The sequence below is a fragment of the Martes martes genome (genome assembly GCF_963455335.1).
Source record: "Martes martes genome assembly, chromosome: 1".
Classification (NCBI taxonomy): Eukaryota; Metazoa; Chordata; class Mammalia; order Carnivora; family Mustelidae; genus Martes; species Martes martes.
This window is the reverse complement of record NC_137888.1, coordinates 23,434,038-23,506,126: the sequence shown is the minus strand read 5'-3', so window position 1 is coordinate 23,506,126 and position 72,089 is coordinate 23,434,038. Positions and strand designations below refer to the sequence as shown.

Here is a 72,089-nt window from a genome sequence, read left to right as displayed (position 1 = left end):
TCTTAAATGGTTATCATAAAGTGCAATCTCTCCTGTCTAAAATACATCAATAAAACTCTACTGGCAATGTTTACAGAGGCAATACAAAGTCAGCTTTCATACATGGTTGCAAAGTGCTAGTCTTAGAGTACAATTCGCTGACCCAACATCATGACTGCATTAGCTCAGACTACGCCCAAATTCCTGAAACTTACTTGGGCCTGTCTGAACTAGTTTCCTGAATAGTCTGACCTTTTTCTCTTCTTTGTAAAGAACTAGAATATTTGCAGGTATTTGAACTTTAAGAAGAGCAAACAACTGTGTTTTCTGAAGAAAGACAGTGATTTGGGGTATCTCATTTTATATCAAAGCTAAAATTTGGTTGGTGCAGATATATGCTCTTACAAGAATCACCAAATTTTGCATCACAGAAATGAAGATTCCTATCATCTGAAAAGAAAAATATAGAGAGAATGTGTCACAGGAAAAATATTAAAAGATATTTATACTGCTACATGTTAAAAGCTCAAACTAACTCAGGTGTTTCCTTTTTTTTTTTCAGGTGTTTTCAATGTGACCTTATTTCCTATTAACTCCAAGTCCCAATTTTTATTTGCAACTCATTATAAAAACCTCTGTGTTCAATTAAAAGAAAGAGTATTATCCTTAGATTAGAGAATGACACATTTTGTATTGGTATAACTGGCCTGTCAGCTGAGCCTCTGAAGGAAGGAATCCAAAATAAAATCTACTGAGATTTTTTCATGCCTTATTTCAACCTCAAGTATATGGTTTTGTTAAATTGCTTAACATAGTTTCAGCCTTAAATACAACATCACACTTTTTTCATTTGAGACATAAAAATCAGTACCTCAAATTTTACTATCTTTTTTTTTTTTTAATTTTAAAAGCATTGGTCATGGTTTTAAAATAATTTACAACAGTATTCTAAAGAACGGCTGACTTAGGAATGGATTCCTGCTGCTGAAAGTTTGGAATTTGTTTTCTACTGACAATCTTACCTCTTTAACTTCAATTTCAGTATATTTATTATTATTTGGGTGATGACGTACAACAACTATTTCTTACTTTACCTTGTGTTGATTATAGAGATCTTTCACTATTTCATAAATACAACTTAAAATATGGAAGATAGGATCCTCAAAATAATTGGTCAACAGTAAAAAATAACAATATTGTATGTTGTGCTAAAATAAGTTATAAGCATTATGTTACTTACATCAGTTTGATAGCAAACTGTTACATAAGACTTAACCAACTAGAAAAAGCTAATTTGCTTATGTATGGTCATGCTGCTACTAAGTAACAAAGTTGTTATTCATAACTCACATCTCTTTTATTTTGCATTTCTTATGGTGCTGTGCCCTTTCATAGTTTCTTGGAATTGCACTGATGTACTTTAGAATTATCACTATAACATCTCATTGAAACTACTAGTGAGGGGGAAAAAAAAAAGAAAGAAAGAAACTACTAGTGGGAGATAGGTAAATATAAATCGTACATGCTTTAGAAATTTTAGAAAAATGTACATAGCAGATGTAACAAAACTGTGCATAGCTTTGAAAAATAACTGTGTTACCAAAACCTTGCTCTCAGTTTTACATCTGGTATTCCCATTTTATGAGATTGACACACTGCCTACTGCGCTAGGAAGGCACTACCCAGTCATTTTATAGCTCTCTTTTTTAAAAAGACTTTATTCATTTATTTGAGAGAGAGACAGAGATAGAGAGAAAGAGCACCAAGTGCAGGGAGGAGAGGGAGAAGCAGGCTCCCCACTGAGCAGGGAGCCCGATGTGGGACACGGATCCCAGAACCCTGGGATCGTGACCTGAGCTGAAGGCGAATGTTTAACCGAATGAGTCACCCAGGCAAGCCTCATTTTATAACTCTAATGTCTGTGCTTTCATAATTCTATAATGTCCTTTCCTTTCAAAGAATGGCATTATACAATTTAATTTAAAATAGGTGATTTAATTTCTTAGAGAAATTTTAGAATAGTTTAAACAGATACGTGACAGAAACTTCTACTGCTGTTAAATTCCCATATATTCCATTTTCCCCGTTCTCCAATCTTTATGGTTTTGGAGTCATCAGATTAAAATTCTGTCTAATCAGCATTGAAAATAAATGTGTTATTCTGAGACAAAAGCATTTAAGACCTAGTGTGTGATCCTCCACTTTTTTTTTCCCTCTGCTTTGAACAACTCTAAAACTCTATGTTGACACAAGAGACTTATGAGGACACCCTGAAAATGAGCAAGAGAAAGAACACAAGTTCAACTTGAAGTAATTTATCATTTAAAAATTGAGAGATATCTCAATTAAGATTTTTTTTTTTTTTTTAGAAACAAACAAACAACAACGAATTTAATAGAGATTTCAGGGTTCATTTTTTTTTTTTTTTACTACTGCTTAACTTGTTGACTAATAGGGAAAAAGTCCTTTTTTTGTTGTTTTTGTTTTTATAAATTATATTATTATATTTGTAGGAGAGGAAAAACTGTTTTCCTCTACCCGTCTTAGGTTCATTTGTAGGAAGCTTATAAATCAGATCTACAAAGACAGATTAATAAGAGAAAAACAGACGTTTATTAACGTGTTTCCTGAGTAGTCATGGGAGCACCTTGTGATGAGTAACTGAAAGGGGTGGTTAGAATTACAAAAGAATAATAAATCTTTAGAGAAGTGACAAGAGGAAAAATAAGGACTTTGAGTTTCTAAGAGAGCAAATTGTGTGAAGACAAATAGAAGGGAAGCCAATAGAAGGTAGGGGGTCATTAGTAAAGTATTATGTAGTTTCCTCTAAGGCTGTATATGGAGTTGTCTCTGGTGATTTCATAATTATTCTGCCCTTCCTCATAGAGAAAGCAGTGGGGAGAGCAGAAAGATTTCTGTGTCTGCTTTTTTTTTTTTTTTTTTAATAGTTGCCTTCAATTCAAAATAATCTTTATAACAAAGTGGCATTTTGGGGTGGCATGTTTTACTACCCTTCATACTCCTTTAATGTGTATCTTATTTTATGCTAGAAATGACTGGATATTATATTGCTTCCATCCATCAGGTTCTTACTGTTTTATTTTTATTTCCTCTGCCTGAATTACTTTAAATTTTACTCATTGAGTAACTACAATCAGATACCATATCATAAATTTGGAAGCATTATGATGCTTTGGAAGACATATTGGGAACACTAATGGTAAACTGCTTAACTATTCAAGTCAGTAAATGCTCCTCAGAGGGGATAGCATTTGAGCCTGGTCTTACATATGGATGGGAATTTTCCAATAGTACAACATATCTTAGTTCATGCCATGCAAGAAATAAGAAAACAAGAGAACTTCAAAATATAAAGAACCAAGAAAATATCAGAAGGCTCTAAACATTTTTTATTGTTAAAATTGAGGGAACAGGACAGATATTTTTCTTAGTAATTGGCATATACTGCTAATTAACTTTATCTTGGAATCAAAATGATTTTGGATCCTGAGGAGTCTGGCTCCTAGTTAAAAAGTTAGGTGTGATTTCCTTAGGCCTGACAATAGATGCACAGCCAGGGCATTGTGGTCTTTGAAAGGTGTCGCAATCAAGGACTCGGGCCCCCCTGGCTGGCCATGTTCTTACACATATGCACATTCCTACCCAGGATCTTTCATTTCAAGGTCTCTGTATTTGAGGTCAGGGATGGAGATTTTCTTCAGGTCCCTCCCCTGAGAACTGCTTAAAGGGAAAAGAGGAGGAAACCTTGAAAACACTTTTTTTCCTACCGATTGAGTACCCAGTACTATTCAGTGCCTAGTAGTCCTCCCTCCCTCCCATCTCAGGCTCCATAAATCTTCCAAAGACGTTCATCCACGACTACTTCAACAGTGAGACTCCCCCACATCCGTTCTGACCCATCTGACCCTTCAACCAGAGTGCTGTTCCATTAAAGAAAATGGAAAAGAGGGAGTCAGCACTCTCTCTGGTTTTAGACTCTTGCTGCTACATGACAGTAACTTGTTAGAAGCTTAACTCTTTATTTTTGACTTGTTGCTTTAATTGGTTACTCTAATATCTGACAGTATAGTTCTCTCTCTTCTGGCTAACTGAGCCCCTGACAGAGCCCCTTTTGCTGTAGATTAAAATAAAGTCCCAGGTAGCAGATAATATACTAGATGTGATACATTCTACATTCAGAATTTACAGTATGCCATTAATGTTGTACCTCTTTCTTAAAAATGATTTGCCTTGGGGCTCTTGGGTGGCTCAGTGGGTTAAGCCGCTGCCTTCGGTTCAGGTCATGATCTTAGGGTCCTGGGATTGAGCCCCACATTGGGCTCTCTGCTCAGCGGGGAGCCTGCATCCTCTTCTCTCTGCCTGCCTCTCTGCCTGCTTGTGATCTCTCTCTGTCAAATAAATAAATAAAATCTTTAAAAAAAAAAAATTTGCCTTTCAATTTGGAAGCCATATCTTGTCATTCTGTAAAGAGGGAAAACTAAAAACAAACAAACAAACAAACAACAACAACAAAAAGACCTCATTATATGTTAACACATGCAATTTATCTTTCATTTTATGGCAAGTATATCTCTTTCCTAGAAATCTAAGGTGTGTCTACTTTTTGTTCACCCATTCCTACCAGAATTATCTCCTCAATGTAGATGAGAAGGGTGTCATCCTTTGGACCCTGAGATTATCTATGTCCATGTTGACAAAATTATATCAGAGATCAGAGAGTGGTATAGCTACTAAGTAAAACATGGAAGGATATTGTTAAACTTGCCAGTTGAAAGTACATTGCTTTTGGTGTACTTTAACAATTACTATAGACCAAAGATAATTTTCCAAACTGACAGTTGCATATAAATTGAGTCTCTGTTGATTTTCTCCAGTAAATGGACTGCACTATACGAGCAGCGGTACAATTGCTTCATCATGTGGTTAAATTTATGATAATCTGCCAATATTCCCCAGGATCCATAGATATTCTGCATTGACTAAACACACAAACTGAATGGGGTTATATTAGCAATCCCCAATCTTACCTCTCCCTGCAATTGTTACTATCATTAGTTGACTACTTGTATAGGAAATGCAAATTTCAAGGTTTTTTTCAGGGCCATTTAAGTCATTATAATTCTCATTCTAGGGAGCAATGTAGGAACTGAAAACAAATGACAAATGGAAAACATATAAAAACAAAACAGAGGGTGTATTACCACAGGATGGGGTCAATGGGGTCCCTATCAGGGACCTTGTGAGATGGTCTTCTTTCAAAATTCCCTTTTCCATTGACTCCAAGGTTCCATTCTGACTAGTGGATTAAACTTGAATTCTCTGGCCAGGAATTAGCATTGGCTAATAACAATATCATAAATCCATTTATCTGATAGAGACCTAAGAATTTCTGGTCAGTTCAAGAATCTGTATGCTCCTCATTTTCTCTCAAGTTTAAAGACCTTATTCTTAAACAAGAAGAAATTACATTGACACAAGAAAGAACAAATCCTCCCCCTACATTAGGCAGTAATTTTTTTTAAATTTATTAATCACATTCAGTTAAATTGGTCAGTTTTTAATGCATGAGAAAACTGGAATGTGGCCTAAGTATAAAGGATTTTTACTCACCTCCTTTTTGTCCAACTAATTGTTTCATCTAATCAGATTTTTTAAACAATTGACTGAAAGTATATTTAATTGCATTATATGAGATAATACAGGTGCATTTTAACTTAGCTCTTCAGAAGTAAATAGAGAGCTTCATTTGTTTTTTTGGAAGACTTGACAAAGTTGACAAAGTGTCAGTTATTTGTAAACTGCAGAGATTTCTTATGAAAATGAATTAAAATATTATATATAATCAATTAAATGAATCCCTTATAAAGGCCACTTTCTTGTGATATGAAGATAATAGGAAGGAAAAGTTTAAGTCTATAAAAAGAGATACACAAAGCGAGATTAGGCTAATGCTGAACTGTGCTTACGACTCTTTTAAAACTAAAACCCAGGTTAAAACTTTCATGTAGCTCTACTTAAAAAATTATTTTACAGAATATAAAATTCATATATGAAGTACTAATCAATGATTAATTTATAATTTTTATGGCATTAAATACTCCCCTTTTCTTAGAATGACAGAGAAGACATATTATATTGTTTCAAAGAGAGGCAGTCATATCCCAGGAAAATTGAAAATGTATTTCTTAGAAAAAAATGTGATCTGCCTTAGCTTACTCTATATAGTTATATTTTACCTTATTAAGGTAAATTATTAAGTAATATTTATATTCTAGTTCATATGCAACAAACTGTTATTCTTAAATAATTTGTTATTGTTTTTGTAGAACATTAATAACCAGATCTACGTCTTAAATATTATGTTACTTTTTTGGCTATGTAATTTTGTAAGATTTGTACAGTCATTTTTTGAATACAGTAACAAAGACTTTACCTTTAATGCCATTTAGCATTGTTTAAATATTTTATCATGAGTTCACAGTCAATTGCTTCTCTGCATATTGCTACAAACAATCTTTCCTTGAATGATAATATTATATAGTACCTAATACATATTGCTATTAATGTGAGTCTTTGCTCTGTCACACTAAATAGTATTTCTGGTTTTCTTAAATGATCAATTTCAGACTAGGCTGTTCTCCAAAACCATCATGACTTGGCCCCATAATTCTTTTGAGTAACCAGAGTCTTCCAGGAATGAACTCCCTGGATAAAAGTTCAATGCACCTTTGATGACATGCACTTATTCTTTTGGAAAAAGTATTAATACTGTCAAGTCACTTGGGAGCATTTACTCTATATAGCCACACAGTGGTGGCACATCTTAATTCAAGAATTGTCATATAATATTTGGTTGGGATGAGGTCATAAATAAGTAAAGGGTGAGTCTTTTATAAATTTATTAGTTCCAGACATAAATGTCTTCTCTTTTCTGCCCTCTTAGGTCACAAGTTCTCTTGAAACTTAAACATTACCTCGTATTGACCTTATTCCCTGAAATTTAGACAGAACTTCTTAATTTCTCTAGACCAATAGGTCAATGCTGCACACTTGAAGCTTCAATTAATTTGCTTAAGAGTGCCTTCCATACTTGCACAATGCATGCAAACTTTGTATTTTATTGCTGAAATAGGTTTGCTTTTCCAGTAAATTTATCTGCCCTATTTTGAATATTATAAGAATCAGTGAAGGGCATGTGTTGTAATGAGTGTTGGATATTAAATAAGACTGATGAATCACATACCTGTATCCCTGAAACAAATAATATATTATATGTTAATTAGTTGAATTTAAATTAAAAAAATCAGTGAAGTCACAAACAGGATTTAACTGAAGCTGTGAGAAATTGAGATTTCTATACATAAATAATTAATTTTTAAATATTGAGGAACATCTTCATACTGTGTTTATTTTACATAGAGTTGAAATTTATAAACCAATCAACAAAGTATGGAATGGGTTAATAAGGGGACATTTTAAGATGTAGATATTAAACCACAACAGAAAAACTATGAAATACAAAGACAATATGGCCTGAATCGGGACAGGAATGTTTCCCTTAGGTTCTCTAGCCTCCTACATACAAGCAAATTCCTAATGACCAGCAGTGTTTTAAACACTTTACACCAGTATTTTAATGATAGTATTTTTCATGGATATTTAACCTTTAAAATAGCTTGAAAACAAATCTTCATGCATCCTACAATTATAAAGATCTATATTTTGTTTGTTTGACTTCATGTTACTATTGATGAAGACACTCAGTAACTACATTTCCATATTTTCCAAATCATCAGAGTTCCACCCAGTATTGTGCTGGTAAATGATTAACAACCCGACTTCTAGTGTAAATTTTATTGAATTTTACCATTTTTCCATTTTATGAAAATGCGTTCTCTCCCATGACTAATTTCATGCTTCCAGTGCGATGTTTCTGCAAAGATACCACAAATTGTCTCTCAGGAGATGAGAAGCCCTGGCTCCAGCCCAATGTTGGACTTAGTCCTGGATGAAAATACATTACAATGTTATTGTTTGATGGCTGAAGTGATAATAAAGGAACCGTTTTTCTTTTTTTTTTTTTTTTTCCCCCTAGTTGTCTACATTTCTATCTCCTTCCCCATGTCAAAAATTATTTGGGGGCATCTCTGTGCACATGTCCATTGCTGGTAACATAGCTTTATTGCATTTATATGTAGCAAATCTGTCCTATTTATATATAACAAAACTTCTCCCTGTTGGGAAATGATGCTATTATGCAACTGCCAAAAATCTGTATCGTGAAAAATGCCTTTCCAGTAGCATTAACAGATTTAAATGAATCAGCCCACAATTTTGAACCTATTCATTCTTGTTACCAGTGTATTTATGTTTCTAAACACTGATACGTTCTTTTTTTTTTTTAAGATTTTATTTATTCATTTGACAGATAGAGATCGCAAGTAGGCAGAGAGGCAGGGAGAGAGGCAGGCAGAGAGAGAGGAGGAAGCAGGCTCCCTGCTGAGCAGAGAGCCCAATGTGGGGCTCTATCCCAGAACCCTGGGATCATGACCTGGGCCGAAGGCAGAGGCTTTAACCCACTGAGCCACCCGGGTGCCCCATGATACGTTCTTTTTTATAAGTCATAGACTTGTTAAGTAGCTCCATAAATTTCCTTCCATTTCTATAAACATATGAGCAGTATTACTTACTGTCCTTTACTCTTTACTTACTATTATTCTCATTGTCATGGACTATGGAAGGGGGTCCTTGGGGTATCCATCTCTGAGTTGTTATGAGACTTAAATATGTTAATATAGTATTTAGAAAAAAGCCTAGATGTAATTAGTAATATATACATATATATATGTATGTGTATATATATATGTATATAAAATAGATTATAGAGTAGATATGTAATAATATTATTAAATGTTATATAACATTCTGTAATCTTATATAATCTATAATCTAATATATATATCTTTACTGTTATTATAATATTTAAATTCTAAAATTTTTGCTTAACAATGGAACTAAAAAGGTGATGATAATGATAATAATGTAGACATACTGAAAGTTCAATATTCTAACCACTTTGCAGATATTAACTTAATTTCTCCTCCTGAAACCCATTTGATATGGGCTTTATTATTTTCTTTTGTGTACAGGAGAGAAAACTGAGATGCAAAGAGATTACCAAGTAGGTTTCCTGAGATTATGGAAATGGTAAATGCCAAGTAAGAACTTGAAAACTTTAAGTGTAGCTACTGAAACCTTTGCCTAACCACTCTACTACATGTCTTCTTCATAGAATAGTCAATAAGAGGTCTAATGAGTCAGAGAGGTGGGATTAATGGGATAGATTTATTATATACAAATCCTATTGCTGACCAGGTGAAGCAGAGGGGCTAAGGCATATTCCTTTCATTTAATAGTAAGAAATGCATTAGAGAAAGTTGGGCCAATATCATTGAGAATCTTTCCTTGGGTGAATTTTTCTCTGAAAAATTTATTTTACTTTATGTTCTAAGTAGTCTAATGGCATTATGTTCCAGTCGTTCATAGTTATAACTTGATCTTACACTTTTTTCTGTAGGTTCATTCTTTTTCCTTTTTATTTTGCTACCCAGTTATTTTCTGCTGATACAACTTTCAGTACAATAAAATTCTTGTCCGATGTGATCATTCTTCTGTTAGATACATCTTAATTTATTATATTTTTCAATTCTAGAATTTCCATTGGATTCTTTCCTATCAATTTCTGATCACGGGTGATATGCTCCAATTTTCGTCATTTTGAGTAATTTAATCACCTTTTTTTTTTTTTTTTTAAAGTAGAATCTGTACCCAGTGTGGACCCCAGTTCAGGCTTGAACTCATGATCCTGAGATCAAGACCTGAGCTGAAATCAAGAGTCTGAAGTCTGAATCCATAACCAATTGAGCCACCCAGGCGCCCCTTTAACCAGGTTTTTTTTTTTTTTTTAAGATTTTATTTATTTATTTGACAGAGAGAGACACAGCAAGAGAGGGAACACATGAAGAGGGAGAGGGAGAAGCAGGCCTCCCGCCAAGCAGGGAGCCCAATGTGGGACTCAATCCGAGGACCCTGGGATCATGGCCCGAGCCGAAGACAGATGCCTAACGACTGAGCCACCCAGGCACCCCTAGCCACTTATTTTTAAGTCTGATCTTTATAACACCAGCATCTTGTGTAAGTTTGATTCTGGTAGTGTAGTCTTCCATACCTCGGTCTTCTCTATGGCATGCCTAGGAAATCATGAAATTCTTGAATGAATGCAAAATATCATGTATGAAAAAACATGTATGTATAAAACTTTGGTTAAGAATTCTCCCAATCCTATCCTTTACCAAGCAGTGGAGGAGTGGGTCACCTCATTCCAAAGACTCCTTTCTGCATTGCAGCAACTTTGTAAAGTCTGGCCTATCTCTGGTTCATTTGTACTTCTTAAATACTGCCTATAGGGTCCCAACTGAGTTTTTTGTTTTGTTTTTCTTTTCCTACTTATTTACTTGTTGGTTTATATGTAGGACCGCCCTCCTTGCAGAGTTCTGAACTTCAATTTTTGTTTCCTTAATACCATATGACTGCTGAAAATTCTGCTTTACCTTTTTTTCCTTCCACTTTCACTTTTTTACTTGGCTTTCTACTTCATGCCCTTCAAAGCTTTAAAGTCAGCAAGTGTCTGCATGGGAAAACCAATCACTTCTCTGCTTTCTCCTTCTATCCAAGATCTTGACTCTTTATGTCCTAGTACCCTAGAAAGCATGGAGTGTCATGTTTAATTTCCATTGACTGTGGTTACTCCTGTGGTCTCTTCTGCATATTAACAGCTTTCTCTTTCACAGCTTCTAAGGTAAGAGTTAACAAAATCTCCAGGAGAAAAAGCAGCATGCAGAATACTGGGCTCAGTTCAATGACTTATTCCACTCTATTGGGTCTTTTTAAAAATACTGTGTGAACACATTTCTAGGATCCACTAAAAGGTTCCATTAAAACGAAGGAGTCATGAAATTTTAGACTTTTTTATTTAACAATAAACCCAGCTGTAATTAAAATAAAGATTTTAATAAATATCCCAAACTCCCTAAATATTGCTAGGTTCCATAAGATGCCATGAGGAGAACGGTAGGGATCCAAATTCAGACTTTTCGAGGAGAGATCAATAAAGGTTTTCTATTAGAGGGCATATTTAATCTAGATAATAAAAATCATTAACATACAGAGCTAAAGAAGTTTGAAGAGTTCCTGTTTTAGCCTGAAGAGATATAAAGCAGTATGCTTAGTTGCTCAGTACAGCTGGAGAAGAGATTATGACTGGGAAATGGGTGGGAAGGATAAACAATAAAGATGAGCAGTCAGTCAGAAGGCAGATCATAGAGTATTATATATCATGAAAAATATATAGTCTGTTCTATGTTGTTCTTAATATAATACTAATAGTAATAGTAGTAATAATAATGGTATTAGTAGTCTAAAGGTAATTACAATGTTTAAGCACAGGTAAAACAAGTGAATTCATTTTTTTAAGGTGAGATTAAATGCCGAGGACATGGATATCGCTGTTGATTCTTCTCTGCTTAGCCATTTCAAATTAAGCTGTTTGATATCTGTGAGATTTTGTTCTTAATCTGTGATAGTGTCATTTTTCCTCCCCTCTATGCCTCATTATTGAATAATAATGATTTACTCTGGAATAAAATGAAATAAAATATTTCTAAGTAACTACATGAACTACATGAACTCAAGGCATTAGAGAAATATATTAGACTGACAACATGATATTTGATTCCTTTTTTTTTTTTTTTTATTAGGGGCTAGACTCTCACTAAAAGACAGTGAGTTTATGGTCAGTGTTACTGCATTAGATTAATTGCAGAGGAACCCAATTCAAAATCACATATACTGGAAAATAATGTGTGCACAGCAGTCAGAAATCATAGGATATTTATATATTTAGCAAAGACAAAGTCCAAATTCATTTAAAATGCCCTGTCAGTGCTCAGCTGCAATAATCCCTCACGCACATTGTAGGGAAGGTCACTGAAAAGAGTAGCTCCAATTGCCTTATTAAAATGGCAATGAAACCAGTCAATATTGCCAGACAAATGAGAATTTGAAGAAGTGTTTAAACTTTCACTGGAGCATGTCCAGATGTTATGTGACTACATCAAATAGCTTGTGTTCTGATTTCATTTCACTGACCCTCGGGAATATTTTCACTTTACCACAGCTCTTACGTTTCAAATGGCACAGTGTTAATTTATACTTGACTCCAGTTAGTTTTGTGTTCTCTCTCTCTCTCTCTCTCAAATCTCTCTCCCATCTATTATCCCTAATTCCTGCTTACATCATTATCATTTTGCCCTTAATTTTTAAATTAAGTTTATTATTTTTTGTCAAATATGTACTTTTTCAGGGAAGACAGCCATATGTGAAATATTTATTTCTTCATATATATATATATATGCATATATATGTAAGAGGCTTTTTTCTTTGTTACTTGCTTTTTGAAAATTAAGTCCTTATATTTTTTTTTCCTCTAATGAAGCTTAGTTGTTAATTTCTATATTTTAAGCAAGTAAGATCACTGAGGCCTGTGCCCAACCTGTCCATGGTTTGTGATTGCTATCTGGCTCATAAAGCAGAAGGTTTTTCTACTGGGAAGACAAAGTAGTTTTCTCCTCCGTAAAATCCTCCAACATGGTTGGGTTTGGCGTCTTCACGATTAGGAGAGCAGGAATTGACTCATCATGAGTTTGGGTTTTCTGTAGAGATAGAGAGAGAAGGCAGTGATTCTGAACAGAAAGTCCAGAGTGGAGGATGCAGTTACCTCAAGAACTCGTCACTGTTAACCAAATCTGGGCTTCCTCACAGTCATAAAAGTGGATTCCTTAACAACAAGATAATAATAACATAATTCCTTAACAATAAAATAATACAATAAAAATGGATTCCTTAACAATAATATAATAATAACACACAATAAACTAATACTAATATAATAATAAAAATAATAATAGCAATAACATTTTTCATTTAAAAAATGAAAAAATAAAACAAGATAATCTAGGCATATTGATTTGCTATGATATCTCAGTGGGTTAAGAATGGATAGATTAATTGAGCATATATCTGATTTCAGAATATTAAAGGTTAGACTAAACATTAAATAAATTGAAAAAATTGATAATTATATAATATCAGTACTTTTAAAATATTATATGTACTTTATGAAACAGTACTATAAATATAAACATTATTTATAAAATTAATCATTTTCACAATTGTACCTTATTATGAAACCTATAAAAACAAATAACTATCAATAAATATTAGGTCTAAAATAAACAAGGAGAGGCAACAAATTGTTAAGAAAATGGGAAAAACTTATTCCAAAACCAGTGTCAAAAAAATGAAAAAAAAAAAAAAAAGGCTAATGATCTGAGAAAAAGTTTAACCTAACAATGTGATATTACTTTTTATTCCCAGTCTCCCAGGTTCAGAGCCCCTTGAAAATAGTAACTCTCCACTTGGATTGTTTGCAGTAAAACAGTTGTTTTTATGAAGCTAATGGAATTTTAGATTTGCATAATCTACCTGGAATGATATTAGGCAAAGTTTATTTTCACCTCAAAGGCATGAAATAATTTATGGTACATCTGTTGGCTGCAATATAATTGAACCATAAATATTATCCTCTGATAAATACTTGATTGACACTGGAAATTATCATCATAAAAAGTTTATTAAAAATAGATAAAACATATTAACAATAGCATGATCATAAATGTATAAGAAGCCTGTGTTTGTCTCTATCTAGTCAACCAGCCCTCCACTCATCTGTTTATTCTCCAGCTGACTGTCACCAAGAAAATATTAACACCAGGCACTCTTATTTTCAAATGGTTGTGTTGCATTTGTTTTGCTGCGTTCCTTTTTTCTAGAGGGGCAAAGCATTTTTATAATGATTTTTAAAATTTAATTGTATTGTAGTAAGGACTGTTAATGTAAGATTTCCTCTTTTAACAAAATGTTCAGTGTAGCATACAGTATTGTTGACTGTAGATAACAATGTTTTACAGCAGAGTTCTAGAACTTATTCATCTTGTCTGTTTGATACTTATGTTAATGATTAACAATTTCCTATTTCCCCCAGCTCTCCAAGTCCCAAACCACCATTCTCTCTCTGATTCTCTGAGTTTGGTTATTTTAGATAATGCATGTAAGTGGGGTTATGCAGTATTTGTCATTTTTTGACTAGTTTTTCTTGGAGTAATAATCCAAGGTTTATCCATGGTTTCACATATTGCAGGATTTTTTCCGTATATAAAGTAGAATAATATTCCCGTGTGTGTGTGTGTGTGTGTGTGTGTGTGTGTGTACCAATGTCTTGATGAACATTTAGGTTGTTTGCTTGTTTGCACACACCTTGGCTATTGTGAATAATCCTTCAATGGTATTGGAGTGTTGATGTCTTTTCCAGGTCTTGATTTCAATTTTTTTTTGGATAAAAATCCAGAAGCTGTATTGCTGGATCATATGATAGTTCTATTTTTAATATTTTGCAGGTTTTTTTTTTAATTTAAAAAGAGATAACTATGCCCTAATATTTTAAAATGTTAGGCAGTAAAAATAAATACAAGAATCCTCCTCCAAAGCTAAAATTTCTAAAAGTGAAATTTCTGAAAAAAGAGGTATTGCAGTTTTAATTTAGAAATATATTGATGGTTTGCTCTCCACTGAAGCTTCACTAATCTAAGTTTGTACAGTGTGTTTGTATATACTTCCTCTCACCCATGCTAACATTATCAAACTTTTGAACTTTCCTACTTAAGTAATGTTTCTAAAATTAAATTTACATGGTTTTAATTATGCATGAAGTTAAGCACTTCATGTTGTAAGCCTTGTGAACATATTTTTCTTACATAATGCCTATCCCTGTCTACTACCACTAGCTGCTATTCTGCTAAAAATTGATTTTTAAGAATCAATTACTCAAGAATTTCTTTCCAGCATGTGTCCTATCTCTTCTTAATCATTAATTTCCCCTCTCTACTGAATTTATCCCTCAAGGAATTTATTCTATCCAACATACTTTGGTATTTTTCTTGAAAAAATATTTTCTCAGTTTCATATTGCTTCAGATTCCCTTTGGCCACCAAGTTTATGGTGACATTTATCATAATAGGCATTTATAATTTGTATCATTGCCTTCCCACTACCCATTCTGTCCATGTTTCTCTATATTGTCTTTCACCTTCTCCAGTAGACTGAAATGTTTCTTGTTAATCAAACCAAACTTTATCATGGCTTCTTGATATGTATCTTATTCCAGTTTCTGTCAGCCTTTGTCTTGGGGACCACTCCTTCTTCCTAAACAGTATCTTTCTTTGTGTTTAATAATATCATACTCTTTTGGTTGGCTTCCTATGTCTAAAGCTCTTTGTCAACTTTATTGGGTCTTCCCTTTATGACTAATGCCTATTTCTTCATTGAGACTCAGTCCTTGTCTGTTCTCTTCCTAGGTGATCTTTTCTACTGCCATGAATTTAATCTCAATCAGTATGCTGATAATATCAGGTCCCTACCTCCGTTGCTGAGTTAACATCTCTACTAAGATATCTTAAATGCACCTGAAATTTAGCATGTCTGAAATAAAATCAACCCTGCTTCTAAACATGCCCCAGTCTTCCCGTACTGGGTTAATACCGCCCATTTGCTTGGTTAACCCCCAAAGACAGGAGATTTCCTTGAATACTCTCTTCGTTTTATAAACCAAAATTATTTCAACTATCTCACTGTCCTACCTGTATTATTTTTTCCAAAATATGCTATGACTTCAAAACAACCAACTGCCATCTCAGACTGGTATCTCTGTATCTTAGTCTGCTCAGGCTGTTATAACAAAATACCATTGACTGGGTCGCTTAAATAACACATTTTTATTTCTCATAGTTCTGGAGGCTGGGAAGTCCAAGATTAAAGTGCCAGCAAACTAAGTCGTCTGGTGAGGGTCAGCTTCCTTGCTTGTAGACAGCTGCCTTCTCCCTATAACCTCATGTGACTGAGAAAGGGAGAGATAATCTCTCTCCTGTCTTTTTTTTTTTTTTTTTTTATAAGAGTGCCAATCTCATTATAAGGGCTCCATACTCTTGATCTGATTATCTCTCAAAGGTCCCACTTCCAAATGCCATCACACTGGGGATTAGGACTTCCACATATGAATGTGGGGAGGACAAATATTCTGCACATAGCACCCTGTTTCTATTTTTATATCCCTATAATAAACTTTTCTTCAATTATCCTTTTGGTGACCTTTGTAAAACTTAAAAGAAGACAGAATAGCAGAGTGGTTATTTGTACAAAATTTGGATTCAGACTCTGAAGTTCATTCACTGGCCCTTTACAAGAGATGCACTTTGGGGAGAAAATTCTTAATCTTTAAAAACTTCCTTTTTTTTTTTTCCCCCAGAATAATAATAGTACCTCTCAAGAGGGATTTTTGAGAAATATTTTAATATGGATCAAGTTCATGGAACAGTGTTTGGCAAATGATACAGTCTTAAAGTTAACTTTTGGATATATTTTGGAAACTTCCACTCTCCAGTTAAAATTTCTCCAAATTGCTTAACAATATTTATTACACTAACCAAATGCTGTACAACCTCAGTCCTATGTATTTTCTTTTTGTTCCACAGATACCCCAGGAGTCTTCCTACTAAGTTCATTGCACTTGCAGTCCTTTCTGTCTGGGACATTCTTCCATCAGATCCTTGCATGGCTCTCTCCTTTCATTCAGGCTCCAAGTGCCATTTCTTCAAGTTGTTAAGTCTTAACCTTCTTGTCTAATAGTCATATCCCGTGAGACACTGTTATTTTACCCACTTTCATTTTCACAATAAAATACATTACTATGCATGATCAAGGCTTACTACTTTGGTGATGTTTGCTGGCTATATTCCTCTAAGAGTTTAAACTCCAAAGAGAGCAAGACCTTGTCTGCATTCTTCATCATCTATTCCGTGGATCAGAGCAGTTCACGTCATATCATAGTGCCACCATGGATATTTGTAGAAAGAATAAATATATGAATGAATAGCTCAGTGAGCACATGGATGAATAAATTACACCCACTGAGACCTTGAAATGAACTCCTAATACCTTTATGACCACCTTGACCAGGTCTGTGAGATCATATCCTCCCATTCAGGGATTCTGTTATACCCCACATGTCCCCTTTTTCAATTTAGAACCATGCCCACTTCTAAAGATGATTTACAGGGTATATGAGAGATTTTATCACCTTGAGGAAATTCCATGTTAACAATAAATCTACAAAATTACAATATATGAACTTTGGATAAGCAGTATTGATAAAATAATTGATTTTTCACACCTATTTTCTTGCTCTGGAGTATTCAAATGATGGAAATAATTTTTACATTATTCTTCAATTACTAATCACTAATTTTGCTCATCAACTACTGAATTGTTGTTTACAGAAAAGAAAACCATCTATTTACTAAGAGAAGAAAATTAAAATTTCAAGACAAGTACATTACGCTGTTGTAAATTAATTTGTTCTGATTTATAGGTATGAAATATCACATTTTATGTTAAGAGACAATATACTTTTGTACAGAAAACGGCTCAGTCTTCTTATTTTTGAAATACATAAACATCAATTTTTTGTTTAACAGGAACAGGAGGCTAAATATTTCTTCTGGTTATGTTTATTAAACTGACAGGCTGTTAAATATCTGTGTATGTGTATATATAATTGTGTAATAATTTTCTGTACATTTTAGTCTGTCTTTGTTGTTTTTTTGTCTTCTGTTCTTTACATAGAATATTTTAGCATATCTAAGAGTTTCAACAAGTGTAAAAAAGAAAGAGATTTGTTTTATTTAAGGAAATTAAAATCCCCATTATCAAGTAACTTTACATGAGGACATAAGATATATTCCTTACTAAGAAATTGCTTTGATAGGATTCCAAAGGTCATGTATCACATTGCATAATAACTTAAGTTCAGAAGCACTAGGGAAAAGTTAACATCTTAGCAAACTTCTCTGTTTACCTTTCTGTAATGGTTTTACATTTCTAACCGCAACTATTTCTGGGCCTCTGTCAGACATTTAAGTTTTCAGTAGAAATATTCTTCCACAAGTATGTCTTTTTCTGTTGTTCTTTGTGTAGTATCACTTACTTGCTTTACTAAGAAAAATAGGAATTTAATTATTGCAGAAAATAACACATTCCTTAGAATTTGGGTGTGTAAATTAAAATATGATCAGATAATCTGGCAATATTCTTTGAAATAAATTTATGCAATGTTTCCAGTATAAAAAAAATAAAGAATTGCTGACTTTCAAGAAGAATATATTGAAGTATTGAATATATTGAAAGCATTTTTTAGGAATTTGAATTACTGGAACAATGGGATGAGTTTTAAAATGACATACTACGCTTTTGTGTTCATTAACTGGAGATACTTGTTTTCCTTTCGTTAGCTTTAAGGCAGCAATGAGTACCTGAGGAACGTCACATATATCCCATGCAGGGAAGGAATTATGGGATGTCAGCTTCTGCTTTGTCTTCAGCTTGCCTTCTGTTCCCTCATCAATTATTATCATTTATTTCTTTGCCTAAAGAACATTTTGTTCTTTGCCTAAAATCATGACTATTTTATGAATTCATAATTTATATCACTTTAAGACCAGAATGAATATGTTTTGCACAGGTTATGTTGTAAGAAAATTGATATACAATGTATTTATTTAAATAAAATTTAGTACTCTTAAAAACAGTAATTATTGTATATTGTATATTAATGGATTTAACTACTTAATACGTCAAATATAATAGAGTATATTTATTAGGACTTAAAAATGAAATTAATGGCAAAAACATGTGTTCTCTACAAAATTATTCATATTAACCATTGTAATTTCACAACAACCTTGTGAGTTAGATACCATTATTATACTCATGTATAGGTGAAGAAGCTGAGATACAGTATGATGACCTAAATTGTGCAAGATGACTTGGACTGTAATGGAATTTGGATCTGAGCATATTCCTCAATGTACATCTGGTATAAGCATAACATATATACTATACATTTTTATCTATTATCTTTTTAATCTATTTATTATCTTTCTCTAAAATTTTATACACATATGTTCTCTGGGAGATACAAATACACATACATAGGTAATTTGGAAATCATGTATACATATTTAAAAATAATGGCAAAAGTAATTGTCATATTTTACAAAGATTAGTTGTTACTGTAGAAAAAAGGTAGAATGCAATAGTTACAAGTTTCAGATTTAATTTTCAAAAAAACTGCCATTTAAATCACTTATTCAACAATCCGATGATTAGTTTGCCAATAATATTTTAAAATGTTAACTGGCCATGATAATGTTGTGTATCTTAGAGTAATGGCTCCTCCATCCCGTAACTATCAGGAACTAGCTGGCATAAATCATTTGGTATGGCACTCCAACTGCTGTGTTTTTCTTTCTTCTTTTATTTTAATTAAAAATATTGTTCAGCAAGGCTATTTATAGTGAAAATGCTGGATGTGAAAATAAAGTTCTCTTCAAATGTGTATTATTATTACATAATTCCATAATGACCATTAGTGATGGCAAGTAGAATATAACAGATTTTTTTATTATTTAATATTTCACAGCCATATATTTTCCTCTTAGGTTTTCTTTTTCCGTGTTTAGATTTGATAATGTTTCCCTTTCAATCTTCCCCTTCTTTCTTTCCTTCCTTCCTTTTTTGCTTTTCTTTTCTTTCTATTTTTATTTTTATTGTTTCCAAATACTTTGAACCTTTGATAATAGTTCTCCATGTTATAATTTTCTTAATTAAAAAGGAAGCAATATTCTCTGAATAATATTTTAGATTTTGAAAGCACTGAAGCTTAGAGGTAAGTTTCATAAGAGGAGAGGTACTTGGAAATTATTTACCACATGCATAGAGAAAAATTTTTAAACTCTGTGGAATCATAGATACCATTTTAAAGATATAACACCTGTAAAGTAACTGAAAGTGTGCACAGAGAGCTTGCTAAAATGAAAAGACAAGCATGAGAAGAAAATGAAATGATTGTTAAAGTTAAAATTAAATGAAACACTAAAGAAATACTAACTAAATACTAATTTTGCAGTAAAGAGCAGAATGCAAATGAGCAAACAATCAGTGATATGTAAGTCTATACCCTATAAGGGAAAAATATCCCATTATGCAGGACATAGTTTACAGACTTAAAAACAGAGTATGAATCTAACAAACATGGTTTATCGAAGACACAACTCATGGGTCATAAATTATATGAGAAATGGAATTGGATAAGCATTTTAAAGGCAATTTTCAATCTCTTAAAGATTATTTCTTAGCTGAAAAAATGTAAATGCAAATGTTAACAGTTTTTTTTCACTCTGTGAGAAAAGGCAATATGAAAGTTTTATCTGGAAAATCTGTAGTAACATTTTAAATGACCAGAACAAAGAGAACATGATATGTGTAATAGAAGCAGTTTCTTAAAAAGGAATAAGCAGTTAACACAGACCCTGAGATTTCTGTTGAGATCTATTAAAAGGTCAAATAAAAAGGCCATCTCCTGGGGCATATTTATGCAAATTTCACTCAATATGTGACTAACTAATAACTATGAATAAAACTGAAAAAAAGTATCAAAGAATCCACGTGAAGGTACAAGACCTACCTTCTCATGTTTCACTCTCTAACTTGGAGCTACAGCTACCTCTTACATAAGTTGATACAGAGCACAGAAAAACAATGAAATGTCCCATTTTGTTTTATGAAAATCAAAATTGTCAAAGATTATCAAGTTATAACAATTTGCCATAAAATATATAGACTCTTTCTTTAAATATTAGGATACAAAAATAATTAAATACCACACACACACACATAGAGTTCATACAAGGAGTATAAACAAGATATGGATATTAATGTATTAGCCTGTTATAATGTTATTGATAAATTCCTTGAATATATTTTATTAGAAATGAAAACCTATTCTCAGAAGATAGGACTAGAACATACTCTTCACATGTAAAAAATAATTATATTAAGTAAACAGCTTACATCACAATAACAGAATGGCTCCTCCCAGTGAGGTTCTGTGGAATATTACTTGTGCAAAAAATTAATGAATCATCCCAAATGATGTACCATCTACATACTGATGTTAGAGGATGAAATTCTGCATGGGTGAAATGAGAGTGATACTTTGATGCTTCAAGTTTATTTATTTCTCTAAAACAATAACTTTTCCTGACCTCCCCCCAAAAGTAAAATTGCTCTATGTACCAAGACTGTTAACAAACTTGTGTCTTCTAAAAACCTAGAGTTTTCACCAGTAGAAATTAATTTTAGGAAATGTTTCATCACCTCATGTTTGAGCTCAATAAACAGTAACTTGGTAACATAAAAATATTTAAAAATGTATCACTGTAAAATGTTACTTTGAAGATTATCAATTTAAGAAATCCTTAAAGATAATGTTAAATAAACATATGGATACAAAATGCAGATTTTCAGTTTTACACAATTCTCTTTCTACTTTCAAACTGCCCCTACTCCATTTTCCCACTACCAACCATGACCCATTCATTCTTCTAATCCATAGAGAAAAAATCCTGAAATAAACAGAACCCAGGATACTACAAAGAGTGAGGGAATGATAAGTTTAATTTACATTATTTTTATTTGCCATATGCAATCACTGTTGGCTATTACAATCAGAAAGAAATAAAATAAAAACCAAATATCTTTTAAGAAATGGGGTATAATTGGTTTATTTCAAACCGAGTTCTTATTCTAATTATATATTTAATGCTTCTCCCATTTTAAAGGTAGTTTGTATGATTTAAGCATAATCAACACTGATTCATTGTTACCTAGTGTCACAGCTACAAAGTGAAAGTCAGAAACGATCCAACACTATATATGTATATATTACATAGATGTCAAAAAAGATACAAATGAGATAAAAATAGGTGCTATCATTTATTTAAGGATTTGGATTTTGGTATACAGACTAAAAATCATGGGTATGTGAGAGTATTTTAAATAAATATATGTTATGCATATTTTTAAATATGTTTGTTTACAGAAATGCTTGTTTTTTCAGATCTGAGCTCAGACTTGTAAAGGCTACCATTATAAATCAGATATATTCTCTGAACTCAAACAAATTATATTCTAGTAAGAAATCGCACAATATATCTATATAAAATACATTAAATACATACACACACACACACACACACTTACACACATACAGATGTATTTGTTATTAACCGCTTTGGTTAATGGTCCTTGTATGTTGAAATCATGGTTGTATCTTATGATTACACAATAAAATTTTGTTCCATTATCAGGGCTGCTGTGAGCTTGTATGTTACCTGTGCACAAATGTTTCACCCCTGCTCTTGGGGTAGCCAGAGACTCTTGGCCTAGAGAGGCAGAGGTACCGATATTTAAAGAAAAAAGCACAGCTTTATGCCAGGCCAAGGCACAGGCTGCCTTTCAGGTTTTAACAGCCCACCCCACTAGATGTGGTTGAGGAGTACACAAACACAGTAGCACATGCTTGCCACCCGGCTTCCTAACTGTGCTCATGACGGGTTATTACTCAATCCTGATGGGACCTACCGTACTTCTGATTCTAATACTTAGTGAGATTATTAACTTAAGCTCAAAAAAAATTACTTTTTAATATTTGTTTGCTATTACAGAAATAGGTACAGATCCAATATATAATTTAGATAAAATAACTACAGTATTTGACTTAGAAGCAACCAAAACCCTTATTTTGTTGATATGGATTTTAAAATGGAAGCAATGATTTAAAAGAAAAAAAAAGGAAACTCTCTCTTTCACAATTCTGTTTCCAGGGTTGTTTTAAATCAGAATTTTGGGGGCCTTGGCTCAGTAGGTTAAGCATCTGCCTTTGGCTCAGGTCATGATTCCAACGTCCTGGGATTGAGCCCCACATTAGGCTCCCTGCTCAGCGGGATGTCTGCTTCTCCCTCTTCCTCTGTTTCACCCCCTACCTGTGCTGTCTCTCACACGGGCTCTCTCTCTCTCTGGCAAATAACTAGATAAAATCTTTTTTAAAAAATCAGAATTGGGGCGCCTGGGTGAACCCAGGGCCCCGGGATTGAGTCCCGCATCGGGCTCTCTGCTCAGCGGGGAGCCTGCTTCCCCCTCTCTCTCTCTGCCTGCCTCTGCCTACTTGTGATCTCTGTCTGTCAAATAAATAAAATCTTTAAAAAAAAAAATCAGAATTGCGAAGGGCTTTGGTCACAATGAATGCTTATGTTCATTAAGATTTGCACTAATATTTGTTTTAATTATACCTGAAATTTTCTGTCATATTTTGAGCTTTCTTGGAGGAGAAAATTAGGAAGTCATCTTGTGGAACAGAAATGTGCTCAGAATTTTTGTAGTTTCGTAAGCAGTCATTAGGGAAAATCCTGACAATATTTGGAGGGAATGGTAAACACCACTACCCAGTAGTACTAGTGTCAGTATTGCTAATTAATATACTCAAAGTTCTAGTGGTCTTATAAAAATATCCCTTATTAAAATGTTTTAAAAAATTGGGATAAAGAAAGGAAAACATCATTTTCATCAAAAACTCATTAATTTATTTTCTCATGTTGGATATTGTGCTATATTCTGTAAAGTTTTTGTGGGTTTAATGATATATAGATATAGTACATGAGTTTAGTTTTAATGCATTATATATTATTTAAATATTATAAGAAACTTTAATTTAAAAATTATTCATGGATCACAGAAGCCAAAGAACTTAATCATCTTTTAAGACTCCCATACGTTTAGTTGCTGATTCACCTTTATATTATTTTTTACAAATAAGTACTTTTTGGAATTATACATTACAGATTTCCCTTGAAAATCATTTGCTAATTATCAGATTTTGATTTATTGCAAAGAAAATGCTTATAAGTTAGCATTCCCCGCTTGATGAGACATAGGTGTGATCTTAAGTACTGCTGAAGGTAGTGATAAAATTTTCAGACTCCCCTAAGATAAGTAGATGTGTTTAGGGAAAAGAATAATTTATCTCTCCACTTGATTGAGGATGGGATTTCTAGCATTGGTCTAGTATGTTGGCTTTTGTAGAATATTTAAGTGCTGAAATAGTTTCACTGCTATGTCACCTTTTCTTCTTGGAAAGGAAAATCATTGTATTTTAAAGCTCAAGTGACTTTCAGACTATGAAAAGGGTTACTTGACTTTAAAAGTAAGGGTTTAATCAAGAGGTAAATTCTGTTCTTGAGCAAGGAAACCAAATTCAATATTAGACAGCAGGCATCTGTGAAACAAAATTTACTTTTTTTGTAATTTTACAAATGTACTGTGCAGACAAAAATAAAATTAGCTTGCCAGAACTTGCATTCTACCTTCTGCCACTAACTTGGCCCTGCTCTCTCGACCCTTTTGTACAGTTCTTCTTCTATCAAGAATCCTCCGCACATGCCCCCCCCACCCCTGCTGCTTTCCCTTCACTACCACCCACTCTTCAGAAGTCAAGTGTGTGATGTGCCAGCCTGTTACCTAAGCAAGCAGGAAGCCCTAGTTCTCTTGGCAGGAGGTACTTGAGAGAGGAGGTGTGTGTGTCCTTTTCTGTGGTAGTTAGCTGTTGTTCAACCAGGAGTTTGGGTGGGTGTGTTTTTCATTTCAAACGAAAATCATCATTTTGCAAGTATATCCAATATCCTCTGATATTAAAACATGTGAGGAAAGAAACGGATCAAAAAGAAATAGTAAACAGAATCAAGAATGGGACATGGGAATTTAATCATGAAGTAGTTGCCACCTTTTAATTTCTTGGCTATGCTGCTAACCGGGTGTTTACAGTCCCAGCAGTCACCAAGATTGCATATGTCTTTGATATTAGGCTGAATAACTACCACTAGGAAATCAGCATAGGATCTTGAGACACCATTGCTCTTAGATTTTACGTTGTTAGCACTTTGACACAAGAGGTCCTTGATATTTCAGTCAATGATCACTTCACGGAGCACTATTCTTTTCACCCTCTCATTAGGTTGTAAACTGTTTTCTAGCTCAGGCAGGCAATAATTGATCTCAATAATGTGGCTATGTACTTAACCACTGAGCGGCAACCAGATGTGAGGGTATATTTCCAGTAAAGCACTTGAATACTGCCCATGGAGAAGTGAGTCTAAATGTCAGTTCCACCCTTGATGTAACAAGTGCTCTTTGGTGAGCTGTACTCTTTTAATGAGATTATTTGTAAGCATAATGGGGAGTATGGAAATGTGCCAATTGAAGAGTCGATGGGAGAGGAATAATAGGGATAATGAGTGATGGGGAGCGGAGAAATAGGGAGACCAAGGAAAACAGGCACATTGAGGACTCTGTAAAATCAAGTGAGTGAATTATAGCCGTAAGAGGATGTCTACTGGTAATTTTTGATGTGTTTTATACTCAAGAGTGTGAAAGTCACTTTATGCATTCTATTTTTGATAATTAAGAGTAATTTATAGGTTTTCCACCTTTCCTCTTTCAAGTGCCAAGCCTCCAGACCCTTTCTCTACCATCATGCTGTAGAGAAGAGGCAAGCGAAAAAGCTCTCAATAAGCCTGCTATAATTCTGGAGTTATAGCCATCAAATAAATATTTTCTAAAATGACTCCACTGTATTTTTTTCTTAATGAGCATATTTCTTTTTAGCAGAGATACTGAAGTTCACACCTGACTATAGTTTATGTTTATGTATTTCCTTTATGAAAATATAAGGCAGTGTCTCAATTGAAGAAAACCAGAGAGTAGATATCTCGAATAATGATTTTACATTATCTATATTTATCTTTCTATTTCTTGGATGTTAATACATATAAATTATTGAGAAACATTTATTGGTTCATCTCCTCAGCACTTTTCTTTCTTTCCAGATGGCTTTCCTTTAATTGTTGTTTGTCAATTACCTTTCTAGAAGTCCAAATGATGGTATGTGTTAAGCTGTTGCTAATTAATATAGTTTTAAATCTTGAACAGTGGATGGAGGAAGAGATTAAATTAATAACAGATACCAGGATTAAAACCTGGTGGTTGACATCTGTCAAGAAAAAATGGAAAACATGTCTAGGATAGAGAAGCCATGCCAATATGAAGGGACATTTTGTTGGTTTTGTCTGTTTTTATACTTCTCAGAATATTTGGTAGTTTTGATAACATTGGATGTTAAAAGTTAAAATCCTGCTTCTGATATTACTTTAGAACTCTAGATGGATGCCTTGAACTTCCTGAAATCAGTTTCCTTTTTTTAAAAATGAAAATTATACTTATTTCATGAATTTGTGACTCACACATAAAATGAAGTACTGTCTTCTTTGATTTGTCTCCCAAGTGTCTTTCCATACATTTGGTTCTGCCTTCTCTCTGATCCATCATCCAATGACCCACAGGAAATCCCCCACAATAACTAGTTGACAAATGCCATCATCGTTACCTGTGCCCTGTGCTCTCACTGAGTTTGAGGCTCAGTTTATAACAACACCTTGCCGTCAACATGTGAAATAGGACTTTATGGAAGGATCAGCCAACATAGACAGACATATATGCACACACAGAGACACACATGCACACACAGACACACACACACACACACACACACAATTTTCTATATGTCTTTATCAAGTAAAATGTGTTTTACTTGAGAGAAAGAATACCTAACATCTTTTTAAAGACTTAAGAGTACAATGACAAAAGTAGGGCAATAGAGAGTCAGTGGAGTGAATTTTACTCTAGGCTTCGCAAGAATAATCTTGAAGTAAGGTGAGTCCCCATGTGTAAATGACTTTTGTGTTTTACTTCGGAGGGCATTGTACTTTTGTTGTTGTTATTTAATCAAGTATAAAGGCAGAATTCCTCAAAGGTAGTTATAGTTTTCATAGGAAAGACAATTACATAAAATAAGACTTTAGTTTATGTTAATAGTTTCAAATTGAAACTATAGACATTTAGAGAAACTGCAATAATAATTAGAGAAATTTCATAAATATACCCCTTTAAAATATCCTTACAGGGGTGCCTGGTGGCTCAGTCAGTTAAGTGTCTGCCTTTGGCTCAGGCCATGATCCCAGGGTCCTGGGATTGAGCCCCACATCAGACTTCCTGCTCAGCGGGGAGTCTGCTTCTCCCTCTCCCTCTGCCCCACCCCCACCTGCCCCCATTTCCTGCTCCTGCTCTCTCTTACTTGCTATTTCTCTCTCTCAAGTAAATAAATAAAAATAAATAAGTTATCCTTATATTCATGTTTGAAATGCTTTTCTCTCATTAGTTCCTTTTGAATAATCCCATTAAATGTATTCTGTCGTTTCATTAGAGATCTTAATAATGATCTGTGTATATCACCTTAAGTAAAGTTAATTTGTCCTATTTGATGCTGAGTTGAGATCAAAGTTTAACTATTTTTTTCTCATCTTTGTTTTTCAATATGCAGCCCTCTAAAAGAATGTATGCCACCTATATGCATTCATTTTCTTCAAGATAAACTCAAATGGCCCATCAGTATTTTAGCACAACATTATGAGCTTTTTTTTAACTAATAAAATTTATCAGAACACATGATATCCTTATGCGTAAAATATTTCCCATATTTTATTTTTTTAAGATTTTATGTATTTATTTGAGAAAAAGAGATCAAACACAAACAGGGGAAGCAACAGAGGGAGAAGGACAAGCATGCTCCCCTCTGAGCAGGGAGCCCGATGCGGGACTCAATCCCAGGACACTGGAATCATGACCTGAGCCAAAGGCAGATGCTTCATGGACTGAACTACCCAGGCTCCCCAATATTTCCCATATTTTAAAGGTTAATTTGGCATGTTTTGTCACAGGGTCAGTTTCAAACCCTAAAAAAATAGTTTATAAATAAAAATAGAAACTTTTACCTTTTGAAATAGTGCAAAATACTATTGAGCATGGAATGCAATGGTAGTATCATTTTTCTATCTATCCACATAACATTTAATCTTTAAAAGTACTTGAATCTGTGCATAATAGCTTTAATTGAAAGGGATAAAGCATATTATTAAATGTGGCAGACTAATTCATCATACGCATTTATAACAAGTACTTCAGATCATTTCATTCTTTCACCTGTCCAAAATCAACATTTTCTGTAAGTTCATTAGGCTTCCTTCCATATTATTTTTTTGAACAGGCACTGTGAGCTTAAATCTCAAAGACAAAAGAATGTATTGTCACGAAAGGAAAAGAGAGTGCTCACTTAGGCAGCACTTAAGCTAAAATTATGAACAATACGGAGAAGATTAGCACAGCCCTTGCACAAGAATGTCACCAAATTCATGAAGTGTTTCATACTTTAAAAAAGAAAAAGTAGAGGGATATTTGAACTACATCAGCTAAGTTTTAAAAGGCCTTTTGATAAAATAACCCCTCAAATTTTGTAAATTTGTCATTCTCACTTAAATTTAGATAAAAATATCAGGTCTTAATACTGAAAATGCTTTTTCATATAAAAAATGCCCTTCAAAACTTTTTAAATGACATTTGGATCCTTAAGTATTTTCCAAAGAATATAAAGATAAAAGCACCTGTGTCTTTTCTTCCATTGGCATGTTGACTCAAATTCTTATAACCTTTCCTATTTAATTGAATCATTCTACAAAATTCCACATAAAACCCATTAGCTGAGTTGTGGAAAAAAATAAAATTTTATTGATGATCAAGAATTGGCATATTTTCAATGACTAAATATGATAACAAATGAGACCATTAGACTCATTTGTCATGAAATGTCATCATCCACCTTCATATTCCTATTTATTCCCCTTACTATTGTCTTTTGGTAAATGTGGGAAGACAGTCCCTACATATGGAAACTCCTGGTGTAGTTTGAAAATGACTACTTTATGTAGAATCATTTCATCAAATAAAATGACATAAATATTTTTTTAAATGTAGTCCAAATGTCATATCTAAAATACTTCTGTTTTTGTTCTTTTCATTCATTTATTCAGAAATGTTATTTTCCTGAGCACTCTGATAGATGCTTGGCATATAATCAGAAAAGCAAAACAGAATACCCATATTTTGGAACATCTGGCCACCCAGTGTCCCCATATATGCTCACTCTGTCATAATAGAAGTAGGGAAATTGGTGAAATAAGCATCTTTTCCTGACTTATTTATAACAATAACAATATAAATTTCACAAGAATAAAGCTACTTTATATATATAAATGAAATATTTAACTTCCCTTCTCAGTACGTGTTAAGGGTTAAAAACAAGTGCTTTATATCAGTATAATTAACTATTCTTCAAAGATTTGTTCATGGAAATAATACAATAATTTGAAAATTTATTTTTGGTAATCTGTTAATTTATTTCTGCTTTTGATTTTCACAAAACAAAGTTGTTAACCTAACCTAATCTAATACTCACCATTAACATTACTCTTACTGTAGGATTTTTTTTTAAAGATTCTTTTTCAACACAAAGAAAAGAGCTAGATGTTTCAGATCATCACAAAATAAATTAGATAATAAAAATTTGCATCTATTCCGAAGTGCTTAATGTTGAGGCATTTATCCTTTGAACCTGAACCAAAATTCAAGGCAAACTATGCCACATGTTTATTTTCTTAAACCACCTGCTAAATATTTTTTCAGTTGGTGTTTACAAACTATTCAAAACTGAACAAATATGTCATGAGTGTTATTAAAAAAAAAAACACACACTTCAGCCATCACAGCAAGATCTTCACACACACACACACACACACACACACACACATACACACAGACACAGGGATTGGGAACATGAATATTCTTCTATGTCTGAATAAGCTTTCAGACATGCAATATCAACACTAAGAAATAATAAAACCTGCTCTTCATTCCTTATACAGTATGTATCTAAAAAATTGACATGGAAAGCTGAGTATTTAGCCAAGTTATTCTTTCAACAGCCTAAGCCTGCCTCGATAACTCAGGCTCTAAAGACCTCTCTTCAATAACAGATGGCCAGTGATAGCTTGAGCAAAACAGTTAAATTCCCCAAGCAGTGCTCTTGGCTTAGCCACTGTATAAACTGTCTCAGTTTCTTTGGAATAAAAATTTACCCAATGCAATTTTGCAAGTTTATAGTAAAGTGGGTTTCCTGAGAGTACTGTATTTTTCTGATTGGATCCAGACCCAAAAATCGGATATAGCTTTAGGGATGTTGTATATATAATCCTAGTTCTCTGTCCTTCAATTACCACCCAGAAGTTTGGGGTGACTGACTTTATTCATTTGGTGAGTAATCAGTTAAAAAACTGGTCAAATTTTACAGCTTTATGATAACTTCTTTCTGGATTCCTGTGTGAAAGAAAAGAGAATTATTATAATCCATTTTCTAAGGTTATGATTTTTCCTAAGCAATATTAATTAAAAAAGTAAGTATAACCCAGGGCTCCTGGGTAGCTCAGTCAATTAAGTGTCTGACTCTTGGTTTTGTCTCAGGTCATGATCTCAGGGTCCTGAGATGCAGTCCCATGTCAGGCTCTGTGCTGAACATGGAGCTTACTCGGGTTTCTCTCTCTCCCTTTCCTTCAGCTCCTCTCTGCCATCATTAAAAAAAAAAAAAAAAAAAAAAGGGAAAAAGGAAATGTAATTCACCCTCAAGCCCTCAGGAATCAATTACAAGTATGAGGGAGTTCAAATGAGAGCCAAGAATAAATGCACAAGCTAAAGTATTTGGGTCATATAGAAAGGCCAAGAGTTAAGTTATGGGATATTTAAGGTTTAAGAACAACTGCTGGAATACTCAGAAACCATCTTTTCTCTTTAAACATCACATGCAGTTTAGACATAATTCATGAAAAATTTTAGCATTGTCCTTAATATTGGAAATACTCATATTTTTTCCTGTTAAATGACTTTTAAATTTTAAATTATGAGTACTACAAAGTATGGTAGTATAACTCATTCCATTCTATGTAACAATTTCAAATTGTTAAATAGAAAAGGTCAAGAAAGTCAATTTGTGAAACGAAATACCTGGGAGATTGCAAAGATATATATGTGCCATATAGGTTTTAGCCTTTTATGATATATTTAGTAAAGCTAGTTATCAATATTTTTTATTTTGTTGTATTCCAGTCAAATGCTATAGATAAAAATATAAGTTTCTATCAAAATTCTACTAAAATTTTTAAGTACCTGATAATTTAAAATACATCTTATGTTGGAAATGGAATTAACACAACTTTCCAGAGAAATATTTCTGGCTTAATTCCTCTGAATGGATATGTATAAGAGCACTGAATGATGTGAGTGTATTAGAATCACAGAAGGCATCTCAAGATGCAATTTATAGATATCTCTCTGCCCGTAGCAGACTGTTGTTCTTCCCTAGGCAATCAGAGCTTATCAAACGTATATGGATCCAGGAGCTAAAAAGGTCCTTTGCTTAGGACAGATTTTAGCTTCTCTTATTTTCCATGTATCACATAATACCAAAGAATATTGTCCTTGAGAACATGTAAAGATTTCTCATGATTTCACTACACAACTTACAGTGCCAAAATTTTTCCCCAGTGTTATTTCAGCCTTATTTTATTTCTTGGAAATGCAGTTACCTTCTGTTTGAATCAGTACTTCAACAATAAGCAAATGCTATGCTTCTAAATTTAGCCATGAGTCGAAGAAAATAAAAGGAAAATGAGGATAGTTTAAAGACTTGACAGAAACTACAGATACTAAATAAATAATAATTTAATATAAGTAATGTATGCATAATAAACACAAATATATGAATGTGTGTGTACATATATATGTACATATTCAGAAAAATAAGGCAAAATGCCATTTATATGGAATATCTGGTTGCCTACTGTGCACATGTATACTCTGTTATGTTAGAAAATGGAAAATCAGTAAAATGGCTGTTTTTCTTGATTCCTTATCAAAAGAATATTATAATTTGAATATATGTATATACACCATCCATATTCTATATCTAGATTCTAGATTTTTTTTTTAGATTCTAGATTTTAAAGAAGAAAAAAAGCCCATTTTTGCTTAGATTACTAACACTATAGTCATTTTATCTGTGTTGAAATAGATATTTGTACTTGTCCACATGATTTATGCAATAATATGAATTTTCCAATAATCTTGGGGAGAGATTCAGGTGATTTGGGATTGACTCCTAGTTCAGATATTTTCTATACAGGAGTAGACAAATCAGTTGTTTTCCTTGAGTATCAGATTTAATTCTTATCATTGGGCAAACCATAAAGAAAAATGTGATGTGGAATAAAAGAGCAGAGACCAAGACTAGCAGAAATTGAATGAGGAAAGGGGAAACAATGTGCCTATATTTATACCTGGTAATATCTGAAGATAGTTGTGGACAAGACAAGGTAAACTGGTGGTAGGAGAAGACATTTCCATTCTGGTCTTTAACTGAATTAACCAATTATAATGATTGATTCTATGTGAATGGGCCAAAGGATGCCCGGATAGCAGGTAAAACATTTCTGGATGTATTTGTGACGGTGCTTCTGGAAGATGTCAGCATTTCAATCAATAGACTAAGTAATGAAAATCACTCCTCCAATGTAGTAGGCATCATCCAATCACTTGGGTGTCTGAATTGAATACAAATGTGAAGGAATGGTGAATTCTCTCTTTCTCTCCTTGAGCTGGGACATCTGTCTTCTCCTACCCTTGGACGTTGAAATTTTTGGTTCTTGTACCTTCAAAATTGAACTGAATTATACCAAAAGTTTTTCCTGGTTCTACAGCTTGTAGATGGTATGTTGTGACATATCTTGGCCTCCATAATTTCACAAGCAAATTGCTGTAATACATTTCCTTTTGTATCTCTTTATGCAACCTAATGGTCTGTTTCTCTGGAAAACCCTAAAAAACAAAACAAAACAAAACAAAACAAACAAACAAACAAACAAAACACAAATTGGTCCTAAGAAGCAGAGTGCTGCTATAACATATACTTAAAAATGTGGAGGTGGTTTTAGAACTGGATAAAAGGTGGAGGCTAGAAGAGTTTGGAGGTACATGCTGTGTACCAAGATTGTTGGGAATGGACTGTTAAACGCAATTCTGGTAAGAGCACAGAAGAAGAAGAAAGCTATAGAGAAAACCTCCATCTTATTGGAGTATACCTAAGTGGTTGCAAACATATGGATTGTAAAGGCTATTTTGATGAGGCTACAGACAGAAATGAGGAACATGTTTTTTGGAAATTAGAGGAAAGGTGAGTCTTTGTTATGAAATGGCAAAGCATTTGGCTGAATTGGATTCATTTCCTAGTGTCTTGTAGAAGGTAGAATTTGAGAGTAATAAAATTGGATGTTTGGCTGAGGCAATATTTAAGCGAAGTGTTGAAGTGCAGCCGGTTTCTCTTGGATGCTTATTATAAAATGTGACAAGAAAAATGATTTTAGGATGGAATTGTTAATAAACAAAGAAGCAGAACTTAAAATTTTGGGAAATTCTTAGCCTATCTATATTGAAAGGAATTTAAAAAAAAAAGAGAGAGACTTGTTTGGGAGAGAACATGAAGGATATGGCCAAATTTGATAAAGCTATGAATTGGCCGTCTCAAAAGATCCAGGAGTTACTCATCAAGAGAGTGGTGATTGAAAGAGGTACAGGTGGAAACTAAGGCATTAGAATGTGTGGTTTTGCCATCTTAGGACTGTGTGGGGCAATGACAATTAGGTCACTCAACAGCCACCTTCTCTAATACCTGGACATCAAGTGATATCTCATGGCATACTGTGAGTAACTTCTATAAAATTGTTCAGAAGATGTAATCTCAGGCAAAACCTAGTTGTAAGGGAGTTAGACTGTGTGATTTAATTAAGTGTGCAGCCTTAACAAATCTAATTTGTCGATGTTAGGACTTTGATAGAATAAGAGTAGAACTCTGAAATCATGATGGGGAATATAGGTGGACAAGTCCGATAAATCTGAATTCCCAAATTCCACTGAATTCATTATTTCAGCAGAAGCTGTCCCCTTTCTCTTGTTAGAGGAAAGCAGTCTCTTCCTTGAATGATGACCTTGAAATGACCCACTTGATTTAGATGTTTATAAAGATGGAACTTGTTTCCATAAAAGATCTTTTCTTGCTTCCCCTCTTTGCTTCTAAAACAATAGCAAGCATCAGGATTAATGACAGACCAAACAGGAAAGTAGAATCTCGTCTAGAAATAAATAGCTTACACATTAAAGGGAGTATAGGACCCGGCTAATTTTTGCTGGACAGGAACTGTGGACAGTATTTAGCATAGATCCTGAATATATTCATCTAATGATTGGGAAATATGTTTTAATAGGAGACATCTTAATTGCTTTGGGGAATTTATAACCATTATAAGGACCCCTAAAATATCCTAATAACCTATTACATTGGCTATTTGAATCCTGCACTCAAATAGAGTAATTTAGGAATAAATATTGTACTTCCTTGACAGAGTGGTGAGGATGAAATCAGAAGATTATGAGAATAGGGGAAGAGAAAATGGATTTAATACTTATGAGCTAAGAACCCACCATAAGTCTATCTTTCAGAATTGAGAGGGGGTACTATGGTCCTAGTAAGAACTATTATTTGCCAGGAAACACCAATTGGCTATATTATTAGAGCTGTCCATTTTGGGGTATGTTTTATCATATCACTTTGGCATAATGTCATGCAAAAGAGGAAAGATCTATTGTAAAATTGGAACATCACAGTAGAGCATTGTCCCAAGCAGATCAAATACATATTTAAATTACATGAACAGGTAATTAAATCTGATTCCTATGTTACCTATCTCTTGATACAAATGACTTTTCTTCAGTTCACACTTAGGAGTTCATGGGAATTCCTTATGACCAACTGATAAAGTAGGAGAAATCTTAACCCATTCACGGATGGGTTATTGCAATATGTTTGTGTTAGGTGAAGGGAACTGCTGCCTTCTTACATCTCTACAAAGGGGTGGTACTGAAGTTAAGTTATGAAGAGCATCATTTCAGTAAGCAAAGCTGTGTGCAGTCACTTAGTTGTCACATTCTATGGATGAGAAGTGGCCAGAAGAATGAGTACACATAAATTCTAGGATAGATTTTGAAGGTTTGCTTGATTATCTAGTTCGGAAAGGGGGAAAAAAAATAAACTGGGGGGAAAAAAATAAAAATTCAGAGTTCCGGGGAAGAGATAAGAAATATGGGTAGATCCGTGGAGGTGACTGAGCAAAAGCATGTAGGTCTTTATTTTTCATGTAATGCATACAAAAATGACTAATTCTGTGACTTTCAGTAAGCCTTCCTTCTTATCCCACCCAAGTTTGGACAATGGTCTACAAACACCCCAAATTTTGTGAATAATGGAGCAAAAGCATGGGTGCCATCATAAATGTACTAACACTTGTGGATTGAACTAGCTAACTGCTAAGCTACTGCCATACAACTAACCTATTGGTAGCAGAGACCAATGACAGATCTCAGGATAACATCATCCTTCAAAAAGACTAGTTAGATGCTTAGTGTTATGTTACCTATTTCAAACCCCTTCTGTCTGAAAAGGGCGGGATGTAATACCCATTGGAATCTGTACTTAATCTGCATATGTATTCATCTTCCTTTCACATAGCCTCTCTGTCAGCACCATCACACAGTCTGATTTTACTCTCTTATTGGGTTTTCTTCCCCCCTACCTTGTGCTCCTTTACTCTCAACCCAGCACCCCACGATTACACTACCTGATAAAGTAGTAGTGCATAGCTTTTACCTCAGGCTCTGTGTTCTGGGGAACATAGAATAAGGCAATGAGTACATGACAGTTTTCATCATTCTTTATGTAACATACATATCAAATCAATTTATTTCAAGCCACCATTTTTCTCTTTCAAGTTATTTTGGCAAACTTCTTTGCGGTCTTTATTTGCCATTCAAATGTATCTTTCTGTAACTCAAATGTCATAGCTCTCCTACTCAGAAACTTAAAATCATTATGTGGCTGTTCATTTTCATTGGTTAAAACTCAAAGTTCACAGCAGGGTATGTCTAGTCTCCAGAATAAGCCCAAGTAAGCCTCACCAACTCTTTTTCTGCCATCAGTGACTCTGAACCTTACTCACAGTTTTAAACTTTGTCAACCGTTCTCCTTTCTTTGTCTAAAAAAGCCCATTATAAATAAATAAATAGTTTTTTTTAAAATGCTCACTCCTTCCCCTCCCTCTCCCTCTGTCAAATAAATAAATAAATGATTTTATTAAAAAACTAAAAAAGAATTAAAAATTCTTTTTAACTGCTGGTTACTTACTTTGCAATCTTCACAACTTATCTTAGATCTAAGAAAACAAAATGAAGTGCTAGGAAGCCTAAACAACAGAATGTGGCATAGACAAAGAGGGAGTGAGGGAAATGAGGGAATGAGGGAAAACACAGAAGATTTAGAAGTATAATAGTGTCTTACAGATATTTCAAAAAAAGCTCTAAAATTGGAAGTACTTTAAGTCTATTAAGGTTTATATCAGGGGATAAGTACTAATTGTCTGTATAGGCCCCAGAGTGTTTAGCTCTGATCCAGTTAAAAAAAAAAAAAACAACAAAACTTTTTGAATGTCAAGGTGTTAGTCCAATCAGTTTACAAAGTAAAATTCAATATATTATGTACACTATGTATTGGTTTTTGCACAAATTATATTTGTAATATATTATTTATAATATATATGTAGAAAGACAGAGACACACACAGACAGAGATACAGAGGGACAGAGAGAGAAAGATAAAATGGTGGGAGGTTTTGCAGAGGGGAAACTGTTAGAAGAGTTTTGTTGCCTCTCTCGATGGCTAGCCCCGAGAGACCAGATATCCTCTCCCATCTTCTTTCATGGTTGTATGTGGCAAGAAGCCTGAGATACTTTTTCTGACTTATCTTCTGAAGTAGTCTAACCAAGTCCCATAGATCCTGTGTTCCAACCATTGGTGACTCTCAAAGAGAAAAAAGGAACTTGACAATGCACCTTACTAGAAATGTTTACATCGTTTCCTTTAAAGCAAACCGAAGTAGCCTTTTCCAATACTGTGGGAAATTGTCACCATGCCTGGAGCCCTTGACATCTTGCAAATGGAGGAGGAGGATATCCTCAAATTCCTTGCAGCAAGAACCCACTTCAGTGGCATTGACCTTGAATTCCAAATGGAACAGTACACCACAAAAGGAAAAGTGATGGCAACTGTGTATCATCTGTAAAGAACCTGGGAGAAGCTTCATGGTGCTCACGCCATTGTTGCCACTGAAAACCTAGCTGATGTCAGTGTCATATGGGTCAGCGAGCTGTGCTGAAGTTTGCTGCTGCTACTGGAGCTGCTCCTATATCTTCCCTCCTGGAACTTTCACTAATGGGATCCAGGCAGCCTCCTGGGAGCCCAGACTGGCTACTGATCCCAGGGTTGACCACCAGCCTCTCACAGAAATGTCTTATTTTAACCTGCCTCCTGCCTACCCCCACTCAGTGTGACACAGACACTCCTCTATACTATGTGGACTCTACTGCCCCTTGCGACCAAAAGGGAGCTCACTCAGTGGGTCTGCTGTGGAGGATGCCAGCCCGGGAAGTCGCATGGGAAGTCATGCCTGATCTCTACTTCTACAGAGATCCTGAAGAGCTGGAAAAGCAAGAGCATGCTGCTGCTGAAAAGGCTGTGACCAAGGAGGAATTTCAGGGTAAAGGAACGGCTCCAGCACCCGAGTTCACCGCTACTCAGCCTAGAGTCACAGACTGACCTGCAGGTATGCAGGTGTCCTCTTTGCCTCTTCAGCAGTTTTCTACTGAAGACTGGAGCACTTAACCTGCCCCTGTGGTCTTAGGCTGCTCTTCACAAAGGCAAACAAAATGGAAATAATGTTGGTGGAAATTAAGGTTTCTAAATAAAATAAAATAAAATAAGGCCAAACACAAAACAATCACCCGTGTGGTAATCCCATTTATTCGCTCAGCAAATAAAAATAACAACATTAACAGTAGTAGTAGCCGCGGTCTTAGAGCAGAACTAACGAGAGTTGTAATAGTCTTTGTTAGAAAGGAATAGGAGCAGTACATGACTTGTAAGTGAAAGAAATTGTTCGTCTCTTACAAAATGGGAGATAATGATTCTTTCTGACCTACAGCAGTCACCCATTCAGTGAATGAGTGGGAAGAAAGGAATGATTATTTCTACTGGAGACATTTATTACAGAAGTTAATTGTCACAAATTATTTCACATAATATATTGATGAATAAGTCCAAGAATAAAAATTCTCGCAAATTGTTAAGTCAGACACTGTGAAAATCTTTTATCTCCACAGAAGGAAAAGTTAGCACAGCAGTTTAAAAAAAAAAAAAAAGAAAGAAAGAAAAGAAAAGAAAAAACTGTAGTCAGGCTATAAAGTAGAGAATTTGACTTTCTTCATTTTCTTCTGAACAATCTACACCACATTAAGTATCTTAGTTTCTGTCGCTAGTTACCCCTATTCCTGATTGCCCAGACATCCTATATATCCATCAGTCTAAAAGTTAGCAAGATCACAGGTGAAATTAACCTAGCAAATGTATTCAGTAGCTTCTTCCATATGATATTCAAATTAAATAATAAACTGAAGAAATGGTACACTGAGGTTCTCATTTTAATTCTAAGATTAAATGGAACTTTGCTAATTTTATGCATAATCCATTTATACACTATCATATTACATTGAAGGAGTACTTATCTATTGCTGCTTATATGTACTGTTTCGAGAGCTTGTCTTTTTTTAAGATTTTATTTATTTGTTTATTTGACAGAGAGTGAGAGAGCGCAAGCAGGCAGAACAGCAGAGGGAGAGGGAGAAGAAGGCTCAGCAGGGAGCCTGATGCAGGGATCTATCCCAGTACTCTGGGATTATGATCAAGCCAAAGGCAGATGCTTAATTGACTAAGCCACCCAGGCGCCCTAAGATTCAAGAGCTTTTCAACAGGCCTGTACTCTGACACAGTGATTGGGACCCTGTAGACATAAAATATTTCTTTATAAATGACCAAATCCATACAATGCCTAATATGTGCTTAGCACTATAACAGAAGAACACTTAGGACACTCTCAGTGAGCATATTCCAACACCCTGTGTTCTCTTCTGCTCAGAGACCAGATCTTATTTACTGGAAGTTCAATTATTTTTTTTTCTCAGTTCACAGTAATATTTCTATATAATCACTTTCATTTCTTTCAAGATTCTTTTATTTTTTAATTAATTAGTTTATTTATTTGACAGACAGAGATAGGAGGAAGCAGGCTCCCCACGGAGCAGAGAGCCCGATGCGGGACTCGATCCCAGGACCCCGAGATCATGACCTGAGCTGAAGGCAGAGGCTTTAACCCACTGAGCCATCCAGGTGCCCCAAGATTCTTTTTAATCCTATTCATGTTACTGTAAAGAAGCAAAATTCTTAGTTTCTCTATTCTTTAACCATAAGATTTTCCTTTGAATGGCTCTATCACTTCCAATATTCAGGCTATGAAGTTACAAAGTACCTGCACATGGAGTAACATCCAAGCTGTTTGAAATTTTGAATGACTCAGGAAAACTTTAGTAGTCTGATGCTAGTTCACTGACTCTGAATGCCTTGAGTGGGGGAAGAAGGTGTAAAGGTAAAGGGGTCAAATTAGAATTTTCAGATTCTCTCAGGGGCAAAAACATCAATCCCATTCTCCCATTCTGGCAACTGTCAAAAAGGAAAAGAAAAAAAAAAAAAAAATCTAGAAGCATTTCTGGAGGGGGAAGATGATGTGTGTCCTAATCTCAAAGCCCCAGAGAAGTCAAGATCTATTTGCAGTTCTTTCAAGTACTTACAAAAGCAAATCTATGAATAGTTTTGAGTTACCTCTGTGTTTATACAAAGTATGATTGTGTGTGGATCTTACATGGGGTTCACAGGATGGACTTAATATATGGCTAAGGACTGAAAACTCTTAAACAGCTCTCAAGGTGTTTCAAGTCTTTCATCCGGAAGCATTTAAAAATGAGATAAAGTTTATTTGCAATTTTAGGGAACAAAATAGTATATAAGGCTTCTTTCTTTGGGAAACCCATAGAAGATACAGAAACTAATTGCAAGCAACCAAAGAAATGGCAGTAGGTGGGTAGGGGTATTACTAGGATTAAGATCAAAACCACCATAGTATACATAGGTTTCAAATGGTTTTTGATGCCCTCTGTGTTAATACTTCTTGTCTCAATAAAACCATAATAATTGTAAGACTCATAAAAATATTTTATCATTTTTTGAAAACTAAAAATGAACTTTGTTTTACTATTTTTTTTAAAGTAAGGTATATACCCCACTTTGGGCTTGAATTCATAACACCAAGATCAAAGTTGCCTGCTCCACCTACCAACTGAAGCAGTCAGCTGCCCCTAAGTGAACTTTTTCAAACTAATGTTCATATTCCTTCTTTTCTGAGGGGTTTATTAGACAGCTGTGGTATAATTAGGCCAGTTTAGCATTTGAACAGGTTTCTCATCTTCATTTGCACTATAAAGTGAGCATGGTGAGGGAACCTAGTGATATCAATTTGGGAGAAGCATGAAGACGCACCCATTCCCTCTCTCGACTAAGACTCAAATTTCAAGTTTCTTCAAAGATAGTTTTTAAATAGCACTTCAAAGAGATGATATAGCAAACAGTGCTGTAATATGTTATGGTTGACTAAAAATTTGAATTTGAAATGGAAATCAAGTTCATTCATGAAATCCTCTGAAACTAATAATATATCATTTTAACGGCAAAGTGTCTAGACACCTAATGTCAGCCCAGATGATGATAATTTTAGTGTTTTATATCAGTCATATTCATCAATATAATTATACTTTTCTGGCCATAATTGAGTATGTTAAACAGGGAATCTGATGACTTAAAAAGAAATATTAGAAAGCATCTCAGGTAAAAAGATGTTTACATCTCTTATTTAAGGAAATTGTTAAAAAATCTGGAATAATGCATAAAAGTTTTAATTTTTTTAACACACACTGATTTACCTAATATAATCTAGCAGTAACAAGCATTAGTTCATTGGCTATACCTTCCTCAGATTTTATTTCTTAATAAATAAAATAAAAGTAACACAGTTGGGATTTGCCATTGTATCCATTGCTATTTCCGTTCTCTTCCCCTTTGCCTTGAAATAACCAGTATCTTGATGTTGATATTTATCTTTCCAGATCATTTATTTACAATGTCATTATGTATGTATGTGTATCAGTCAGAAAAAATAGAATCACTAACAGGTGATATGCAAATGGGTTTAATGTAGAAAACAGGGCAGTAGGGTGGGAAGAGCTATAGCCAGATAATCGGTGAAAAAATCTTTCTCCGTTTATTCCTCTCAGTTTTGCTGTTAACCTAAAACTGCTCTAAAGAAAGTAGTCTTTGGGTGGGGGGGGATGAATGATCAAAGTTAAACTGAATCACTGGAATAAGTGTGGAGTGGAGAGTCACCAAACATTGGAAAGATCTAGAAGAAGGGCAGCCAGAGATGCTTGCTGATCCTGTAGTAGACACCAGAAATTGATGTTTTGGCAGTCTAAAACTGCTGGCTGCCTCTTTACTTCCAGCTTTTGAGTCTGTGAGTGCCTTTCATTGGTGCACTTGAACTTGAGGGAAGGTCATTCTGGGAAATGTAGTTCCCCGGGGTTCAGTAGCGTGGTGGTGGTGTCAGGTTAACAACAGAAAGCACAGCACAAAGTGCATCCACAAAATGAATGTGGCATGGTTGGCTTGAACATTTTTCATGATTGGTCTCATAGTGCTCATATCCTACTTTAAATATTTTCTGTAGAGGCTCCAAGAGTTATCTGTGCACATTTTAACATTGGCCAAGAGTGATTTTGTTTCATTACTTTTTATTATTTTGCTTTTTATTACTTTTCTTTTCCATTGCCTAAGGACTATATTCTACTTTTGAATAATATACTGTAGAGTTGCCTTTGTTTTCTTGTATATCCTTACAAAGGAAATGCTCCTAACATTTTCCCACTATGATTTTTTTTTTTTTAAGATTTTATTTATTTGAGAGAGAGAGAGCATGAGAGGGACAAGGGGCAGAGGGAGAAGCCAAATCCCTGCTGAGCAGATGGCCTGATGTGGGACTTGATCCTGGGACTCCAGGATCATGACCTGAGCTGAAGGCAGTTGCTTAACCAACTGAGTCACCCAGGTGCCCCCACTATGATTTTTTTGTAGGATTTATTACATATTCATACAAAAATGTTAAATCTAATTAAAGTTACCTAAAATTATTTTATTATAGAGTAAAATAATATCAAATTCATTTTGTATATTTAGCTAAGATATTTGCATTTATATTTTATTTTATTTATTTTTTATTTTTTTTAAGAGTTTATTTATTTATTTGACAGACGGAGATCACAAGTAGGCAGAGAGGCAGGCAGAGAGAGATGGAGAAGCAGGCTCCCTGCTGAGCAGAGAGCCCGATGCAGGACTCCATCCCAGGACCCTGGGATCATGACCTGAGCCAAAGGCAGAGGCTTTAACCCACTGAGCCACTCAGGCGCCCTGCATTTACATTTTAATAAAATAGATTTTAATTATGTTTTCTGAGTCCTTATGTACGTTGTTGAAGTGAATACTACAACATTGCCTTCCTCCATTTGATAAGAAAGAATGTATTAGACTTTATATGCTTTTTGGGGCACCTGGGTGGCTCAGTAGGTTAAAGCCTCTGCCTTTGGCTTGGGTCATGATCCCAAGGTCCTAGGATCGAGACCTACTTTGGGCTTTCTGCTCAGGGGGGAGCCTGCTTTCCACTCTCTCTTTCTCTCTGCCTGCCTCTCTGCCTGCTTGTGATATCTGTTTGTCAAATGAATAAATAAAAATCTTTAAAAAAAAATTTAAAAAAATTAAAAAAAAAAAAAAAGACTTAAATGCTTCTTGAAGAGTTCCTAAAACCCAATGCTTAAATTATCTTGGAGTAGTATCATTATTGTGTCTTTACTGTGGGAAAATTATGATGTTATGTTTCCTATTCATTAATTTTTTCAGGCATATTTTAAAAAATGTCAATTTTCTAATTAGTAATTTCCACAGATTAAAATGTATTTTATACAGTATCAGGACAAAGTTAATACATTACTTTAACCTCTTTCTTATTCAGTTTGTCTCCCTTTTTTGTCACATTATTAAGTGTGTTTCAATTTTATGTGGAACACTCTTGGCTGAGGTTTGCTCTTGGTATTAGTTTTTAAAAGAAAAATCCTGCTTCAAACTTTTTCTTCATCGTTGCTGTTATTTCTTGTTCTTCTCTTTGTTGTCCCATTCATGCTGTGTTACTTTGTTTCCCTACTTTTCTAATTTTTTTAACTAGATTATCTTTTTTTGTAATTCAAAAAATGTCTGACTCCAACTTATATATTGAAGTTATAAGTTTCACCCAAGTACATTATCCAAGTGCATTAACTGTGTAGTTAGGGAATGTAGTATTGTATTTACTGTTCGGTTTTGAATATTTTATAATATGCAGTGTGATTACCTTTTTGACCATGTATTAGTTAAAACTATACTTTTTAATTCTTGAAAAATTACAGATTTCCTTAAAGCTTTTTGGTATTGCTTGTTATTGTTTTACTGTTTTTAGAGAAACATGATCATAGGCTATTGTTTTGTATATTTCTTTTGTATTTTAGAAATCTCTTTCTTTAGTATAGTTAGTGATCAGGTTGTTAAAAATTTATCTTCTGGAAGAAGTGTGTTTATATAAGACTACTAAATTAAGCTTATGTTGTTTAAATCATATCTCTTTCCTCTCTGTCCTTTTTCCATCTCTCTACCCCTCTCTCCTTTCCTCTCTGCTTCTCTCTCCTCTTTCTTTTTCTTCCTTTCTCCCTCTCTCTTTCTTTTTCTCTTTCTCATTTTCCACTTAGCATGTCAGTGTAGAGGCTAAGTGAAGTATATAAATGTTCATGTTGTTATTTTCTTCATGATTTTTTTTTCCTTTTATGCTTAAGTAATAACTATTTAGATCTCATAAAAACATTTTATCATAGTCTATTGTGCCCAATATTAATATTTTGATATTATCTTTTTGTCAGTTTGAAGTTTGGTTAGTGTTTGTTAGAATTCAGAGTTAGTATTTTGAGTGAGTTGGAATTCCCATGAACTGAGATGGGAAAGACTGTCCACAAGCAAATTATAGGAGAAGATACTTTGAATATACCAGATATTAGATATCTTTTGGAAATTGAAATGAAATGTTGACTAGTGATCTCCATTCACAAGTCTATAGTTTAGAGAAGACGTCTGCTCTAGAGATACAAATTTTAGAATTAATGGTATATTGATAGTATTTAAAGTCATATTATTGTATCTGACCCAAAGACTAATATTGTGGGGATTAAACAGAAACACAAAATAGATAGAAGGGATAGTTCATTAAAAAAAAAAAGGAAGAAAAAGAGAACAGCAAGAGGCTACAAGCAAATAAAGAAAAACTTTCAGAGATGAGCAGTGTCAAAATTACTGATAAGTCAAGTAATATGAAAATTAAGAATTGACCATACCGATGTGGAAGATACATTTATCTTGAGCAGAATGATTTCCCTAGGGTGTATGTGTGGTAGGAAGGTCTCAACAGAGTGAGCCCAAGAGAAAATGGTAGAAGAGAAATTGAGATCAACAATTATTCCAGGATTTTAATTTCATGGAGAAGTTTATAAATGGAAGATTAAATTGCAGAGAGGAGATAAGAGGATGATGATGATGATTATTATTATTATTAAAGACTGTGACTTCCAGAGCTACCATTGGATCAAAAATTTTTCTTTTTTTTAAGATTTTATTTATTTGACAGAGAGACACAGCGAGAGAGGAAACAGAAGCAAAGAGAGTGGGAGAGGGAGAAGCAGGCTTCCCGCTGAGCAAGGAGCTCGCATCGGGCTGGATGAGGAGCTCCATCCCAGATGCCTGGAATCATGAACTGAGCCAAAGGCAGCCGCTTACTTGCTGAGCCACCCAGGCACCTCTGGATCAAAATTGTTAAGTACTGATCCAGTCCAGAGGAAAAACAAAATTATATGGGAATATAAAGATCACTGGTGGCTTGGGTGACTCCACTTTTATTGTAACCAAAAGAAACCAGAATAGAGAGACGACTGTGTATAATCTTGATGGTCCTGGGCAAGTAGTGATAAGAAGAATCGCAGGATTAGAGATGGATTTCCCAGAAGCAGGTTGAGTTCCAGGACCTTCTTCATTCCCATAGTTGTGGTGTGAAGGAGAGAGTGTGCTTTGAGGAGACTGGCTCAGTGAAGGTCCCGGACTTCTGGACATGAAGATGAGGAAGTTGGAGGAGGGTCACCTCTCTTGAGCTCCTGATGTGAGCCCCTTGAGCCCCTCCTAATGTAGCATAATCCCTGGAATTGGGTAATGGCCACAGATGTGGTCTTAACTCAGACAATGGAAACATGGAGGTGGGGGAGGGGGGAGTTTCTCAGTTTTCCCTTTAGTTCTAGATTTTCCAAAATTTCTTGTAAAGTGAAAATACAATCTTGAAATTCAGAACCTGTTTGAGGACCTCAGAAACATAGTAGCAAGTTGTTGATACTTTGTCTTGCAAGATAGTGGTATATTCACTGCTTAATAATTTAGATAATTTAGAAAGCTCCTAGCAGGAGCTTTCCTGCTAGGCTTGAATCCCAGCTTCATCATTTCTCAGCTGGGTACTTGTACTTTGTGCAAGTTACTTAAGCAAGCTCCTCCTTTCCCACACAAGGAGGATGTTAATAGTGCTTACCTTATGAAGTTGCAATACTGAATAAATTATTTAATGCATTTAAAGTGTTTAGAACACCACACTGCCTAACAAATATTAAATGCTTAATAACTATTAGCTATCAGATTAATCATTCTGCTAAGTTTCAACTGGCTTCAACCTCTGGATAATTCATAATAATGATTCAGGCTATAGATTCAATCTACCCTTGCCTCATAGCTGCCTCTTTAAAACAGAGAAAAATAGTCCTTTTCACCATTTAAAAGAGAAGCTTTAAAGAATAGAAAAAAAAAATTTCTTCTAAATTCCAGTCTACCTCTAGTTTTACACTCCCCTACTACAATTCAAACTGCTCTTCGTATAGAAAATTATTGTTCCATCCATTTTAAATTGCAAATGATAGATAGAAAGGACTTCTTACCAACTCCATCTGCTTCTGAATAGTATAGCTGAAGTCTGATATGACAAACTTTTTATATAATGTTATTGAAACTGAAAGTAAAAAGTATTATACCTCCAAATCTTTTTTTTTTTCCTAACAAATACTTCAATATTCCAGATATTATTGTATTCATCCATTCCCTATACCTCTTTGGAGGTTATCAACCCACCACCATGAAATGGGTTCCCTGTGCTTTTGGTGAAGAGTTATCCTCCCCTGCCCCATTGATGATGTTTCAGTCTTATGATTTGCTTTAGCCCATGAGACTTGAGCCATTAAACTCTAAGCCATTTTTGTGTTTTGTGTTATACATCACATAAAAGCAGAAGATAGCTCTGGAATTCGGTGGTATATTCACCCTCTTTACCTCTTGCCCTCTGCCACAAGAAAAGGGCATGTTTCTCATAAGGGCTTCTCCTGCAGGTTGAGTTTTGGAACAGAGACAATCCGAGACAGATTAAGCCAAAGTGAGCCAATGCTTATCCTTGGTCATCAGTCTCAAATGTGAGTAAGAGATGTTACTTGAAGCCACTTAAATTTGCACTTGTTTGCTTTGCAGTAAAGGTGAATGATACATGATACAACTTCAGAAGAGCAAGTCAGAGCAATGTTTCACTTATTCCAGAACAAAATATAGGGGTCCTTACTTTTTTAATCACCCTACTATAACTCAGTTTATTCTGAATTGTAAGGCTGTTTATTTTCATGTTTTCCTAGTATTGAATTTTTTTAGATGCAAGTAACACAAAATCTAAGCCAAAAGTGATTTGGAAGAAAAAAAAATGAGTGGAATTTATTGGTATACTTAATTCAGAATTCATGAGCTTCCAGCAGAAATGAAATTTGAGATTCAAATAATTTCCTCAGGACAGCTTCTTCTCCATTTCTACTCCACTCATTGTCAAGATCCATGTGGTATCATGGTGACTGCCAACTACACTTGGCTTACCATCTCAGAGGTACAATTATAATTGTAATAGTCAATCTTTGAGTGTTTCCAATTTGCCAGGCACTCTTGTAAAAGAATTTACATGAATTAACTCATTTCATTGTCACAATTATTCCATGAAGTAGAAACTAACATTATTCTTATTTTATAAAGAAATAGAAGCACAGGAAATTAAGATGCCTCAGAGTAACCACTATTAATAAAGGCCTAATTGAACAAAAAATTATATACTTGCCAAAGTATTTGTACAGAGGTCTAAACCTCACTTTCCATAGTTCAAGTTGTGTCATGATCCTTTTATTAACTAAATTTCTATGTTCAATAAATTCCAGTGCTCTCAATGTCCACAGCTGAGGTGCATGTTCTCCTGAGCAATATATACAGGAAATGATAGGGAGACTGTTCCTCAGAGAAAAACAAGGGCATTGTTATTAGATAAAATGCTGATGTATGCAGTGGCAAGAAGTTTTAAGCATCTGAGGCCACGTGTCTATCTGCATGTCCTCTCTCTCCCCTTCCCAGTCCACTATTTCTCTGAAATTTTTATGCTACTTGCTGGCTAACACTTAACTTGCCAAAGAATCATGGATACCTAAAGAAGACATGAGAGTCTTGGTTCGGCTACAAAGGACTTTGTTAGGACATAGATGCAGCCTGAGCTTTGTGTTCTCAGCACTTTGTCTGGAGGAGGTGAGGCAAAGCCACCCAGGTGCAGGAGGGGAATTCAGGCTGAAATGGCATTGGCCGGTTCTCTGGCTCTTAAAATCCACTAAGTCATTCTGTACCCTTCAACTTGCCAGGAAATCAACACAAAAGAATATACACTTAACAAATTGCTAGTTTAAGTTCACATTGATAATTGACCACTAGGCGAGTATCTGGAAGGGTATTATTATCAATATCATCATCATCATCATCATACTGATGTCAAATTCTGCAGAAATAATTTCTACCAAATCTTATAGAAAATTTAGTGTCTGGTTTTAGTCATAATGAAAATAATTATTGTGGGCAGTTAAGTATACAAATAACTTAGTATATAACTAAACTAACTAACTAAACTAAAACACCACATACGGTCATTACCAATATTCAAAATCAAACCTAGAAAAATTAAAGAAACAGGATGTTGCACTTATTGACACTTAAAATGAGTTTCTTAAATTAAATTCATTTTCTAAAGTAGAAGAAAATGAACTTTTTTTGTTGTGCTTCAAATCTATAGATTTTCTTCACCCTTATTTTTCTGCTAAATCTAGAACACTTTACAGTACTATAGTGTCTTTTGCAAAGAAGCTGTTGATTATTTATAAACTTGTGAATCCCTTCTGTGAGTATAATGAGCTATAGTCAAAACGGCACAGTACTTAGGCTGATTCCACTTAAATAAATGTCACAAATAACATATTATGATTTCAGTTCACTTAGAAGAAGCTATAGAACCTATTAATATAATAGAACCTATTATATTAACTTATATAATAGGAAATATCTTACTCCAAAGGCCTAGAGAATAAGAAGCATGATTTTGTTTTTAAAAAGTGTATTATTATTTCAAGTCCTCATTTCCTTGGATTATTGAAACCTTGATTTGCCTAATATCACTATTCCCATTTCCTTAGGGCTCTTTTTAGGGCCAACAAAACCTTGGTCTCCATTGTATTGTTCTTTCTATCTGACAGCTTTTCACTTGTCCCTCCACTTTAGAGGGTGTGGGGATCTTTGTGATCTTTCAGGTCAGGATGGAGTTCAAGAAACTACCATGTGTCTCTCTGAGGCCACGTGTCTGCATGTCCTCTCTCTCCCCTTCCCAGTCCACTATTTCTCTGAATCAAGAGTGTGGAGGGACCAGGAAGAAGAAGGAGAGAGCACGCGGAGAAACCTTACTCTTACTGAACTTTTACCTTTCCATGTTTTGTAAAAGTTTTTTGTTCTTGTGTTTCTGAAAGAATCTAGACTTCCGAAGAGTAAAATCTAGCCTACGCCTGGTTGCCACCACCCCCCTTCTAATGTCTGATGTCACATCATTTTTCCGAAATAGGAGGCTCAGAGTAGCCTAATGAAAATCAGAAAATAAAATTAAAATACCAGAGGAAGAGAATTGTTAATATTTCAAAATATACTTTTCTGTTACGCTCACTTGTTACATCCTAAAATCAAAACAGTAAAGAACAAATGAAACCATGTTCAGATGGCCTGCCTTAGAAAAATATTGATATTCTATTTTTAGAGCACAAAACAACTAGGAAAAAAAATCCCTTCAATTCACTGAATACACCTACTTCTATGATGATATTGGATACGGTGTAGAAAATAAACTGCTTGAAATCACTACAAATCATTCCCTTAGAAGATTAGTTATGGGATGAATATCAGAAAACTGAAAGCTTTCTGTAAATTCTATGTATGTACCAACATGAGGAGGTTTCCATAATATATCAAAGGGAAACAAAACAAATTGTAGAAAAGTTTAAAAACTATATAAATTGATCTCATTTTTTGTTAGCAAAGTGAAGATTTTGACTGTATCCTTGTGAATTTCGTTTTTAAAGAAAAAGCATTAGAGTGTAAGTTTTAAAACCTTATATAAAAACCTCATATTTTTATATAAGGTTTTTGTGACTTACTTACTTTGTGAATGTTTACGATGACTAGCTAAATTTATTAAATGATACATGCACAAATGTACCCATACATTTTTCATTTACATTTTACAACGGTTCTTTCAGTTTAATAACATTATTATTCTCATTCTTTCCCATTGACAAACTTTTGCACAGGGAAGTTTTCAAAATGTCCAAGTCACAAGAGCACGGGCTTGCACTTTGGCGATAGAATCCTACAGCTTTTAGCAACTCTATCACTTGGCTTTAAATAAGATGATATGATTCAAGTAGTGTTTTCTTTATTGAAAAGTCACTTTAGAATATGTCCTCAGGTTCCCCAAGTACTCTCTTCTTAATAGCAATATAATGTGGATTCAAACATAATTTCCGATTTGATGTAAATTTTTAATTTTCCCAGTTAAGAAAGCAACAACAGCAATACACTGAGATTATGAGAAACATAAAGTTGTTGAACATGGTTGAATTAGTTTATTCTAGTGGGTGAAAACTTATTTAAATGAAATTAAAATAAAATTAAGCAGTGAAATGAAGTACTTCTATTTTAAATGTGTGTATTCTCCTATTAAATTGTATCAAATCAAGCAAGATACTGTAAACTTTGGGGATTATTTGTTTGTCTGTTTCCAGAGTATAATTTAATTAATATAACAACAGAATCATAGTGGACTCTAGAGAAGTAAAAGTCTAATTAGTTATATAAAAGGTTAGAATGATACTTTCTAAGTTCTTTGAACATTTTATGATCATTAGCGTTTCAGAGTACTCCTATGAGCCCAGCACATGATTAACAGGACCTCATTTCAAAGTCACCAATTTAAAAGAATTAGAATAAAAGACCAACCCTGATTCCCATTTAAATAATGGAACCTAGAATATATATGAGGCTATGTATCCACTATACCTTTGTAGAAAAGTTTTAATATTGGTAGGTGGGTTTCAGAGGTGTCTTGAAATAGGAACTTCAAAACAGATTATCTATATAAATATAGGAAAGCATATTTTCAAATAGGCTGTCTACAGTTTCATCAAATTCTCACATTGAAATATATGCCACAAAAAAATTAAGAATCACCACTTCATGAATTAAAATGTGGTGTATTTCCAATTACTCATATGGCAATCTGCATTACAAACTATTGGAAATTCAGTTGTTTGGACTGTTGCATGTATAGCAAGGCACTTCTTTCCTCTGGTGAATTTTATTTTAACTATGGATGGTAGTGAATCAATATCTCTCTCAGACTAATGGTAAAGCTTTCAAATTCAGAACATAATTCCAAAAGGGACTTGCAAAGTCCATTCAGGCAGAAAGAAATTCAACAACTATATGTTTACAATTTATTCTATGAAAACACATATATTTTCACCTTTGTATCTCACATTCCTCTGAAGTAGATTATCTATATTGTGCTTATGAGAATTTGAAACTCACAAAGGTAGACCAGTCTGCCGAAGTCTGATCACTTAGTGACATCAGAGTAAATATAATGTATCCTATACTCCTCTGACAGACTAAGGATTAAATATCATAGCTGGAATGCAAATTTGATAAGTTAAGAGAATAATATTTTTATTTGTCCTTGTGGTAACATTTGTTACTATACAAAAATAAGTTTGAAACTGATTGTGAGTTTCCCTTATTTTTCCAGGACAGTTCTCTGCCATATGTTTCTTCCTAGAGTAATTGATAGTCTCAGGAGAACTATCTGTCCAGTTTTCCAGGTCATGTTTTCTTAAAAATGTTCTAGGAAGAAAAGAATAGATATCTCAGGTAGGAAAACATACTCCTTTCTCATTGGAAATGCCCAGCTCTTTTTTTTTTTTTTTTAATCAGATAAGGAACAGTTCTTTGCTATTTTAAGAAAATGCTTAATATGTCCCCCTAAGACCTGTACTTTTTCAGGTTTTGGATTTCAGACAACTTTTTTTAGTGTCTCGTGCCCTTGCCTTACAGTGTGGCTGGCACTGTACACCTCTGCCCAAACAAGGATTCTCAAGACTCCTGATCAGCCCCAAGCAACATTCTGAGCAACAGCTAATGATCATAGAGAAAAGTTAGAAGGGAGGTAGACAGCCTTTAATTATGAAGCTTCCAGATATTTTAAATTGTTGTGTAAGCCAACATTGGTCTCTTAGATTTCATTAACATTCCAGCTGAAAAGTAAAGGCGATATAGAAATGACGCAGAATTTTCACAATTTAAGACAAAACTGTATGTTGATTTTATACTCACAGATAAAGTTGTGATTTGCCTTAAATGATTAAGCATTTCTATATGTCTTCACAATATCTGGGGTGCAAACTTGTTCCTATTCCTGTGAAAATATATTTGATCATATCTTCTAAAACAAAACATGACTTTGAAATGTGTAAGTCTATAAGAAATCAAATAGGAGTTAGCAGTTTTGCAGATAACAGAAGGTTTGTTTGCTTTATGTATTACTGTTCATATTGTACTGCTAGTCAATTCTGTTCTCTTAAGCAAACTTTATAAATTCTGTGAGTTATATCTCAAGGAAAATAATTTATTGTATTTTGTCAATGTTGAAAAAGATATTATTAGAGTTACTATCTTCTCCTCATTTCCTTGTGTAAACAGGTAAGAGAGGTGCTACAAAACTGTTATATAATAAAAAATAATCCATATTATTCACTCTTATTAAATGCAGAAACCTCTCCAGGATTTCCCCTGGCATATCTTTAAGTGCTTAATATTATCTATTCCAATTGTTGCTAATCAATTTTGGGATGGCTAGAAAAATAGTCATTCCAAATATCAGGTCTTGATAGTTTTCTGTTAAATCAGTTAGAACTTTGAGGATCTGCATATCTTCTCCTTGATGGGCAAATACATCTCTGTTTTATCTTCAGCCTTCTGTGGATTAGTGGTATTATTAGTATTATTATTAACTATCAGTGTTAGATGTATTAACAATAACTGTTCATATACCTATATTATTTTCTTAAATTGTTTTCTTTATTTTCTTTTAATTTTATTTTCTTTAATTGTAATGCTGTCAATATCATCTCACAGAAGCATCTCAGTCTTAGACTGTTGTGTCTGAATATATAGAGTAAACTCTACCATAATGTAAATAGGTTAAATTCTGCAAGATGTTTAAAGCATCAGTTAATGAACAAAAATTTAAATGCAATTCAGGTCCCTTTCATGGGGAGTTTCCTGAAGGAAACGATAACAAGAAGTTACATTGATGGCAAAATGAAATTAGTAATTATAATAATATTACTAATATTTAACATGTTACATTTGAAAAACCCTACCACATTTATGATTTCATTAGTACATTTTGGATAACAAGTTCAGTTGATTGAGAATTATGTTATGGAAGTAAACAGTGCTAGTTTTCTCCATAATTGGAATTAATGTTGTTTTGCTACCTCCTTGAAAATACTAAAACAGAAATTAGAATCAGGGTACACAAGAAAGAACAGGATAAAAGTTCGAAGATCAATTGTCTCTTCCTCTACCACATTGCTTTAAAAAGGCCGTATCATCTTTGTCCTTTGTTATATTTGCTCTACCTGTTCTGTGGTGATTGGTTTGGTCTTAATTGGTGGACTGCTCTGGCCACTAAGACTTTGTTTAGCCAGCATAGAAAACACTGGGAGAAGTTTTAGTGGCAGAACTTGACCTTGAGAGTTGAGTGTCCCTCAAAAGGTGTCCAAAGTAACTTTGTGTGGATCCCTGGGTCCTACATCACGCTCTCTGAATGACTCTTTTTGGTTATGTATTTTTAACAAGAAAGTTACTATGAGCATAAAATGCATAATACTAAACTGCCTAGGACTAACCCTGCCAGAGAACAGAGAGCGAGCTGCAGACAGATCAAGATGATAATTAGATATGAGTAAAGTAACAACGGATGTGTGACTGTAAGTTGATTTGGGGTACAGGGGCAAGAGAGCACCTGTTACTTGTGTTCTAAGAATTGGGAGCATAACTCTAGATAGCAAATTTAGTATCATTCAAGAAGGGTATTGAGATATCAAAAAACCAACATCGACTCATCTTGGTTTAGGGAGTTAGATCAAAATCCTGAAAGGATAAATCCTTTATCTAATTGCCATTTGAAAATTACTAGGGTTTTTTTTTTTTCGAAGAAACACTAGATAGTGACATATAGAAAACTGCACAGTAGTCATCTATTACAACTACTTGAGGAGAAAGCAAATCACAAAGTAGGTACATGACTAGAGAGTATATTAAATGCATTAAAAAAGGAATAGATAAAATTGCTATAGAAGTTAAAGAGAACTTTCTTTTGGATGCAGTAATTGGGCCTGAATAAAAAGATGACAATGTAGAGAAGTGACCGGGCCACTTAATATTTTCTGTAATTTATTTTGAAGAAGCATTTTAAGGGGTATCATTTTGATCACAATGCAGTAGCACCATAAAGCTATTATTTATTTTCCTCAAGTTTTCATATGGGGAAAATAAATGCAATAGGGAAAACAGATGGAAATATTACAAAATGATTCATTTTTATAACTCTTTGGAAAAACATATGTAAAAGGAGAACTCTGGAGAGAGAATTTCAAGCAGACTCTGTACTGAGCTTGGAGCCTGATACGGAACTCTGTCTTACCACCCTGAGATCATAACCTGAGCCGAAATCAAGAGTATAATGCTTAACCAACTGAGCCATCTGGGAGCCCAAGATAGCTATTTCTTATTATCCTTTTCATATTGAACTTTCTCGATTCAGAGCACTTTCAGCATTTTGGAAACTTTTTCATAGTTCTCCTTGGCAAAAAGAAATTCATAACCGAAGTACCTTAGGTCCAAACAACTTGATAACAGTTTAACGCATGGTTTCTGACAAATGTCATTGTAATTCTCTCAAAAGTTTATATATCCTATGCTTCTTTTGCAATGCCCCAGGGTGCCTCCGCACACAGTTTGAGAACAATATGCATGGTTATATGTTAAATTGCCTATTTTCGTCATTGGTATTGCTGTCACAAATAAACCATTAACTGTAGCTCCCTATAATTTGCCCAGGGTTTGAACAATTCAGTAGCTTGCCTTTTTTTGAACTTCTATCTCTCTAAAGTTTGAACTTCACACAGAATTGAGTCCACAATGGTGATCAAGTCAACTAGGGCATCTAGAGTTGATGATGTGAAGTAACTTATAAGGAAATAAAATGTTACATAGAATGTTCATTATACTCTTATAATTCTTTGTTTTTGTAACAGATGTATGTTTGGATTTATGGCATAACATGGGAATAACACCATGAGCATCTATGATGATGTACTTTGTGTCATTTTCTTATTTAATTCTTCAGTTATAAAAGTAGGTGGTATCATTACTCTGGTTTCTCAGATAGAGAAACTATGAGTCAGGAAGGCTATGCAAACTTTCCAAAGTGGGACAGATAATATAGGATTCACACCAAAGTTTTTTGCTTCCAAATTGCATAGGTTTTCTTTCCAAATTTTTATATGTATAGTGTGTGTTGTATGTATTAGTGCTATAAACAATAATAAGGTTTAAGATCTATTCATTTAAATTCTTTATAAAAATTTGGCAATTTCAGAAATTACATATAAGTGGATAAATTAAAGGAAAAGAATTATATAATTATATATGTATATGTGAATAGATAGAGGTATATAGATGATGATGCATAAGCAGGTAGATAGACAAATAATTACATAGATGAGGAAGGAGAGATTTTTCCACTCTTGAATAATGTCTTCTCTCCGATCAATATAATTAGCATTTTTGGATTTCATTCTCCCATAGCCCAACAATGAGATTCTCAAATTTATTGTAAAAAGAACAATTAGAAATTTTCTTATTGCTTCATTAGTCCTGACTTGAGAGGTAGAAAAATAAGAAGAAAAATAACACTAAAAAACTCTGGAAGAGTTTAGCCTTTAATCACTTAGTGTGATAGTATAAGCCAGAGTTTAAACCCAAGAAAGCCCCAGACACCCCCTGTTCCAATTTCCCCCAAGGAACAGTGCTACACTGGAGTCAGATAAAGCAGCACACACATGGTCATCTTACTGTAAAGGGAGCTCCAAACAGAAGGCTCTGGTAGTTTTATGGACTCAGGTAGGGAAAGGAGGTGGAGAAGGAGTCGAAGTAGAAATGTAGTCAGTATGAAGGAAAGTAAGACATCAGGGGATTTCCCTCATCTGTCCTGTGCCCACTCCAGGGGGCTGTGGCTGAAAGACCTAAAGAGGACCTGTGCCCCAGGCCTTAGACAAAGAGAGTCACGAATGGAGGTGATCAGACTAAGAATGCAGTTAAGGGAAGAGCATGACCACCTGGCCAGGGGAGTCAGCCTCCTAGACTGAAAGAAACTTCCTTCAAAGACTGCAAGGCATTGGCTGTCTCCAAGTCATGATGAAGAGGACACCTTTCCCCCACTGAAGGCCACCATGGAAAAACATTTTGTAATTGCCTATGGTCACGCCTGAAAAATTACATTGATTTTTAACTAGGAACCCAGATTCAAGAATAGACACAAACTTAAAGGAGAAGGAAATAAGTATTGATAGTTCAAAAATTTCTAAGTGCTAGAAATTATATCTTTTAGCAATATTTGCCTCTATCTGGATGAGAGAGAGAGCTAAGATATATCAAGCACCGTGCACATGTTCTCTCACTTAATTCTCATAAGAATTGGTGAGATTGATGTTTTTAGACTATCTTTGTTAATGAGGAAGCTAGAATTGAAAGATTAAGAAATTCACTGGTTCCATAGTTCTTTCTACTACATAATGAAAAAGGAGAAGCTTTATTCTATGTAAAGACATTATTAAATATTCAAAGAAACAACATTACGTGACTTTCTTCCTATCATTTGTTTTCAATATTCGTGAATATTTTTATGAAACTAATGTCAAAACTGTATTGTTTTAAATTTTCACATGATCACATTTATCAATATTTGTTGAGTTTTGTTTTCCATGAATTGTCTAAGAAATTTTTTGAACTACAAATGCAGAAATAAGTTATATCTAATTTCTTTACTTTTTAATTTTGAATAGTTTTAAAGTTTTGTTTTTCAAATAAGTGATTATAATATGGTTTGAATTAATGGTTATCAGGTAGTGGTTATCTCAACACTAGGATTATTGATTCAAAGTGATTTATTGCAGAGTACATTTTTCTCCCTCTAATTTGTGAGACCTACTATATCATGTACCAAATTTCCGTTTGTGTCTGAGTCTACTTACAGACATTTATAGTTAAATATAAAAATAAAGACTGAATTGCTGTACACAACATTACTGATAGGAGTTGTCTCTGGTAAGAAAAGGATGTAATAGGGAGATTCAAGTAAAACGAGCATATATTTTATATGTAAAAATTGTTCTTTTAATATCTAAAGGGATATAATGGAAATATTATGAGTTAATTAATACTGATGGTTGTTTCACAGTTGTTTGAGGCATTATTCTCCAGACATTTCTGTGTGTTGTTTGTTTTGTTTTCTTTTTTTTTCAATTCAGAAGACTGTGATAAAAGCTTAGTGTTTATTCTCCTTAGTGTCATAATAATAACAGTTTGGCTATTTATTCAAAAGGAGGTTTTCGACCATATAATTGGCATTACTGGGTTTAACTGAAGAGTGATTTGTATTAAATACATCCCTGAAAATGACTTTCAACTGTCAGCAGCTGCATTGGTTTGACTTATGATCTGTGCTTCATCTTATTATTATGAATGACCTTAATAAATAAGCAGGACCCAGAAACCATCTATATGGTGTTATTTTCTGGGCACCTGGAAGGCCAACCACCTAAAATTTATACCCTGCGACCTGTTATAGTTTCTGAACTCAATTATTAAAGATTTACTTTTTTTGTTTCTCAATCCCTTTTAGTCTCTTTTGAAACACTGTCAGAATGTAAATGCCCTCAAGTTGTGTACTATGAAACTATAGCTTTATTAAAACAAAAACAAAAATGATTGGATCTGGACTTCTTGCTTTTCTCATTATGAGACCTGAATATAATAAAAAAACTAATTAGGGATTGAGTCTGAATTCAAACCCAGGACTCCTGATTCTGTCTGAAGATCTTATTTTATAATAAATCCATTTATTATAGCCAAAGGTTTTATACATTTTTTTCCACAAGCATAACTATTTTCCATGGTTCTCTTTCTAAAATCCACAAATAAATTCTCTTTGAATAGAAATAAATAAAATAGTAGAAATAAAAGACAAGCTTTAAATGTATTTTACATTCTTCTACATGTTCTTATATTAAGGAAAAGCCTCACACAAACATCACTTTGATTTCTTCACCATCTTCCATTTACTTCCCCAAAAAATCCACACACACAAAAATAAGAAAATAACCCTTTATTTATTAAAAAGTTTAAAATAACAAACACTAATGAATCAGTTATTCACTATTTGCCATTCCTTTGCTAAGGGACAGCAAATGTTTATTCTTAAAATTTCATACATATTTCAATTTCTCTTCTTTTCAGTCTTAATTTTCTATTTGTTTATTAATCTTATGCAATCAAATTCAAATAGAGTTTATGTAACAAAAATCTTTATATGTTTTTAGTATCCTTTAATGACTTCAGAGTAAATCAAATTTCTTGAAGTTTGAAGGGGTCATTTTTCCTTTCCTACATCCTGCTGACATATTCATTCAGCCTCTGAGTATGATGTCCCAGTCTGTCCCAGGTGTGTTCCTGATAACACACCTCAGAGGAGCATGCCCTTATTCCTTACAAGACACATTCAGAGGAGCCTGTCCTTATTGCTTACAAGACATTAACACTGGTATTTATTCTTTTATCTTAATTTCCCAATAATAGTACATTTTACATTCTGATTTCCAGGCAATTTTCACAAGTCTCCCCCACCTCTAACTGACACATCTTGTGTAATGGCTGCTATAGTCAGCCTTAATCTATTATGGCATCTGGGTTCTTTCAATCCACATTCCTCATGCTTCACACTCTACAGGTGAAGTATTTTGCTTGTCGGGGTGTATTGGGACCTGGTCTGAGACTGCATGTCTGAGGCAACACAGTAGACCCTGGAGAGGGGGGGGGGGTGATACAAAAATGGTGTCATTACTGTCTCAGAGAGTATCCTGCTTCACGCCTTTCCTTTTATTCCTTTAGAGAGAAACTGAAGTCTCTCTTCCACTCTGTGTTTATTTCTGATTCAAAAACTATGATATTGCATCATAATTCATGGTTTATATATCTATTCTATTAAACATTTAGCCCATTAAGTAAAGAGTTTTATTCATTTGTGTATTTTCTGTGCCCAGGAAGTTGTTTAGCGTAAAGCATAGGGCCAATAAATCTGTTGAATGAAAGAATGAAAAAATATGGGCTATATTAAGTTTATTGTTATGCAGTGAGAAATCATCAATTTAAATGATGCAGATAAAGTGAAACACGCATCTAAGAATTAGCAAACATTAAGATGTTCAGTTTCAGAATGCCTAGAGAATCCAGTGTATGTGGAAATTGTGTAACTATCCATAAAAATTTGAGTCAAACAAAAACTAAAAAAATTGTATATATGCATATATATTTTAAAGTAGAAATGACGTTCAAGTGATGGTTTCTGTGCCAAGAATTACTAGCAATAAAAATAGATGGCTGGATAAATATGTGAACCTTTGAGATTATATATTTTAGGTATAGAAAGGAAAATAAGCTCCAGCAGATTACCCCAGTTTGCAGTTTTTAGTGAATTTTTCATGCTAACTGAACTTTACAATGCAATCAGATATGTTGTATTATTAATGATCCTAGAAAATAACATTTTGGCTTTAAAAAGTTAACAGTGTGGAGAGAGTAGTATCAATTATAGACATAATATGTAGCGAGAATCTGTTCTCTGAAAGTCAGCTTTTTGCATTGAAATCAGGGATATGAATCATGAAATATAAGTAAACCCAAAATGCATTAATTAGTATTTTTGAGAGCATTATACATTTAAATATTAAATATTCTTTTGAGTTTTGAACATATGCTGTTGCTTTATTTTTTTCCTCACTCAGTTTTCTAGTTAGATGGTTGTTAATATTTTGATAAGAAAGACTGAACTGAGTATAATCTTTCTTAAAGTAAATATGATTTTACTTCTGCTCCAATAAGAATGCTCAGAGCTGAATAGGCATATCTAAATCCTTTAGAGGAACTCATTCAATGTGAAATTGAATAGATGTTCTGATAACCAACAAAACATATCTTCTCAGCAACTAAATTCAATATATCCAAACTTGAACCTTTCCTCCAAATCTTCATCCCTGTCAATGGCAACAGCATATATCTGATACCATACAGACACTGTTCTAGGAAAACTTTTTTATTTCTTCTGTTCTTCTTCTTTGTATTCCTATATATCGAAGCTTCAGTTTCCTTATCTGAAGAAATAAGATATAAGAGATAAGATATATAATAAGATGGAAATAAAGTACCACATAAAATCAACTGACCTCACTGGCATGTGGTAGATATTGATAAATGTTAGTTCTCAGTATCAAAATGGCTTGCACCAACCCCAACACCAAGTTCAACTGACTCTTCATATTCAACAAATGTTCATTTACACAGACCTAGCTTTATCCAGATTATTTTAATTTCCTCTTTAATTGTTGCTATATATCATTTATGAACTCTTGGATCTGTCTTTTTCATTTTCATATTGAAAACAATATGTTCTCATATATTTACATCAAAAATTTTTAAATCATATAAGTCAGAAACCTAACAGAAAAATCTATATTTATAATCCTGATATTAAAACTTTGCATTAATTCACTCTAGCATACCTCATCTTTTTTTTTTTTTTTTGAAGATTTTATTTAATTTGACAGACAGAGATCACAGGTAGGCAGAGAGGCAGGCAGAGAGAGAGGAAGGGAAGCAGGCCCCCTGCCGAGCAGAGAGTCCCATGTGGGACTCGATCCCAGGACCCTGGGATCATGACCTGAGCTGAAGGCAGAGGCCTTAACCCACCGAGACACCCAGGTGCCCGCATACCTCATCTTTATTCACAAAATTATTTCTGCTTGATTTTAACTGGAGTTTACTGAGAAACAACTCTCATATTGTTAAAGCCTGACATAATTTACATGAAAGTTAGGGATGGAAATATTACAACTACTCTAGAAAGCAATTTGCCAATGCAGAGTAAAATTGAAAATTTGAATATTTATGTTTCACCTAAACCACTCCTAGGAATACAGTCGATGGAAATTTCAGCTACTCTATATAGTGAGATGTGTATTCTATTCATTGGAGAATTGTTTATAATATGGAAAAATAAAAAATGGATACATTCATACAATTATAAGTAGAAGTAAATATCACCATGTAATGACTATAATGCTGCATTGTATTGAGAAGTATTTTGGGGTTGCAGTGAACTGAATGTTTTTCCCCAAAAAATTCTTGTGTTAAAATCCTAATCTTAATGGGATGGTATTTGAAGGTGGGACCTTTGGGAAGTAATTAGATTATGAGGTAGAACCCTCCTAAGTGGGACCAGTGGCCTTATAAAAAGAAGTGAGAGAAATAGCTACCTCTCTCCACTGTGTGAGGGTAAGTAGTCAGCTGACTGCAGTCCAGAAAAGGGCTCTCATCAGAACCTGACCGCACTGGCATTCTAATTTCAGACTTATAGCCTCCTGCACTGTAAAAAAGATTTTTCTGTTTTAGATCATCAAGTCTTATGATTATTTTGTTTTAGCAACCTGAACTAAGAGAGAGGTATAAGCAAATATGATGTAGAGTGATGACTTTAGGATTATTAGAAAAGGACAAGAAAGGGTTAAGAAGTAGCAGAGGATCGATGATCTTGGTAGCAACGTAGATGTTGAAGAGTCCATGCAGTTTATGGTAAATTTCCTGAGCACAAGGGAAAGCATCAGGCATGCAGATATAACAAGATTGGTCAGAGTGCCTAATGTCAAATGACAGAGTAAGATAATTGTCAGTTTTTAGACTACCAAGGATTTTTTTTTTCTCTAACCCAACAACCTGCCATTGCAATGGTATTACTTCTTCCAAACCTACTGTAAATCACGATACTATCATGGAAAATACCTGTTGATATGCAGTGATATATCATGTAGTTTTATCATATAATGAATGGTAGCCTAGTATCCTATAGAATAATATGATACAAAAGCAATGATGCAATTATATCAAACATTGTTAACATTTATTGAGAGTTATCATGGACTAAATATATTTGTCTCTCCAAAATTTGTATGTTGAAACATAATGACCAGTGTGGTGGTATAAGGAGTGTGGTTGGTTCATGGGAACAGAGCTCTCATGCATGGGATCAATGGGTTTATCTAAAAGAGACCTCTCCCCTTCCACTACATGAGGTTAGTGAAAAGATAGAAGTCTGGGAAGAGAGCCTTCACCAAATACCAAATCTTCCCTCACATTGATCTTGGACTTCCCAGTCTCCGAAACCATGAAAAATGTATTTCTATTGTTTTTATGTTACCCAGTTTATGGTCTTTAAACAAACAAACAAACAAACAAAAAACACCTAAGAGACCAAGACAATTTATTTACAATGTGCCAAACACTGTTCTGGTTTCATTTATTAGAATCAATACTTTCAATCCTCAAAACAACAATGGGAGAAAGATACTCTGAAAATTACTATTGTAGAAATGATGTAATGGAGGTTTAGGAAAATTGGATCATTTTTCCAAGATCATAAAACTAATTGGTAGTGTAATTGTAATCTGTTTGTTTTGAGACTACAGATATTAAATATAATTCAAATTGAGTTCATAAAATTCTCTCAGAAGCTATATATATTTACATACACATATATTTGTATTTGTGTATGTATGTTATATATATTTATATATGTATCATACACATGTGTGTGTTGTCCGTGTCACAAAATTCAAAATAATAATAATGATACTGGGTTGAGTTTCACTAATGGGAAATGGCAAAGATCAAGGAACAGCAAACACCAAAATTGCCCCTCAAGATCATCAAAAGAATTTAATCCCATCAAGCTGTCTAGAGAAAAATTGAGTGTCAGTATCCTCCTTGTTTCTAACTTTCTACTTCACCTCATATGTTTCTATAAGGGAATGAATTGTACTTTAATTTTACAGATGGATATTTGTTACAAGATAAGATAACAGCAGTGTTCGATGTAGTTCTTGAGTCTGAGATATCTGGTTTTATTTATTACATATAACTTAATTTAAAAAAATGTTTAAGGTTTATGAGGTTGGCAATTTAGTTGGTTTTTGTTGTTGTTCTCCTGCTAGATTAAATGTGAATGAATTGTCTATTCTATCTAAAATATATCTTATGTGTTCAGGTCTACTCTGCAGTTTCAAATATGTCAAAGCCTACATATTGTCCTCAGCTGGTTCAGACTTAACAAAAAATCTCAGCCAGTCCTCATCCCTGGTTTGTAGATGTTTTCTTTGCTTTTGTTCTTGTTTACTTACTTGCAATTCTAAGCATATGAACCTAGCAATATAAGCTATTTGCTTGTATTTGTTGGCCCCATTAAGCTGACTTTAAAGGGCAAAGAGCAAATAAGAACTCTAAATCTCAAACCACTTATTGCAATGTCAGGTACCTGGGAATGCACAATAAATATGAGTGGATGACAAATAGTGGAGCATTGAGAGGCATAAATAAAGACAGTGGAAATCTAGTACCGCACAACTCTTAAGCAACTTGCCTTGCCCTGATAAACCTTTAGAGTTAAGGTCAAAACATCACCAAGTTTTGTGTTGATTAGCTCTATACACTCTCCCTTTTACAGTACAGGGAGCATAAAGCTTAGTATTGATTTTACTCTGATGATTGCTTAACAAGCACTGTTATGTCTAAGTGACTGATGAGACAAGTGACCTGCCAAAGGGGCAATGGTAGAAAGAAATGTATCTACTGTAAAGGTAAAACAATTAGAATGAAATATAGGGACCAGGCTTTGCCAGGGTTGACTTGCTGAGTCAAACTTTAAGTATGTCTTTTCTTAATAGGAGGAGGAAAATGAATTGCCTAGGCATATCCGCATATCTTTGCAGAGTATCTATTTGATTTCTGAATTGGGTTCCAAAATAATTAGGCTGGTTATTCTTATATAATAAGATTGAGATTATGCAATTTAGGCAGCATGTCCTCATTGTGTTATTGAATGTTCTTCCTTACTGAAAAATGTAAGATTTAGAAAGCATAGTGTCTGCATTAGACAACAGAACTGTTATACTTTTGCCCCAAAGTGATACTTGAGCCTTTATATCTTCTGTATTATTATTATTATTATTTCGTTAATAAATATGGCACAGCAGTGTCACTCACTCTGGTGATGTAGCAAAAGTGTTGGAGTTTCCAGTTCTTATATAGAATAGGCTTTAGTTATCTAAAGGTTTGCTTACCAACCTGTCTTTCACTACATCCCGTGATAAACTGGAAACACACGTGAAAAGTTACTAGAGTGCCATATTCTTCTGCCAGGGATTTGTCAACCATTTTAATTTGTTCTTGTGCCATCATTAAACAGTCTTTTCTATAAGAGCTCAAGCTATTGAGTTATCGACAAAAAAATTAAAAGCCCAAATTTAACTTAATTTAGTGATTAAATAAATTAAATGGAGAGAAAAACATGACTGAAGTAAAGCCTGCCCTGAGACAAGGTTAACTGCAAGATTTAGTCTGAAATGGAAGTTTTATATTAGCAGTAGTATCCACATTTTATGAATTCTCTTTTGAATCCTACTCAAAATTCAAGGTGATATTATTCATTATTTCATCTACCATGCCTCTAGACATTTATTAATTTTAACCTGTAGCTGTTTAACTTATGACCTACAACTACTAAAATGACTTCTAGGGTAGTTTAATATTTATGTTGCAAAGGACATAGCACAGGTTCAAATAAGCAGAGGGTTGGAACTTTTCATGCATTTTCACTGTTTGGTGTTATCAAAACTAATTGAGTTCAAGCAAAGGACCTTAGCGATGCAGCAAAGCTAATGCCAGGAGGTACCAATGTTGGCTAAATGTAACTTTCATTGGTTGCAGAAAATTCCGTGGTATACCCTGCCAGAAAACAAAATGTGAAAGTCAGGAGTTATAACTTTTTAAAATAACAATCGTCATTGGGCTTCCATGCTAAGGACAGGGAACAGGCAATTGGAATGTCTGGTTCTTCATTTGACAAATATGTATTTTTAATTATTGTGCACCCAGCCATGGGCAGGGAGAAGAAGAGAGAATCATGATCAGAAGAAACAAGTCAGATGAAGTACATAAGGGAGAAATGAAAAGCTAAACTCCGGAGAACTGAACTCATGAACACTGGGCTTCCCTTCACAGAGGGAGTACTACTGTGTGTTCCTTTGGTCAACGGTGGACTCCTGCTAAAAGAAGGGAGACGTGTTGAGGATCCTTCATACTGATGAACACTTGTTTTCCCAATTTGCTAATTCACCTTCATTTTTCCCCTCTTTCTTTGTGGAGAGTGCTCAGAGGGCATTTTCATTTGCAGAATAAGAAATGATAAACTTTAGCATAAATCAATGAGATACTTATTATATGCCAGACAATCCAGTATTCCTTGGATACATTCAAGCCAAGAGGGCAACGGGCAGCTGCAACGGTGAGCAGAATAAGTCAAGAATGCTCAGTTGCCTCACCTCTTTTTACTGACAGCTCACTGGTTTCCTTGTTTTATTTTTCAAGAAACCATCTAGAAATAGTAATAAAAAAACTATCGGAAAGTACGGATTTTTCACTTGTTTCTAATGAAAATCACGACACAGTTTGGTTTTATCTCTTCATATGTAAAGAGCACTGGTTCTAACTGTACTTTCACATGCTAGTAGTTAGCTGTGCATCAGTGGGCAGCAAAGGAGTGGGACCACTGTTGTTTTACCGGAAATGCTGACAGCCCCGGAGGCCCACTTTTTTCTATTCGATTGCCACTAAAATGGCAGAAAGCAAACATAAAAGTGTGTCTTGCATAAAAATGTCATCTGTTATGTGTGTTAAAATAACATTTGAGAGCACTTATATAAGAAAAACAAATATACACAGCACCAGCCTGCAGACACACACGTGCACATACACACCACAATTCTATACAGATTTATGTAAATTGCACAGCAAAGTATTTTAGGTAAGGTGAATTTTTGTTTTGCATTTTCTGCCATTATAAAACAAACTGCATTTCCTGTTGCTGACCACTTCCCTACTTCTCAGTAGTTTGAATCAGGATACTTAAGCATGTTTGCAATATTGAAAAATATATATATATTCATAAATGCAAAAGCACAGCAAACAAACCTTATAGGGTGGCACATATGGTGAAGTGAAGCAGCTGGTGGGTGTTTGAGTTGTCTGCATTTTTCTTTTCCTACACAGTTCGGTTCAGCTGGGTGCAGTTTTCCGTGCTCACCCGGTATTTCTCACGAATTATAATATACATAAGCAAACACAGAATTCCCATTACATTTAGAGTTTTCACTAATACATCAATCATGTAGGAACAAGTTTGTGGTTTCATTAAAGCACTTCTGTAGAACTGACTAAATTTGTATATCCTGATTCCTTCTGTATGGCCTCAAGGCTGTGCAGTTCTAAAACAATTCTCAATATAGTATATTTCTTACTTGCCTGTTGAAATCTGGTACTCATAACTCTTTTATGAGAGATAGATACTAGTGGTAATGGAGACAGAGTGAGAGAGATGGTTCAGGAATAATTACTACAGCATTCTGTTGTTTGTTCATGGAACATCTATGCATGTAGTTGTAAATCTACCCTCCCTCTTGAATACAAGTTAGAACATTAAATTATTATAATAACTGGTATGGGCATTTCTTAGCAATATGCCATTATTTAGAGAACACACACACACACACAAGGTAGAAGTCAGCAGCCTTCCTAAAAGTGTTCTCCATTAGGTTCTCTGGGTTATCCAAAAAAATATCCTTCGGCTCCACAGCCACAGATGAGGAATTCCCATTTTCAAGTCATTTCTAGCAAGGTGCATGGAAAGGTTTACGGTGTTAACTCAAAGTTGGTTGCATCACTTCAAGCATGGGTGAGACTAGAAAGCTGACAGTAAGTTTTTAAAAAGTAAGAAAAGAAAAATGGATAAAGAAGAAAATAGTAAAAGGAGAATGATATATTATTATGAATAAAAGGTCTCAAAAGTAGTCTAGGGACTTACGGGGTTTTCCAAGTTCAAAACTATTTGCATAATGATTCTAAGACATTTTTCACTCTAGTTCCCTCAAGAGAAAAATGTAAGGTTTTCTAGAGGCACTACATGACTTGTGACATTGCAAAATATTAAAGTAGAATAGATTTAATAATCCAGGTGTTTTCCATTAATCCTGACAATATGAAATGTAAATGATGTTACTCTTGTCACTAATATTTGCATTAGAAAATACAGTAATATTCATACATATTATTTATATTAACATATAATGGTTGTATCACTGCTATTTGCTAAACTGATATATATTTTATAAAATCAGCTTAATTTTTAATATGATAAATATTGATAAATATAATCCATATAAAAGTTATTTTAGGTTTTCACTAATGTTTAATAATTTAAAATTGTCTTGACCAGAAAGTGTGAGAAGCAATACTGTGAATTAATTTTAAAAATCTATTGCAGAGGGACGCCTGGGTGGCTCAGTCGGTTAGGCGGCTGCTTTCAGCTCCGGTCATGATCCCAGCATCCTGGGATCGAGTCCCGCATCAGGCTCCTTGTTCGGCGGGGAGCCTGCTTTACCCTCTGCCTCTGCTTGCCACTCTGTCTGCCTGTGCGCTTGCTCTCTCTCTCTCACTAATAAATAAATAAAAAATCTTAAAAAAAAATCTATTGCAGAAAAATAAATAGTTGGAAAAATAGTTTTGAAGTAATTTATTTTAAATTAAGCCCCAACACATGCTTGAACTTATGACCACAGAATTAAGACCTGAGCTAAGATCAAGTCAGTTACTTAACTGACTGATCTACCCAGGCAACAGTGAAATTATACTTTTATTTTATTTTATTTATTTTATTTTATTTTAGATTTTATTTATTCATTTGAGAGAAAGAAGGACAGAGCACAAGCAAGGGGACAGGAAGGGAGAGAAGGAGAAGCAGACTCCCTGCTGAGCCAGGATCCCAGTGTGGGGCTCAATCCCAGAGCCCTGGGATCATGACTCGAGCCAAAGGCAGATGCCCAACCATCTGAGCCACCCAGGCACCCCAGAAATAAAACTTTTAAAGGTGATATGATTAATGCCTATCATCAGTGTGTAATTTCATGAAGTGTTCTGTTTAATAGTAATTTGGGTTGATATTTTCTGATTTTTTATTTTAAATTTTTCCCATTAGTTTCAAGTCACACTAAAAATAAATGATAAAAGCAAGGAGGGGCGCCTGGGTGGCTCAGTGGGTTAAGCCTCTGCCTTCGGCTCAGGTCATGATCCCAGGGTCCTGGGATCAAGCCCTGTATCGGGCTCTCTGCTTAGCGGGAAGCCTGCTTCCTCCTCTCTCTCTGCCTGCCTCTCTGCCTACTTGTAATCTCTATCAAATAAATAAATAAAATCTTAAAAAAAAAAAAAAAGCAAGGAGAAACAGTTATCTGTTGTTATTGTTAAATATACTGAATCAACTTGCTAGGTCCATAAACAATCTCAACTTTGTGAAATCAGGAAATATTGTTAATTTAAAGATTTTACTTATTTATTTATTTATTTTAAATCGAAAGCACAAATGGGGGTGGTGGGAAGCAGAGAGCAAAGGAGATGGAGAGGGAATCTCAAACAGACTCTGCTGAGCCTGGATCCCCATGCAGGACTCGATCTCAGGACCCTGAGGTCATGACCTCAGCCAAAACCAAGAGCTGGTCGCTTAACCAATTGCTGTGAATTGGAGTGAAAACTCTATGAAATGCTGTGAATTGAAATGAAACCTCCATGAAAGCAAAATACTTAATCTAAAACTATTATATAGAGGCATCGCATTCTGAAAAATAAAATGTGTTAATTACAGAGACATTAGTTGTTTAAGAACCACAGTCTATCCACTTGAATTCTTGTGTTGATGTTTACTACGCGTCCTTAACTTGGCATAGGCAAAAGAAAGCTCTTTGCTTTTCCACAAACCTGTATGCCCTCCAGTTATAACAATCTGAATTTTACCACTGTGAACGGAGTAGCTCAGGGAAATAAAAATAAGATGGCAAGCTAGATTTGACTTTTAAGTTCTAGACTGCCACCTTTTCTATCTCCTAATGTTATGTAATCTCAAAAAAAAAAAAAAAAAAGATTATCTAAATTACTAATCCTTTGCCACAAAGTAAATTCTGTAAGAGCAGTAACAAATGTTTTAGAAGTGGTGTCCTCTCTGGGGCCTTATTTCTGAATCCCGTTCTATTGTATAGATAACATAATCAATTGGTTCTATTACTCGGTTTTTGTTAGCATTGTTATGGATATGTTTCTTTGATTGAGGCATTCATGGAAGCAATATTGGCTGAGTTATTTACTCATGTGAACATTTTTTATTTGATGAGTATATGAACTGGGATGAAAATTATTATATAAAAAATCCTCTAATATTTTAAAGCAGAACTTAATCTAAATCAGAGATATTTTACTGCATTGATCTTGTCAAGTGTACTTCATTTGGTACATTGACTTTGCACACCAAAAATTTTGGTTTAGTTAACTTTGTTTTCTCCAAGATTTTGTTTGGAATATTTATCTCCAATATATGATTAAATTTCCCTGTTGCTACTTCTGTGATACACCACCTTCCCCATACCTTCGAAACTGGGCTGGTTAGTTCATCAGTGTTTCTAACTGGAAAACTATTTGACTCTTGCTTTATGATAAATAAGCACAATTTGTTTCAGTGACCTTCTCTACTCTCCCTAGAAGTTCTGAGTTTGGTCCTTTGGTGTCATAAAATAAAATAAAGAAAATTATGATATATAGACCTTATTTGGTTTGTTCTAATATTGAATGTCATTTTGGAGAAACATGAAGCTAGTATTGTACTTTACAGTTAATCTACCTGTGGAGGTTATTTATTTTCTTCTTTTATATAGGTGAATGATAATACTTCTTTAAAATAAGTTATTAATATGTATATCTTTTTTAAATAGAATTGAATGCTCCTTATCAATCTTCAGGTCTTTCTTTCAGGAACATTTTCTTTTATTGTTTTTTCAATATAAGTTTTCTTATATTTGTAATTCTGTCCCTTTTTTTTTTTTTTACATTTTTATTTATTTATTTGACAGAGATCACAAGTAGAGGCAGAGAGAGAGAGAGGAGGAAGCAGGCTCCCTGATGAACAGAGAGCCCGATGTGGAGCTCGATCCCAGGACCCCGGGATCATGACCTGAGACGAAGGCAGAGGCTTTAACCCACTGAGCCACCCAGGCGCCCCTGTAATTCTGTCCTTTTAAGAGACATCACTCTTTTTCTCCTTTTTCCTTTTTTTTTTTAACCTACTTTCAAATCAGTTTTTAATTACATTTGTATGTTTTGGTTTATACCATTTTCTTATAGCTTAATTTTGTTAATTTTCATCTTTTCTGTTGCTTCTATTAAATTTTGATTTCTATAGTGATACTTTGTTGCTTCATATATCATTTGCATTTCCTTCTGTAGTTTAGCACTTATTCTGCACCATCTGTACATTTTTTATGGGATCTTTTTTATTTTGACTGCATAATTTCTTTGAGAGCATATACAGAAGAGAAATGATAGCTAACATTTACTGAACACATACATAATTTCTTCAAACCTAAATGAAACCATTTCACAACTGTTTGAGTATTTCTGATCCATAAATATTAAAAACATATCTGGGATTTAGTAAGAAACACTATGATGAACTAACTACTCCATTATATAATTTATTCATCCATTTAATTATAACACTGCTCTGAAATACTGATTTTAGACATATAGATAAGGAAACTGGAATTATATAGGTGAAAAATAATAAAAATTACAGCAAAGAATAGGAAATGGAGATTCTAGATGCCAAAGCAAATGTTAACTAATCTTATGTGGGGTAGAATGTAATTCTCTCTCTTCAAACTGTCCAGAAGCTGGCATAATGATGCGCTAAAGGAAGTCATTTCAGCTTTATATGTCTGTAAGATGTTTATCTATCAGAAAAATCAGTCCCATATTCAAAAAAAAAAGGGTGAAGAATAATAAAAATGTTTTTGTTGTATTAAAAGCACTAAAGGGGAGCCTGGGTGGCTCAGTTGCTAAGCATCTGCCTTCAGCTCAGGTCATGATCCCAGGGTCTTGGGATGGAGCCCCACATCAGGCTCCCTGCTCACCCGGGAGCCTATTTTTCCCCCTCCCTCTGCCTGCCTTTCTGCCTACCTGTGCTCTCTCTCTCTCTCTCTTCTCCCTCTCTGACGAATAAATAAATAAATCTAAAAAAAAAACAAAAACAAAAACAAAAAGCAACAGTACTAAAGACCTAGGTGTACGTGTATGACTCCCATGTGTCTCTCTTCTAGGAACCCATCCTGAAAAACTGTTCTAGATCCCAATGCCTTCTCAGAAGAAAATACATTTCTGGATTATGACAACCCTTGAGACTCAAGAAAGCAAGAAGCTGATGGATATGTATGAAAAATGAAAAGTTAAAGTTAATCAAGGAGGTTTAGTGACATAAACAGTTTTAGTGTAAATGAGGTTTAGTCTCATAAATGAGGTGACTTTTTTTCAGTGATATAGTGATTCTGACTTCTTCAGAGAACGAATGTGAGGTTTCACACCTGCCTTTAGATTACATTAGTACCACCAGAAAAGAGGACTTTTTTTTTTTAGATTTTATTTATTTATTTGTCAGAGAGAGAGAGAGCGCGAGCACAGGCAGACAGAGTGGCAGGCAGAGACAGAGAGAGAAGCAGGCTCCCCGCCGAGCAAGGAGCCCGATGTGGGACTCAATCCCAGGATGCTGGGATCATGACCTGAGCCGAAGGCAGCCGCTTAACCAACTGAGCCACCCAGGCGTCCCCAGAAAAGAGGACTTTAATCAGTACCATGCTCTAACCAACTGAGCTAACTGGCCAGCTAAAAGAGGACTTTCATAACTTTATTTCCCGTTATTTATACAACCTAGATATGATATACAAGCTATTTTAAACCTCTGTATC

At 34.3% G+C, this 72,089-nt stretch overlaps 1 pseudogene across 1 annotated transcript; it reads left to right on the top strand.

The window, feature by feature from the left end:
- The first annotated feature begins 37,186 nt into the window (after positions 1 to 37,186).
- LOC308353552 (small ribosomal subunit protein uS2B-like) lies at positions 37,187 to 37,872 on the top strand (annotated as a pseudogene). Its single transcript has one exon. The product of its transcript is annotated as a small ribosomal subunit protein uS2B-like (transcript).
- Positions 37,873 to 72,089: the final 34,217 nt, after the last annotated feature.